Genomic DNA, 72,089 nt, shown 5'->3' on the forward strand with positions numbered 1-72,089 from the left:
AAGATCAGATTTCATTCATCAAGGTCTGATAAATTAAGAAGTTTATAATTGTAGATATCATGATGCAGGTGTGGATGCGGAATTGAATTTTTTGGAGAAAATTGATCGCAAAGTGGTATAGTGACAATTTCGTAATTCTCCCAAAATTTGAGACATGTGATTTGGACAATTTTTGAACCTGGTTCCATTAGAAATGATCCAACGATTGATAAAAATGAATTTGGCCTTTTTTTTTCAGAAATAACCAAGATTCCATCTTGATTTATAAATATATGGTCCATGATTTTAACTTCCTGAACTACGATACACGCGTATGATTTTTTTTTTTTCTTTTGATTACAAAGAAAGGCCAAGGCCAGGGAAATCAATTAGCTCTACACATCCTAGGGATAGAAACACCAGCTATATCATCTAATAAGAGACGATTAACATTACTCGGCATGTCTTCGAAAATAGACAGCCCTAAGTTAAGGGTAAAACCATGATTAGCCAACCAATCCGCACAACGGTTGCCTTCTCTATAAGAGTGACGAATCTCTACGCTACAATTTCTGCTAATAATCTCTCTAATGGAATTGAAGAGATAGGTACTGGCATTGGTATGGGTAATATTCTGCGTAAGCGCATCCACAGCAAGTTTGCTATCCATCTCGAGAATGATGTTTCTGAAACCTCTGTTCCACGCTATCTCCAAACCGTCGAGGGCACCCCATAATTCTGCTTGTAAAACCGAGCACCTTCCAATGTTTCTGCTGAAGCCGAAAACCCAGTCCCCATCTTTATTACGAGCTAAGCCACCAGAAGAAGCGTTGTAAAAAGGGTTCCGAACGGCGCCGTCAGTGTTAAGCTTGATCCAGTTAGCTGGGGGAGGAGACCAACCGATCAGGCAAGGCTTCTTGAGAGCAAAGGCAGGAGTCGAGAGATGAATGAACTTCTCAGCTTGGGTTGTATAGTTTGCCATAGATGTAATCATCTGGATGATGTCAAAAGAGCTGCGATTCTCTTCTTTGAAAATACGATTGTTGCGCTGGTTCCATAAACACCAACAAGTGATGCCGAAGATAACGTTCCATTTGGGCTCTTGTGAGTTATTCTGATCCTGAACCTGCAGATTATTAAACAACCAGTCATTGAATTGGAAATTATGGAATGAATGATAGCGCACATCATTAAGATTTTTCCACACTTCCCTTGCAAAAATGCAGTTTCTGAGTACATGATCAATATCTTCAATAACAGCTCCGCACAAAGCGCAAGAGGTATCGTCAGTCATGTGGCGTCTACCTCGCTCTTGGTTCGTGAGCAATTTATTTTTAGCAGTAAGCCACAAAAAGTTGCGAATCCGATGGGTTCCTGGCCATTTCCAGATAAGCTTCCAGATTTTATCTTCCTCTGGCCAATTATGGCTGTCCTGTAAAGAGTAAGCCGACTTAACCGTGAAGAGACCTGAGCTAGTAAGACCCCAGTAAGGTTGGTCAGCATCGTGATCAGAATTGGGCGCAATAAGAGCAGCTAAATGCAGCAACACCTCATTCTGCAGAATATTAGAGAGATCATTCCAATTCCAAGTGTTGTTCACAATGTAATCTTTAACTTTAAGCTGAAGAATATGATCAGGAAGGTTAGTAAAAGCACGAAGTTTCAACGGGCCAAAGTCGCCAAGCCAGTTGTCCTCCCAAAATTTGACTGTCTCGCCATTTCCTACAGACCAGTGGACACCAAGGAGCATAACATCCCAAATATGAGCAAGACTGCGCCAAAGAGTGGAACTAGAGCCGCCGACTTTATAAGAGTTACCATTACGAGACCAGCCGTATTTGCTGCGGAGAACTTGGACCCAGAGAAGTTCTGGCTTAGTAATCACCGAGAACCCTATCTTCATGGTGAAAGCTTTGTTCTGAAGATTCAAATCACGTAATCCACTTCCACCATTACCGCAAGGAGTACACATATCCTTCCATTTAACTAAGCTGGTTTTGCGATTCTCATCAGTAGATCCCCAAATGAAATTGCGAACACACCGGTTAATTTGATCGCAAAGACTCTTAGGCAAAGAGGTCGACTGCATAGTGTAACCAGGAGTAGCCATTAAAACAGATTTGGCCAACGTGATGCGACCCGCCATGGAGAGCAACTTAGCATTCCATCCTGAGAGTTTAACCTTGATTTTCTCAAGAATGTAAGCGTAGGTGTCCTTAGTAACTCGAGAGTGAAGTAAGGGAACTCCAAGATACTTTCCAAGATCAGTTGACCTTTGAAAACCCAAGAGGGAGCTGATGTTAACCGAATCTTGGTAATTGACGTTGCTAGAGAAAAAATTTTGGTCTTGTTCAAATTAATTTTAAGACCGGAGCTGTCCGAAAATTCCTCGAGAATCGCCTTGATATTACTTCCTTGAGCCTTGTTAGCTTTTCCGAAAAGCACCAAGTCATCTGCGAAAAAAAGATGAGATAGCTTAGGACCAGTTTTATTTAATTTGATAGGATTCCACTCACCTTGTCTAATAGAAAGATCGATACGATGTGACAGCCGCTCCATACATAAAACGAAGATGTAAGGGGATAAAGGATCCCCCTGACGAATGCCTCGGGACGGTTTAAAATCTTGAGAAGTGCAGCCGTTCCAAATAATATTCATGTGCGTGGAGGAAACACAATGCATGATAATCGTGATAAGATTACTCGGAAGACCCGCATCGAGAAGAGTATCCTTAATAAAATTCCAATTAAGACGGTCGTAAGCCTTTTCAAGATCCACTTTAATAGCGAACCACCCCTCTTTTCCTTTTTTGTTCCTCATAGAATGAATGACTTCTTGGGCAATAATGATGTTGTCGGTAATGTTCCGTCCAGCGATAAAACTGGCTTGGGTGGGATTAACAATGTGCGGCATAATAGGCTTAAGTCTGTTTGTGATAATTTTGGATAAAATGTTGTAAATCACCGAACACAGACTTATGGGTCTAAAATCCTTGATAGAAGCAGGTTTAGCATTCTTAGGAATAAGAGATAACAAGGTTCTGTTGATACTTGAGTCCATATAACCATTTTTGAAGGCACTCAAGATCAAACAACAAACAGATTTTCCCACGACCGCCCACTGGTTCTGATAGAAAGCCGCTGGAATTCCGTCGGGTCCCGGGGCTTTCCAAGGTTGAATCTGCGAAAGGGCATGGAAACACTCTTCGTTCTTTATCTCGCTAGAAAGAGCAGATCTCATCTCATCAGAAAGCGCAGGAAAGCAGCCTCGAAGACGAAAAACAGGCCTAGAAATGATATCTTCAGTGTACAAATCGATAAAGTATGAAACAGCCATGTTCCGGAGCAGGTCCTCATTATCACACCAATTACCATTGGAATCCTTAAGCAAGACGATGCGATTTTTTCTCCTTCTAGTGATGGTTTTAGCATGAAAGTACGCCGTGTTCCTATCACCAAGCATAATCCAGTTACTTCTCGACTTTTGAAGCCATAATGACTCTTCTCGCAAGAGGATTTTGTCAAGATCTTTTTTAAGTTCAATCTCCAGATTTTGAAGAAAGTTAGAGTGACGAACTTCTAAAGTCTTTTGAATGCCATTGATTCTAGCAAGCAGGTCCCTTTTTTGTTTGAAGATGTTGCCGAAAACATCCTTATTCCACCTGCAAATATTATCAACAAAATGGCTAATATTGGTCGCAAAAGGATCCTCATTGTTCCAACAACTATTGACAACCGCATGGAAATCTTTGTGCGTAATCCACGGAGCCAGGAATCTGAACGGCTTAGGAGAGTTGGAATCCAAGATAGGGTTGGTAAGCTTAACGAGAATGGGCCTGTGGTCGGAAGCAATCCTAGGAAGATGATGGATAATAGCCTCAGGGTAATGACGGAGCCAATTTTCGTTACAAACACCTCTGTCAAGCCGCTGAAAAAGGGAGCCTCTTCTCCAAGTGAAGCCCGGACCCACAAAACCAAGTTGAGAAAGGTTATTAGAGTCCATGAAATTGGAGAAAAGAGGACAGCTTGTATTCCTATGATGCGAACCACCTTTCCTGTCAGAGGCAAAAAGAATAGCGTTAAAATCCCCTGCAAGAAGCCAAGGCAAATCGTTACCTATATTGAGAGAAGAGAGATCTCTCCAGAGAGATTTTTGCTTCGTCTGATTGGGGCTGCCATAAACAGCAGAAAACAGAAAGGTCTCAGCTCTGTTAATCAAGGAAATAGAGGCGTGAATAAATTGTTGGTGATTGAGAATAATAGACACTTGGATATTGGCATTCCAAAGCAACCAAATACCCCCAGAGAAGCCCTGAGCTTCAACCCGATGAGAAAAATCAAAACGGGTGCGTTTAATAACCTTATCAGCCTTATCACCTGCAATTTTTGGCTCAATGATAACAAAAAGGGAGGGATTATAACAGTCCTTAAAGGAATTTAAAGTACGAATAAAATTAGAACTAGCTGCCCCTTGGCAGTTCCAAATGAAAATGTTATAATTCATAAAATAAATAGAGGGAAGAAATACGCAAACCGTCCCTTAAACATTTCTGTCAAGGTCTGCAGCAGAACTGTTGTCTGCATGGGGATCATTTCCTTTGATACTAGCAGGGGCGCTAGTAATAATCTCAGTTCTCGTAGTAGGGATGCCCATCTCCAAGATCAACTTCTTCACGGGAGAGCTTTGGAGATTTGATGAGTCTTTTTTCTTACGGGTTTTGATGCTATTTTTGGAGTTCTTATTCATTTTAACGCTCCAAAGACTCTGGGATTTACCTCTCTCTTTAGATGGAGTCTTTTCTTTTAGTGAGAGAGATTTAAGATGCAAGCGATTCTGTTCTTTAACAGGGTCAGAAAAAGTGACCGCCGAATGTTTCTTAGGGTCCAAGATGGTAGAGACCATGGTAATTGAAGGATCAGAATTGCTTGGCAAATTGCTAGTATGAGAACTTGAGGCAGCATTTTGGTTTGAATTTTCTGCATGATGGTGCATGGCGTTGATGTTCATATGGGCTGGATTGGTAGTAGTTTGCATGGGCTTAGGGATAACACGATCAGTTGAATTGATCTTGGTAGGTAAAATGGGTTTTTTATCTTTGACATATAAGGGAAGAGAAGGGGAATCAACATTCTTCCTATTTATGGGGTCAAGGGGAATATCAACAGAGGTGATCATGGGTATAATATCCTTTCCATGTTGCTGATGTAGAACTTGGTTACCTTCTTCAGAATTGGCAAGGGAATCAAATCGTGACCCAGAAGATATTTGTCCGTTAATCCCAGTATTGTTGGCCTGATTTCCGACTTTCCTTCTGCGGTTAGAAACCTGCATCCAAGGACCGAATCGTTCGTCTTCAGCTGCCTTTGCCGGAATGTTGTTCTGGCCGGATTTGATAGGTTGTTGATTGATTACCTGCATGGGTTCTTCAGTTTTGAAAGGGCAGTAGCTTTCACGATGCCCATAGCGACCACAGTCAAAGCAAATGATAGGGAGACCTTCATATTCAATCCTTTGGGCACGACCATCAATAACAATTTTGGATATCAATGGCTTAGTTAAATCCAGGTTGATGGCAATACGCGCAAATTTCCCCCTCTCCTTAGCTTCAGTGTTGTAATCTATTCGGATAACGCTGCCGATAGTGGCAGCAATAGCTTTAAGAACGTTGTTGTGGTAGTATTGGTACGGAAGACCAGGAAACCTAACCCAGGCTGTAACTGAAGTAGCGGTGGTATTATCAGCCGAGAAGGACGGGTCCCAAGGCTGAACAGTAAGATAGTGGCCAAAGATGACCCAAGGGCCTCCGGAGAGAGCATTTATGTAGTCATTTTCTGAGTAAAATCTGACAAGAAAAAAGTTGTTATCAAGATCTACAAGACTGGGATAACTTTTTGGTTTCCAGAGTTTCATTAGCCTGCTGAACAGAGTTCTATAACCAATAGTTTTCCCCAAAAGTCGAATGATAACGCAACATTTCATGTTAAGAGCAATAAGGTTATGAATTCTATCAGAAAAATCTATCGTTGGAACTCCTTTAGCAACTCCAATATCAACATCATTTTCTGTTATATCAAAACAGTTATAATCAATCTCTTGATCTGTGGATAACCCTTTGTCATTGCTTAGAAGCTTTTCTTTAAAGTACATAGTCTTGGGGCTAGCTCCTTCCGCATCTGTTTTGTCGCTTGATATTTCAACTTCCATCTCTGTGTTTTCATCGGAATTACTCTGAGAACACTCTTCTCTATTTTTCACTTTTTTAGTCGATCTATTCATGCCATTCAAAGATGGAGGGTCTGAAGAAGGAGGGAGAGATGAATCTTTCATAGAGTTTTCTTCCATTCAAAGAGAATCAGCCTTTTCAAAAAAAATAAGGAAACTTCTTGAAGCACATTAATTGATCGATACACGCGTATGATTATTACATTTAAATCAATTCTTTCTTTCTTTCTCCATCTCCATCTTCCTTCTTTGTTCTACTTATTGTCGGCTTAGTTTGTTCACCTAGATTACCACATCAGCTATGATTTTAAGTTTTTTTGTCTAAAATGAACAGATCCGTCGGTATGATGTTCCACCTTCGTCTCGTCGCCAAAGTCATTTTCTCCGTTTGTTGTTACCATCGAAACCATTATCTCCATTCGTTATTGTTGTTGTCGTTTTTCTAATTTAATTTCAAATTTAAAATCATTTCTCATCTTCTTCTTCTTTTATTATTATTATTAAAATCTATAGTTTTTTTGTATATTATTTTAATATAACAATAATTTTTTATCATTAAATCTGAATAAAGATTATTTAAAAAAAATATAAGATTATTTTTCATGTTATATAAAATAATTTTGTGATTTGATGAAATAAAATTATGTTATTTCAACGTTTTTACTGTATTTGGTTGTATTTCTGTATTTTTTTATTCTATAGTACGATTTATTAATGATGGTTGATTGCAGAATTATTGTAATGTTACAATATTGTTGATTTTATGTTGATATCGTGTTGATAATCAATTGATCTTTGTTTGATTTTAACATTAACAAATAAGATAATATTATCTGTGAAATAAATTAAAAAAATAAAAATAAACTGAGACTAGATAATGATATATTAGTATTAGAAAAGAAGACAAATAATAATTTTAAATTATTATAATATTATTGTGCAGGTATTGTGTTAATTTTCGGTTGATATTTTGTTGATTTTAATAATGATGAAGAAGACAATAATGATATTGAATTATTTTAATGTTTCAGTGTTGATCTTGTATTGATATTATGCTAATATTTGGTAAGTTTTAACATTAACGAACAAGACCATATTATACGTGAAATAAAATAAAAAAATAAAAAATAAATTGAAATAATGTTAAAAAAATAAAAATTAATGTAAAAAAATTAAAATTAAAATTAGTTAATTTATTACATGTTGTTAATTTTGTGTTGATTTTATGTAGATTTTAAAATTGATGAAAAACGTGAAAAAAATCAAAACAAGTCAAGTGCAGAAATATACTAGTAAAAAAATAAAAAAAAAATGTTGAAAATTAAATGTTAATGGAAAAAATAAACTTTCTAGAGAATTAATATAAAAAATTAGTATGAAATACAAAGACTTCAAAGTGATAGCAAAAATGATATACAAAGACTTCAAAATAGATTTTTAAAGATCAATTTTACGCTCGCAAATTAGCATTTTTTTTCTTGTGATGATAGTATTTTCTTTTTAGCTCATATTAGGATTTGTTTTATTTCTTTCATATTTATATGTCCGTTTGAGACATTAAAAAGAGTTTTTTCAAATGTTTTGAGACAGTTTTATTTATTTTTTAATTTTCAGTATTCAATCGAATCTACGAATATTTTGAAAGTCTAATTCCTAGCATTCATATAAATTAGGCTTAACCCATCATCGGGTCTCAGCACTTTAAGGTTTTTGCACATAAGGTTTCTGCACTAATATACCTCATCTTAAATCCCTGTATTTTCACTTCCATCAATCTGAGATTCCTTTGTTAAGGCGAGTGTCGATGCCGTTAAACTCTCTTTCCTTTCCATAAGTATAACCCGTTCTCAAATTCATGTATTTTTTTAAAGTTTAGGTCCATACACTTTGCATATAAATATGTATTAATTTTTAGTTAAATCAAATTAACATTAAAGATACAATATTAAAACTTATATTTTAAGGCTATAAATTTGAAGTATTTAAATAATAACGTCAAAATTTATATCTTTTAATTATTATTTTATTAAATATTTACATTATGCTTATTAAATATTTAAATTATTATTATTTAATTTTAAAATGTAATTAATTAATTAATTTAGGGAGTTATAAATTTCGAACAAAAAAACCATAAATTTTGACAGAGAAAATTAAAAAATTTAGAGAGAACATTCATAATTTTTAGAGAGACAAAATACATAAAGTTTAAGGATGTACAATTAAAAAAATAAATTTTTTAAACAAATCAAAGAAAACAAATTTTAAAGAGAATTTTTTTTTATTTTAAAGAAACAAATATAGAGAGAAAATCTATTAATTTTAGAGATATAAAATTTTAAAAGGAAAACAATTATACATTTTAGAGATTAATTTTAAGCTATTCAAAAAAATAATATAGTTCTAATTGATAATATATTTTAAAATTATGTAAAATTTTAGAAAAATAACATATAAAAATACAATATATATTTATAAAAGGATATTTTTGATAAAATAAAGTATCTAATTAAATTTAAAATTATAAAACACTTAATTTCTGATGGAGTCTGCCTTCTGAGCCGGTGAGTAAGACCTGCAAAACAGGGTAGAAGCTAACCGGACGGTGGTTGTCCGATTAACTCTCCGATGCTAAAGTTAGTTAAGAGCTTTGAGCAGCGTTTTGTGTATATGGATGTAATTGTGATTCTAGGCATATCTCGTGCTCCTTTTATAGTAGTCGAATATACCTTGTAAAGTCATAGTAGGTAAGTGAATCCTACTTTGTAGGGATTCAGCAATATAATAGGGATTCTCCTGATTTGTCGAGATCTACCTTAATCTGATAAGAGTCCTATTTAGGAACGTCTTCTTAAATAGTCTTATCTTCCTAAGGCAGAGCTTATCCTTCCATATTTGGTGTTTGTGTCCGAATAGAAAAATACTTCCATTCTTGGTTGTCTACCCGAATCCCGGACCTAATGCGCTTTGGGCGGATCATGTGGAATTCGGTCTTTATTGGCATATCACCGAATCTCAGGGGATTCGGTATCTGTTGGTATATCACCGAATCTCAGGGGATTCGGTGTCTCCTTCATATCTTCAGACCTTCGTGGGGAGTCCGGTATCACCTGAGAGCGGATCCTCTGTGACTCGGCTCCATTCTATTTACTGTAGGATTCGGTATCCATCATTAGCCCCCCCGCAAGTGAGCTGAAGTAATTGGTATTCATGCCTTAGTAGATTATAGCTCTTTTGGAGCTGAGTCTTTTTATATCACGGGCGAGTCGTTTTGTATTCCGGGCGAGCCGTTTCATATATTTGTGGGTAACGTTTCTTCTCTGGTAAGATTCTTTGTGTTGCCACGTGTCGCCTATCAGCGAAGGGTTATAACTGGATGAAGGATAAGCGTCTCCATGCGCCATTTGTTGGTCCTCTTTTGTAATTATAGGATCTCGTCTTTTCAACTTCCTTGCCTTACGCTATATAAGTGTTCATCTTTCTTCTTCTTCCATTTTTGCTTTCTTTCTGCAACTGTTATTCTCATAATAGAAAATTTCTCTTCAAGCTTTGTGTGGGTTCCTTCTCTGCCTTCAAGATTCCTCGCTTTCGAGTTGCTCCCTATCTTTCTTTTGATCCTGCATATTTGCTTGCGAGGTATTTACCCTTTCGTTAATTTGATTTCTTGTTTTGGGTAATTCTTTTGCAGTTTTAATTCTGCTTGTTCTTGTTCTTCCTGTTCTTCGTCTTGTATTTATATTTGTGATTTTCTGGTGTCTCTTATCTCTGCTTTCATCTTTGGTGGCCATACCACGTTTTTGACGTTTTCTTTGATCCACATGAGGACATTACTTCGGCTGGTGTTTAGTGGTGTGAAGTTATTCTCGTCATCTCTGGGGTCATATCTTGGTTCATATCTTGTCTGGGGGGCGAATCGTCTATTTTCTTCTGGCCTTCCTCTCCTATCATCAGGTTTCGACTTCGTCTTTTCTCTGGATTTCTCTTTCGATTCTTTTCCTTTTGCTTCCTTTCCACGAATCGCCTTTCGCCCTTCGTCTAGCTCGAAGTATTTCTGGGCTATGCCCATCAAGTTCGAGAAAGTCGTGGGTTTATTGACTAGTAGCTTGTCCACCAGTTTTCCGAATCGCGTTCCTTCTCGCAATGCTCCCGTCGCCATGTCGACGTTCAGGTTGTCAATCTTCATAGCTTGCTTGTTGAATCGTTCAATGTAGCTTCGTAAGGTTTCGCCTTCTTCTTGGATGCAGGATCTCAGGATGCTGGTAGTATTTTTTGCTGGTATGTTTGTGAGGTATCTATTGAGGAATTCTATTGAGAGCGAAGCGAAGCTCTTGATTGAGCCTGTCTTTAATTTGTTATACCATCTTTGGGCTGTGCCTGTGAGCGTGGTGGGGAAGACCCTGCATAGAATGGCATCTGATACGCTGAGTAGCCCCATGGTTGCTGTGAATCTAGATGTGTGATCTCGGGGATCTCCTTCCCCATTGAAGGTTGGGAGGACCGGCAGCTTCATGCTGAATGGGATAGTTTCTTCCATGATCTCAGGCGAGAGGGGGATCCTTTCAACCTGAGATCGTCTATGTGCAACTCTTCTGATTTCAGTTTTTTGAGTGCTTTGGCAATCTTTTCTTCCAAGTCTCCTTCCGCTACGTATGTGGCCTTGCTTTTTTGGGGCGCTTCTGACGATTCGCCCTCTCCTTCTTGGTGATTTTTCTTAGTTTGTTCTTTCCCTGTATCTCTGTCTTGTCGCTTGCTCTTTGGTGGGGCGTCTTCTTTTTCCTTCTCTCTTCGCTCGTCTCTCTTTGAATTCAAACCACTTCGGGCGTCCTCCTGGTTATGCTCATTTCTGGGTGTCTCTGGTGATTCCTCGTTGGACTTGTTTCTATTTTGATCGTTCGGGCTTTCCTCGTCGCTTGTTCCATTCTCCCGTTGGTTTCTTGCTTCGTTTCTTTCTTCGTTCCCTCCGGTTCGGGGTTCCTTGCTTTTGTTGTTTTCCGCTCTCGTCTCTCGGCGGCTTGGGTTTGCGTTTTCTGTTCTCCCTCTTCTTCTGGGAGCCGTTGGGCTGAAATTTTCCCTCAGGATTTTCATGGTTTCTTCGTGCCTATCATTCGTTCTTTTGGCTTCGCTAGCCAATCTGTCCAAATTTGCTTGGACCGATTCTAGTACCTTTTTCAGCATTTCGTTGTACGAATCTTGTGCTGCTACGCTCGGCGTTTGCTGTTCTTCAGTGTTCAGGTTGAAAGCAATTGGGTTGCTTTCCCTCATCAGATTAGTTTGGTACTGAGGTGTTGAAAAAGAGGGCCCTCGGTATTGCTTTTCTCCCCGGAGTTGCGAAGCCCGTCTTCCGTCACGTTGATTATCTCCGGAGTGTTTTTTGGGTCCATTGGTTGTTTGTCTTTCAGGTTCACTCTTTCAGAAGTCATCTTCTTCAATGAAATTTGTTTTTGAGTTCAGAAAAACTCCTTCGATTTGAAGTTTAATTAAGCTTTTCCCACAGACGGCGCCAATTGATGGAGTCTGCCTTCTGAGCCGGAGAGTAAGACCTGCAAAACAGGGTAGAAGCTAACCGGACGGTGGTTGTCCGATTAACTCTCCGATGCTAAAGTCAGTTTAGAGCTTTGAGCAGCGTTTTGTGTATATGAATGTAATTGTGATTCTAGGCATACCTCGTGCTCCTTTTACAGTAGTCGAATATACCTTGTAGAGTCATAGTAGGTAAGTGAATCCTACTTTGTAGGGATCCGGCAATATAGTAGGGATTCTCCTGATTTGTCGAGATCTACCTTATCTGATAAGAGTCCTATTTAGGAACGTCTTCCTAAATAGTCTTATCTTCCTAAGGTAGAGCTTATCCTTCCATATTTGATGTTTGTGTCCGAATAGGAAAATACTTCCATTCTTGGTTGTTTACCCGAATCCCGGACGTAACGCGCTTTGGGCGGATCATGTGGGATTCGGTCTTTATTGGCATATCACCGAATCTCAGGGGATTCGGTATCTGTTGGTATATCACCGAATCTCAGGGGATTCGGTGTCTCCTTCATATCTTCAGACCTTCGTGGGGAGTCCGGTATCACCTGAGAGCGGATCTACTGTGACTCGGCTCCATTCTATTTATTGTAGGATTCGGTATCCATCAATTTCTATAATGACAAACATGATAATTTATTTTTAAATGAAATTTGAAATAAACGTTCACTTAAAATGAAATGAATTATCATAGGCTAAACTTCAAAAAAATTGGAATGTGAATAGTAACAATACAAACATAAATAATTTTTATAAACGAGTGAGTCATTTAAGGTCAAGTGATGATACTGCCAAGCAATCATTGAAAAGAGCTTATTAGTTACCAAATAGACCACCCAAAACAAGATAAACAAAAAAATTAGAATAAAAATAATTATCATTTCAACTCCTCGTCATCATAATTCTCTTTAATGATGAAATGACGAAGTCTGTAACTAATAATTTTTTACATATAAGTCTAAAATTACGATGCCTCTGTCATTTTTTAAAATGGCAAGGAGTAGCCATAATACAAAATTATTGTGCCATTAAGTTTACGTCTAGGGTTACTTTATTTTATAGAAAATGTTATTTTATGAATAAATGTTATTTTATCAAATTATCACTATTGGATGAATCATAATAACATTCGTTTAATATCAAATTTATGTTCAATTTACTATTAGTTTACTTTTGACGGTATAGTTTTTTAAAAAATAATTCTACTAACATAATAAAAAAATAAATCAATTTTAGAATTATAATAATTTACTAAAAAAATTACTTTATTGGCATTTAGTTTATATTGAGTTGATATTAGGATTACATTAAGTTGATATTGAGTTGACGTTGAGTAACATTAAATTTACACAAATCACCGCGAAAAATCTTAAATAATTTACTTTCTATCTATTATTAGTTTATTTGTAATGGTATAAATTATAAAGAAAATAACTTTAGTATAATAAAAAAAATATTATAATAATTACCAAAATATTTATTTTGAATTGACAATTTTTATGAGAGGTAAAAATGATTCTATTAAATCAAATCGGAAAAAATTACAATTTCTGAGAAACTCAGGGAAGTGACAAGACCAATCCTGATGAGTTGAATTGGATCTGGCATTCTGCGGAAGAACATGCGCTGCCTGATTCACAAATCGTCTCACGAACAAAAAAATAATATCATTAAACTGCTTCGCTAATGTAGCACAATCTTCAACTAACATTTCAGGATCCGGAGAGTCCGGACTCCTAATATCCAATATCACTTCCATAGCATCCGACTCAATAATGAGTTTGTCTTTGCCCTTTAGCCAAGGGCCTCTCTGATACCCATAATTTCAGCCATCATAGCCGAGAAAGAACTATAACAACTACACTGGCAAGTTAGAACCAAAGAACCCAAATAGTCTCTCACCACTACCCATATACCAATCCCCCTGCCGACCAGATAAAACAGTGGCATCGGTGTTAACCTTCAGTCAACTTGCCGGAGGAGCTTGACAAGAAACACTACCATCTACTTTGTAAACCGCTTCATGACGAAGATGAGTAGCTGGGATATTAGCCACCTTCCATGAACTAAATTGGAAGCTAGCCGCTCCTACCACCGACGAAGCTGTACTTACCTTCTGCTTCCATAAGGTGTTATTCTGACTAGGTCACAAATTCGAGCAAATATAAACAGCAAGAGATTTATCATTATCATCCAAGCGCTGAAGCCAATTATTGTACCAAACTTGAATCGACCCATCCACCACTCCTCCCACACCCAGACCTGTTATCACCAGCAGTCAATAGGCAATAAACACTCATAAAAAAGGTGAACTGAAGTGTCTTTCCCCCACCATGCAGCTCATCCACGAAGAATTAACAAAAACTCGACGAGAAGCTAACGATTTTGTCGTGGGAAGAAAACTTGCGCATACTCGTGTAATATCCTGTATTTTTTCGCCATAGTTTCATTGTGTTTCCGACTTAGTTTCGTATTATTAATGGTGGACTTAGCAAGTGTGAAACTTTCATTGGGGTTGGAGTTGTATATTGTATGTGTCGCATGTGTCGTATGAGTTTTCGATGGCGATTTGATTTGTATCCAGATTATAATCGATGTTGTGTTCGTGTGCCTTCTAAATCTGATATGTTTGGATAAAATATTCATATCTCCCAATTGAACCGTTGGATTGGGCTCATTTTTGGATGATGTGCACGACAAAAAGTTGACCGTTGGATCAAACTTTAGGGAGCTTTGGAGGAGTGATGGAGTGCACGATCGTGCACTGTGATGTTACTCGATTTCAGGTATCTAAATAGACCTCTTACGTTTTTAAAATCCTATTTTTCATAGTCTATCGTTTTCTATCAAACCTAGCCGACTCCCTCACCCTCAAACACTCTGAAATATTCTGCCATCATCCCTTATCATTAGCTTTCGCATTCGGTAAGTAAATCATACTCGTTTCATCGTTTTATTTGATTGTTGGCTGAGTTCATCTTGATATTTTCTAATGCCCTTGTTTTCTATTGTTACAACCGATTTATACCTTCTTCCTATGGTTGTTTATGATGTTGGTAGAGTTTTAATTGATTCATTAATGTTAGCCATGGGTTCTTGAGAGATTATGGATCACTTTGGTCCCGACTTCTTTGTTGAATATAAGTATGAGTTTAGCTGTTATTGTTCTATATCGTTTTCACTTGACTTTCTCTTAGTCATGTGGCTTAGAGATCAAGAATTTATTTGGGTATTTTTATTTGCTTTTGATTCTTGTTAAAGTGTTGTTAGCGGGTATTTGAATATTAAAATATACGTGGGTTCAGGTTTATAGGTTCTGTTCTTGAAAAATTGGCTTCCGGGGTTAATTGGTTATAATTTGGTTATTCTTTATTCGGTCACAGTGATTAGCATTGGCTGTATGAATATGGATTAGCTTTGGCAGTAGAATTTTGACAATAGGTTAATTTATTCATAATTGTTGAATTCCTGTGTATGGAAATTGTGTTGGTTCCTAAGTTATTATAGTATTAATTTGATTATTATATTTTAAAATGATATTTATTTTAATCTTTTAAATTGAAAAATTACTTGAGTAATTATCATTTTTGAGAATTATGGCTTGTTGTGCCATTTTGGCTAAAGTTACGTTTTAACTTTTAAAACGTCTTCTTGACTTATTTTAGTTAAATTTTTTATTGTAACTTGGGTTACTTGAAGTTAAAGCTATTGGGTTCCATTTTAAATTTTTAATTATTATTTTATCAAAGTTGTTATATAATTATAAACAATGGTTTATAATTGTATATAAATATATTTATTTTATCAAAATGGTTTTTGAGAATTATAAATTCTGATTTATATTTTTGATAAAATATTTTGGATCGGGTTAGACTTGGATCACCCGACATGTGAGGTAGCTTGGTAGTTATTGGTAACTCGGCTAACCCAATATATGAGGAAATGGATTTAAGTTATTATTTAAATATTATTTAAGTAATATTTTCCGGAACGGATTTTAAAGCGGGAGCTCAATAGACTTTACTAATAAATTTTGGGTATTGTGTCTACTCAAGGTGGTTCGTATTTTGACTTGGGTCATTATGTAATTAGTTGTTCTTTTGCTTTGGCTATGCTTGTGCGAGACTTGATATTGTGCTAATCCTATGTGGTGTCTAGTATTCTTAGAGTTAAGGGTTGAATGGATTTTAACTTATATATTGTTTTAGACCCGTCGATTGCTCGTACTTCGGAGTCTACGCATAGTTAGCTGTTTGCAAAGATTCACGTGGATAAGCAAGCAGTGAGTTTGTAGTGCTATTTACCGCTTTATTAAGTACCACATCATATTTTAGTATTATAAATGTATTTGAATTCTTTTAAGCGATTATGCATCTGGATCGAACGAGCTACTCGATAGGCTTGTATCAAGACTGTGTGCACCGGTATATACTCTGGGATCGGTAGACTATGGTCTTCCTTACGCTGGTAATTTGACGAGGATTTGTTCCCGTCCACTCTGGGTTTATTTTTCGGTATGATATGTCATACTCACTTTGGGAACATTTCAATACTGTATTTCCATAATCATATTATATATTAGTATTTATGGTTTTGATTTAAGGGTTTTAAACTTAATAAATGTAATAGTATTGCAAATTCATCTCAGTATATCTGACCCCGTTGTTTTCCCAAATTTTCCAGGTTTATTGTTTTGAGCGAGTCTGCTGATCTCCGACTCTTTATTCCTCAGAGGTTTATTTCATTTTAATAAATTGTCAAATTAATTTTTATTCTTAAACCGCAGCAGTAACCTAGAAGTCTATATTATTTTAGTTGTTGTCGGATTTGGTCTGACTTGCTTATTTTATACTTTGGCAATATTAAATTGTTTAACTCTGGATATTTATTATTTAATGGAAATATTATTATATAGACTGTTTGTTTAAGTTGGAGTCTCGGTTACCCCCGAGCATTAGATTTTTTGCAAATTTATATGATTGGTTGTTTTCCGCAAGGCTTGCTACGGGTTTTGGTATAACCATACCCATACCCTAGCGCCGGTCGCGATCCATGAAATTGGGTCGTGACAACTTGCCAATATGTAGAGGAGCTCTCAACCTCCAAATTCTTCCCCAGACAGCGCATTGATCATTTCCCACATTACCACAAATGGTTTTATAAAAAAAAATTAATAAAAAAATTACCTTTAGTATCCAGTTTCCAACGCCACTTATCATCAGCGTTGTGGACACTAATAGGCACCGATATGATCTGCATCTTCCGTCTCAAATACATCTCGAATCAGACCATCGTCCCAATTCTTCGCATCAAGCGACATCAGCTGAACAACTTTAGAATCCACCAAATTCTATGGAGGCACAGTTTTGACATAGCCTCATTCTGAATCAAACAGCCAAGGCGAGACCCAAACATTCGTAGCCTTTCCATTACCAATCTGAATACGAGCACCCATTTTCAACCCCGCTTGAGCCTCAAAGATACTACGCCAAACAAAGCTAGGTCTATTGGCTAGTTTAGCATCAAGAAATGACGTTTTCAGAAGTATTTGGCTTTAAATAATTTCACCATCAAGTTATTCTCCACAGTCAAGAACCTCCAAGCTTGGCGAGCTAACATAGAAATATTAAACTCCCGAACTCGTTTAAAGCCTAATCCGCCAAAAAATTTCGGAGTACAAAGGTTTTCCCATTTAGCCCAACAAACGCCTTTTTACTCTCTAAATCTCTTTCCCACCAAAACTATTCATTCTCTCCAACTCCTCGTAAAGACATTGCGGAATAAGAAACACATTCATAACGTAATTTGGCATTGATTGAGCTACCGTTTTAATAAGAATTTCCTTACCACCTTGAGATAGAAACTTCGAATTCCACCCTTTGATCTTATTCCAAACTCTATCCTCAATAAAACTGAATATTTGCTTATTATTCTTATCCGTTGTAGCTACTGCCATCAAACCAGAAATTAAACCTTAGATAATTTACTTAGATTCCTATTAGTTTATTTGCTACTCTATAAATTACTTTTAATAGTATAAATTATTTATAAATTAATTTAATTAAAGTAAGTCAATTTTAAAACTATATTATAATTTATTTATCTAGTTTATTTTGAGTTTATATCAAGTTGACATTAAGTTGATGTGTTTTTCGATACATTAGTATTAAAAAGAACCCCACAAAAAATTTAGATAATTTATTTTTAATTTTTTAATAGTTAATATATCATTTTATTATATATAAATTATCAATAATGAAAATATTTAATTAATTAATTTCATAAGGTTAAATTACTATAAAATTTTAATAATAATTTATATTAACTTTGTTTATTTTAAGTTAATATATAATTTACACTAACATTAATTTAATTAAAATTAATTAATTTAAATTTTGAAAAGTGTAATATCTTATTAGTGTTTTATAATAATATATTATTTATAATCAACCATTTCAATAGGTTTATATTTAGTTTACATGCTTTCTTATATATTATTAAAAATACATGTATATAATAAACAGCAAATAAAGAGTAAATGAAGATAATAATCAGGTCTTGCCTTGATAGTTAGACACAAGGATGAAGATTGAGAGGTCTTGAATTTGAATCCTAATGAGAGCAAAATTGTTTTTTATTTAATTTTTTTTTAAATTTGACCACGTACTAAAGTTAACTGACAGACCATTGCGGTTGACCGACCGACCATAATCTGCAAAAGTAGAGAAACTTGAGCTTTCAAATAAGATAAAATTAGATTCATTCCATTCAAAAAGTATAAATAAGTCATTTATTTTTAAAAACTAACTAAAAACCAAACTAATTTAAATTCTTCAATAATTTAATTAAATTTTAATAAACTTTAAACATATACAATTAATATATGCTAGACATGGCGAACATATTTGAATTTTTTTCAAATGAAAAAGACGCCAATTTAATATTTTAGGGTATAATTGAAACAAAAAAAAATGTAAAATATAGTAAAATTGATCATTTTCAACGTCAGAGTAGGATTGAAAAAGGGTTAAAATGTCGGGTTTTTTTTAAAGAGATTTACAAAAATACCTAAAAAACTATAAATATTTGTTAAAAATACCTTAAAAACTAAAAGTTTACAAACATATCTAAAAATTTAAATATTTGTTTTTTTTACTCCACAGTTGCAAACAGTTTCAAAAAACACAATTTGAAACTGTTAACAAAACGTTTCAAATACAGTTTCTAATAGAGTTTCAAAGACAGTTTATAATTGGGTTTCAAACAATTTATAACGGTTTCTTAAAAAATAAGTTGAAACTGTTTTACAAAACGTTTCAAATACAGTTTATAATATAGTTTCAAACGGTTCCAAAAAATAAAATAAAATTTGAAATTGAACCGTTTCAAAGACGATTTCTAATAGTATTTCCAACGGTTTCTTAAAAAATAATTTAAAAGTGTTTTAAAAACTGTTTCAAAAAGTTTCTAAAATTGACATCTTTAAAACCGTTTATAATATAGTTTCAAACAGCTTAAAAAAACGGAGTATGTTTACAAAAAAATTCAGAGTAAAAAAAATTCGGAGTAAAAATAAATTTTCGACAAAAAGGTAATTTTTTTTTTCTTTCAAAAAATGGAGTATCTTTGCAAATATTTTTTTAAAAAATAGTATTTTGTGCAAAGTCATCTTTTTTTTTAAGACATTAGACCTTAAAAAAATACTAGAATTCTTGCGGGCAGTGATTAAAAAAACGGACCGGTTTAACCAAGAATTGGTCAAATGTACAGTCCAATTTACCATTATAAAAATCTAAATATCTGGTTGGACCAAGTTGGGCACCAGGTGGAACCGGTAAATTACCCGGTTGAACTGTTGTTTCAACCGCTTAGACCATAATCCATGTCTATAGTTTATTTTTAAGCAATTTATTATAAAACTACTTACATTTGTCATAATTCACAGTTTGATACCTCTAGTTTGAAAACCAAACAATTTGGTACCTCAATTTTAATTCTGTCAACAATGAGGGGCTTATGTTAGTTCCGTTAATAATTTAGTATTCACTTTTAAGCGGCTTGACACCTCACTTATTTACGTTAACGATTTAGTACCTCACTTTCAAACGAATTGGTACTTCACATTTAATTCCGTTAACGATTCAGTCCTTGTATTAAACGTAAGGTTGTAAGTGTTTGCAAAATTAAAACCGAGGTACGAAATCGCAAGAGGTACCAAAATATAAATTATGACATATATGGAGAGTTTTAAAGCAATCTGCTTTTTATTTTTTAGGTATTTAGTCAGCCGGTTGAACCGGGAATATGTGGCAACCGTTCGGCCACCAATGCAGTTTTAAAAACGATGCTCGTGGGGTGATAGGTATGAACTGTCATTGTGTTTTGCCTATATTTTATTTTGGTGATTCTATTTTTATTTGTTTCAATTTGATAAGTTAACTTGTGAGGTTTTTAACTGATTATGTGCAAATGAAAATTGGTGTCTGATTATTTATGCTAAACTATACCTTATTAGTTTATTTAAACAAATTATCAGTCAAATATTAACTTCATATTTATGTGTATATAGTTACAATAGATCTTCCATATTGAAATGACATCAATGTTTAATCATTCTAATGAAAGAACGACAACCAAAATAAAATACATCGACGGTCAGAATTTACTACAAGTTATTGTTAGATGGGAGAACATGAAATTCTCATCATTTTGATAATTTTTTTGTTCTATTTCTGCTTGTTGCTAAGAGATGGGATGGGAAGCGCATTAGAATTTTTATTACTCTTAGTAAACTAGATAAGAATTTTTATTATACTAGTCATAAGCCCGCGCATTTGCGCGAAATCTATTTATACGTAATTAAAATGTTATTTTTTTTTAAAAAATCATACAAATAATGCTAATAAATAAAGAGAAAATAACAAAATTATCAAAAATTGGGCTCCAATTACACTAATTGCCACTTAACTCACCTATTTTACATACATACCACAAAACACCAAAACTTTACATTCATGTCATCCCAATAGGATAATGACACGCGTGCACATGATATAAGTAATAACAAAAAATATTCCCCACGTGATCTGCGCTTCCTTCTCTCACAATTATAAAGTCGAACCAATCAGCTTATGACACGTGCCAATCTTCATATTTCATCCCTATTAACACAAGATTCTTGCCTTTTTAACAAAACTCAAGTAAAAAAAGATCTGAACAATTATGAGCTGGTCAACGCCCATCAAATTAGAGAAAGCAATCAGTATCCATTAAATTCATGAACTGGACAATCATGGAATGAAATCATTTTTTTTAATAACACAAACAATACTTATATATTTATTTATTTAAATTATGTCAAAAATTTATCAGTTCTATATACGATTTAAAAATAATATTAATTTTAATTTTAAAAATATAAATCTAAATAAATATATTAAATTCTAAAAATATAAAAATACATGATATATAAATGACATAATTTTAAAAAAAAATATTATATGAACTAATTATCGGTTACATTGTTGATACATACCGAAGTACACATGTCTAATGTATAAATATATATTACTCGATTAACCTAAATAAATAGTCCATGGTCATTTATTATAATAATGTATCGAAAATGTATATGAGAAAAAGATAACCCGCAAGCCAAGCGAATAATGGCGATATCACATGTGGCACTTTCTTCTTCAAGTTGTTGTGTTCTTCTTTGCCTCGCTTTCCTCGATGCTATAGCTTCTCAAATAACAAAATATTTTCTATATCGGAGATGTATCTATTAAATTATTTAAAAAGTGTATATATCATGTATAAATTATGTAATATAAAAAATATCTATCATGTACAAATCATGTATAAGTGATATAACTTTAAAAATATATTTATCATGTCAAATATGTATAAGAGAAGTATCATATATGTATCGAAAATGAAAAATCAGTAATTATCTAATATACCAGAAATGTAAGCCAATATGTATCAGAGATGTATCCAAAATGTATCAGAAATGTATCTAAAATGTAACAGAAATGTATCCGCTCTATAATATCTACACTAATTACTTTATTTATATATTTTTCTTACTACTCAATCAATTTAATAATGTTAAAAAATAAAAATTAATTTTTATATTTATTAATTTATATTAGACTAACCATATTTTTAATAATAAAAAATGTATTTTTAATTGTAAAAAAAATAATTTATGAATTACTTATCGAATACATTGTCGATAAATATTGAATATTCTTTGAAGCATAAATAATATATTCATCATGTATAAATTATGTATCAACAATGTAGCTATCAAATACATGTACAAATATAATTTTAAAATATAAAAATACCTTAAGGATATATATATACCGAATACGAGTTTGATGCATAAATTGTACATTAAAGATGTATATATTAAGTACATTTAAAAAATGTATCTATCATATATAAATTATGTATCATCGATGTATTTATTACATGAATTTAAAAATTTACACTTTTAAATAGTAAATATACATCATTGATACACATTATATACAACTCAAAAAACAAAAATGTATCTATCATATATAAATTATGTAGTAAAAAAATGTATCTATCATGTATAAATTATGTATCAACGATGTATCTATAAAGTGCATTAAAAATGTATCTATCATGTATAATTTATGTATCAGAGATATATACATATAAAAACGAACCGATCGAATCACTCCATTGATTCAATTAAATCGATAAAAAAAAATGTATCTAGCATGTATAAATTATGTATCAGAGATGTATCTATAAATTATATTAAAAATGTATTTTTTATGTATACATTATGTATCAGAGATTTATAAATATAAATAATACATCTCCAACATTTTAATAATTTTTTTTGATATCTTGAATAATTTTTCGCCCAATATATTTTTATAAATATATTTTCAAATAATTTAAAAAACAATTTAAAAGTTATTGAATAATAAAAAGTTAAAATAAAAATTTATTTAAGCTTATAGTAAAATAAAAAAAAGCACTAGACAAGCAGTAATAGAAGACATGAGCAAAAAAAATGAAGAAACAAAAACAAAAACAAAATTTAAAATAATAAAAGCAAAAAAATACTAACATCAAAATGAAAAAAACAAAAAGCAGGACAAATTGGTCAATTAAGCAAAGATGCAGAAGGCATCCGACCCATATGCCTAATTGGGCCTGACGCGCGCAGAGACAAGTAACCATGTTTTCTTCTAAGAGAAAATTAGGGAAAACACTCTATTTTCTAAAATAATAGTAAATTATACCTCAACAAGGAAAAGATAGAAAAAATACCTCAAATTTTTAGCACTTTTATTTTTTTACTCTAAAGTCTTTTTTTATTATAATAATACTTATTTCTTATTATTTTTTTACTCTAAGTATTTTATTTTTACTCTCACATGTATATCTTCCTTTTTTCAGATTTTTCTCTCTCTCCTCTCTTTCTTTCTCTTTCTCTCTCTCTCTCTCTCTCTCTCTCTTCTTCTTCTCCTTCATTTTTTCTTGTTTTTCAATTTCTTCTTCTTTTTCATTTATTTTTTTCTTCTTTATCACGCCGTTGCTCCGCCTTCGCCGATCCGCCATTACTTCGTTGTTGCTCCGCCTTCGCTCCGCCTTCGTTTCGTCTTCACTCCGCCGTTCTTCCACATTTTAGCGATTTTTTTAAACTCGTGGTGATTATTACGATTTATTTTAACTTTCAGATCTAAAATAATTGTTCTTAATTTTTTTAGTTTAAGATCTGAAAATCTGCATTAAAAACGATTTTATAATGAAAAAAATGATTTTCTGCAGAAAAAACGATTTTCTGCAGAAAACAGCGCCTGATTATCATATTGTTATCACTATGACGTTATCATATCATTATCATAACACTGCAGAGAAAAATGATTTTCTGTCAAGAAAAATGCTTGATTATCATTTCAGTATCATTAACGTTAGCATAACTGTATCATAACGTTATCATATCAATACCATAATATTACGTGGTTATGATAATAATATGATAAGGTTATGATATAGTTATGATAAAGTACGTCATGTTATGATAATAATTTTTGATATTGTTATGATAAAGTATATTGTGATAATGTTATGCTAATAGTATGATGATAAGTTTATGATAAAAAGTTAAGATATAGTTATGATAATGTACGTTATGATAATATTATGATAATATTTTATGATAATGTTATGATAAAGTATATTTATGATAATGTTATGATAATTTTTATAAGAATAGGTTATGATAATAGTATGACAAAGTTAATGATAATAGTATGATAATGTACGAAAAATAATTTTTTATAGAAAAATTATGATACCGAGATGATAATATCACTGCTGTTTTTATAATAATATTATGAAAAAATTATTTTTTTTATAGATTGTTTTTTTATATTTTTAAATCAGTGATTAAAATAATTAATTTTTTATTAATTACAACTGAAATTAACATAAATTATTAAGAATATTTATTTTAAAAAATGATAATGTGATGATAAGGTTATGATAATGTGATGATAAGGTTATTATTATTAAAAATGATAATATGATGATAATAGTATGATAATGTGATGATAAGGTTATGATGAGGTTATGATAAAATTCGTAAAATTATGATAATATTATAAAAAAAAATACAAAAAAATCATTTTTAAGGATTATTTTTTTCATATTTTTAGATTTGAAACTAAAATGATCATTTTATAATCAATTGCAAGCTGAAATTAACATAAATTGTGAAAAAATATTTATTTGTCATAGAATTGTTTTGATGTATTATTTTTTTATTGCAACTTATTTAAATCTAGAACTAAAATAAAAAAATCAAATTATAAAATAAAATATAATAATTCAGAATTGATTGTATATTTTTAAAATTAAATACATGGTTGAAGATGATATTATCTAGAAAAAAAAATAAGAGAAAGGAAAAAAAAAAGTGGAATAAGAGAAGAAAAAGAAGAGAAGTGAAAGGAAAGAGAGAAAAATAAAAGAGAGAAAACATGTGAGATGTGTGTAATATTGCATGTGTTATGCACTGAGAGTAAAATAACAAATATTTTGTACACGGGAAGTACACAAATAAATAAGACAAAATCATGAGGTATTTTTGTTAACTTTGGCGTGTTGGTACATTAATTCATATTATTTTTGTTTTTTAGGTAAAATCCTAAATCTCTCTTCTTCTAACCCACATGCCTCAGCCTTAAAGATTTACATATTAAAAGACACGCGTTTGGTTCAAGATAAGAATGGCAGTGAATGAAAAAAAAGTGGTAGTAATGTATACATAATAACTTAAGTGGTAATTGATGAAAAGAACTATCATATTATGGTTTTTTTTGTTATTTTCTCATAAATAAAATAGAATAAAATAAAAATAAATTTTTAAAATTTATTCTATCAAGACTGTATCTTTTTCTCTTCAATTACTTTTTTTTTATTTCTGCACAAAAATTTTCTATTGTTATTTGTTGTGGAAAAATATGGATCAAGTAATATGATTTGCAACACTTCATGATTTCATACTAATTTGCTAACGAAGCTCAACAAAATTTTAAACAATAATTGCAGAAAGTATAAGCCGATTATCAAATGGTAAAAGGTTCCTTAGAATATATATACAATATAGTCAAGTATTTAAGAACAAATTATAAAGCGAAATAGCACATTTGTAATGTTATTAACCGAAAATTAAAGATTAGCAAAAAAATTAAGAAACTTAATAGAGGACGATATATCACCTTAAACGTTAGAGGAAAGTCTATATTGCTAATTCAGGATGACCTTAAACGTTAGAGAAAAGTCTATAAGATATTATTAGAAGGTAAAATATTGACTTATATATTTCTTGATTTGTAGAAGACGACATATCATTATCCACAACTTTACTATATATCACTGATGTATTCCTCCATTGAAGTGCAAATTGATCACTTAGACAAAAACCTTTTATCATTAAAGAAAACAATAGTTTAGAAATAGATTAAAACTCAAACCTAAAAGATGAAAGTTCATAATAGTTACCTAAATATCAATGCATATGGTGGTCATAAATTAACAAATCAAACTCAAAGTTCAAATTAGTTATTTAAAAATCAAAGTTTAAGGTGATCCCGAATTAGCAATATAAGAAAAAAAAAGGGCCTAAAAATCAAAATATAATCCAGAATATGAAACACTTCAAAATTCAACCTGATTAAAATATGAGGTATTGAATTAGCGTTATAAAGAAAAAAAATGGATGAAAATTGAAAAAAATTCATACCTAAAAGATGAAACTCTTCGACGTACAAATTAGAAACTTATTAGAATAAAACTTAGAATACAGAGAATAAAAAACAAACAAAGATTTTATTTTGGGGTTTAGAAGTTGATGCAAGTTTAGAAGCTAATCACCGGCTGCTATCATAAATTGAATTGACATAAAATAATAAAGATGCTAAGCACAGTTGATATATTTTGTTTTTCTTTTGGGTTTAAGAAGTTAATATAAATTAGACAATTTACCCACTTAAGTAATTGCTAAATCCACAATTTGTAAGCACTTAAAATAAGAAATTTTATATCAGAAAATATTTATTTTTGTTTTTTAATGATTTAACTTTCGTGTTTTGTCACATTAAATATTTGTGTGTGGTCTGATTATTTTACGCTTGATAATAAAATTATGTTATTTTTGTATTATAAATATTAATCCGTTTTTGCAAATTATGATTTTTATAGACATTTTGAACCGGATTCTGTTTTTATTGTGATTAAATCTTTTTTAAATTTATATACATGACTCTCGTGTTGGAAAAAAAAATCGGTTTGATTCGAATTTGGCTATTAAAGGAACACAATTTGCAAAACGGATTATATTTGCTAATTTTGAAAAATTTGGTTATAACTAAGAAAAGTCGTAAACGTTTGATATTTTTATAGGGTTGGCTTTATAAAAATGTTGTTTAAACCTAATGGACAAATAGTTTAAAATATATTAATTGGCATAAATTTTATTAAAACATCACTTGATGTTATTAATTAAGTAATTTTTTTAGGAAAAAAAAACATAAAGCAAAAGCTATTTACTCACATAATAAGTATAAAATAAGATTAACTTTGATAAGGAATTTTTTGTTCATTAAATTATAAGATATTGGAGTAAAATTTAAAACTTGTATTTAGAGATTAAGTTCACAAATTTGCTTTTATATTAGACATTAGAGAATAATAAGTTGCACGTGAATATTGTCAAAGTGATAGATTTCTATTAATATTAATGAATTGTAAAAGAGAGATGCATTTGCTAACTTCACTGATGCCAAAAAAAATGTTAGGAATAATTGAATGATTGTTATTGATAAATCAAATTAATAAGAGTTGTTTTTTTAATAAAATGAGTAGTCTATGTAAATTGGAAACTACTTAAAGAAGTAAATTTAAATTTAATAGTTTAGATAAAGTGAGAATTCATGAGACTTTTCTATTTGATGAGAATTAATGAGAGCGCTCTATTTTATAGAATCAATGAGAGAGCTCTATTTTGTAGGAATTAATGAAAGGGCTCGATTGGTGCTCTCAATTATATAAGTATATAGATATTTTATAAACTAATTTCGCATTACGTGCTATGCACATGGCTAGTAACGTAACTCGTCAATGAACATATTAGTAAATTTATTATAATTCTATCAATTTTTTATTTATAATTAATAAGTATTAAATTAGTTAAGAATTTTAGTAAAAATAAATATAATATATTCGGTTATTAATTTTTTTTCCATACTTAATTTATTGAGAATATCACAAAAATACCACAAAAATGGCTCAACATTTCATACATTGTCACCTAACTCCATTATTTATCATTCCTACCACAAAAACACAAAAGTTTACAACAAACACCATTTCATTAAAAAGGTGACACATGGCAAACATGACATTATCTTGATAAAAAGGAATAAAAACAGCCAGCACATGTGATTGGCGTGTCATAGCGCGTCAGTGCGCGTCATAGCGCGTCAGAGCGTCAGCCAATAGCACGCAAGTATTAACAAATTATAGACACAGTTTTGTAATATCATCTGATACATCTCCGATACATCTCCGAGATATCATTGATACATTCTCCAAAAAGATAAAATTGACAGTTTTTTATTTATCTTTTAAAAATATATTTTGATTATATATCGTATTTTATTATTCCTGTATATTTATAAATATAAAAAAATCCACAAAATTATTCAAAGTAATATTTACAAAAATTAGAAAGTTAGTTTAATTAACTACAATAAATAATTATGTATCAATGATGTATCAAACAAATATATGTAAAAAATATATAGTGTGTAAATTTAATAAAAATGTATAAATTTAGTAAAAATGTATCTATCATGTATCTATTTAAATACATTTAACAAATAAATCTATCGTGTATAAATTATGTATCAGCGATGTATCTATTAAATACATTTAAAAAAATGTGTCTATCATGTTTATATATATATTTTTTTATAGAATTTGACGATGATTTATTTGAATATATCAGATATGTATCCACGCTATAAAAAATTATCCAACGATGGCAGTCCTTGAAACTATAGAACTTGACAAATCAAAAATGTATCAGCGATGTATTAAATATGTATCATATATGTATCGGCAATATATTAAATTATATGTTTGATAATTTTTCAATTTTTAACGTAATTTGACAATAGTCTTTTAAATATGTATAAATTATGTATCAGATATGTATCACATATGTATCCGATATGTACCAAATATTTATCGAATATTTTGTATTTCTAGTCATTTTTTTCCTTTCTTCCACCTTGGACTTCCGGTCAAACCATGAAATCAAACCGATCGAATATAAACAAAACAATAAATATAATAATACTAATTAAAATGAAATAATTATTTCATTTTAATTAGTATTATTACATATATGTTTATAAGCTTTTTAAAATATAAAAACGAACCAATCGAATTATGTATCATGTTTAATATTTTTTTATAAATATCATGTATTATTATGTATCAAAAATGTATCACGTATGTATTCGAGATGCATTAAATATATATCGGAGATGTATCAAATATTTATCGAATATTTTGCACTTATACTCTTTTTTTCCTTTCTTCCACCTTGGGCTTCCAATCAAATCATGAAAACAAACCGATCAAATATATAAAAAAACAATAAATATAATAATACTAATTATAAGCTTTTTTATATATAAAAACGAATCAATCGAATTAGTCAGTTAATTCAATTAATGTATTAAATATGTATCTATCATGTATAAATTGTGTATTAGAGATGTATTAAAATATATTCAAATTGCAATTAAATGTATATAAAACAATAAATATTTGTCTTATCGAATATTTTGCACTTCTACTCGTCTTTTCCCTTCCTTCCACCTAGGGCTTCCGGTCAAATCATAAAAACAAACCAGTCAAATATATATAAAACAATAAATATTTGGTTCATTTTAATTAGTATTATTGCATATATGTTTATAAACTTTTCTAAACATAAAAACGAACCAATAGTCAGTTAATTCAATTAATGTATCAAATATGTATATCTCATGTATAAATTATGTACCAGAGATGTATTGAAAATATATTTGAATTACAATTAAATGTATCAGAGATGTATCTATTAAATGAATTTTGAAAATGTATCAATCATGTATCGGAGATTTATCAAATATGTATAAAAGATATACATGTAATATATATAAAAAAAATTCGACACATGTCAAAAATGTATCAAATAAGTATTAAAAAAATATGTGTAATAAAATGTATAAAAAAATAAGAAAAAAAGTTCGAACAATCGATTTTTTTATCAAGAATATATATATCGGCAAAATATATTATACAGTATATGAGAGACATATCAAAAATATATTAGAGATATAAAAGAAAAAGAGTAATATATTTATATTTTTAAAATTTAAATTAAATTAATATTTTTAAAATTTAAATATAATAAATAAATTTATTGTACAATTTAAATGAATATATAAATATCTAATTTATATTAAAAAAAATAAAAAAAAGTGTGTCAGGTGCACCTGAATTTTGTTAAGAATGACCCGCGCGTGATGCGCGGGTCATTCATTATAGCAGATGGCACACTTTAAATTTGCAAGGTAGTGGACATGTGTAATGGAGGGCTTTTTTAGTCCTTTTTTATGCAGGGATCTTTTTGTATGCATGGATCTTTTTGATCCTTTTTTATGATTTCTCTTTATTATATAGGACATATGTAGTGGACACGTGTTTGTTTGGGAGAAAGGTGGTGTTGGTTGAAAAGTACAATAAAAGTTGGTATTTTGTGAAAGGAAAATTATACTAAAGTAAATAAATTAATTAATATTACATTATGTGTAATAGTGAGTCATTAATATGGGTTTTTTGTTATTTTCTCTAATTTATTCTTCTTTTGGTTTTATAATAACAATAATTAAATAATTAACTTAATTTTATTAATAATATCTTTAAAAATAATAAGATAAAAATTTAAATAATAATATATTGACCAAATACATTATATTAATTTTATAGTTCAATCAAACTAAAAAATAGGTATTCCTACTAATTTGGAGACAATTTAGTTATTTTTTACAAACTAAAAACTAAACTGGAGATAATTTAGCTACCTATTCTAATTAGGACTTTAATTACAATAATAATTAATTAAATAACTAATTAGTTAATAACTATAAAACCTTTATTTAGTAGTAAATTGAAAAAAATTATTCAGTAAATTTGCATGTCTCCCCCATCTGTGCTTTTATATATAGTACTAGCGTTTACACGTGGCGATATTTACATGACCCGTTATTTAAATTTAATAAAAATATTAATAAAATACTAAATTTTTAAATAGATTATTATAAATTATTTTTATTTAAATAGAAACTATATCACATTCATGATATTAATATGACCTGTTATATATATAATATTAATGTATTATTATCACGTGCTACGCACAATGCGAACCATACGTTTTGGAGTAATATTTCAATAATCTCTTTTTTCATGTGTCAGTTACCATATTTATATATGTTAATTAATTAAGCTATTACATCCAATTGTACTCTATTATAGTTAGAAGTGTAAAGCAGTAGGTTATTGATATACTTGTATGTATATTGCTGCGATACATGTAAATTGAAATTGGTTTTTTATTTGAATTAAACTACTTGTACTTCATTATTATTGATTTTATTTTATTGAGGAATTTGCACAAAACACTCTATTTTTAGATTTATTTGTTTTAAATACCTCAATTTTGAAAATTTATATTTTTACTCTCTTTTTGTAATGTTTCCATCTCTACCTCAATTAGAATTTTAACTTATTAGCATTTTTACTCTAGTCATGCAAGACACATGTGACTTTTATTTTTTTATCTTTTTCTCTTTCTTCCTTTTCTCTCTCTTCTTTTCTCTTTCTTCTCTTCTCCCTTTTTCTTCTTCCTCCTTTCTCTGCAACTTTTTTTTTTTTTAATAAAATTTCTTAACAATTTCTATCCAAAAATTCAAGATGAAGAATTCATTATGAAAAATTCGACCTAATTCGTCTCAAGAAATAACGAAGTTTTCCGTCGTCGCCATCGCCATCATTGATTTTTTTTTTCAGTATCTTTTTCTTCTTCTTTTTCCTTTTCTTCTTCTTCTTCTTCTTCTTCTTTCTATGTTGTTTTAATTGTAGTATCATTTTTTGGTATATTTTTCAATTTTTTTTGAAAAAATCGTTTTTTCTTCATTAATGATGTTTTGACATAGTTTTCAAACGTTTTTAAATTAATTTTAGAAATTGTTGAAAGCTGTTTTTTCGAATCTGTTTTATACTGTTTGAAACCTTTGTAAACGGTGTGAAACTGTTTTGTTGAAACTGTTTGAAACTGTTATTTTTTGACTGTTTGAAAGTGTTTTTTTAGAAAATGTTTTAGACTGTTTGAAACCTTTGTAAACGGTTTGAAAATGTTATTTTTGAGACTGTTTGAAAGTTTTCTTAGAAACCGTTCTAAACTGTTTGAAACCTTTATAAACTGTTTGAAATATTTTTAAATTGTTTGAAACTGTTTTTAGATAAAGGTTGCAAATTGTGTTTTATGAAACTGTTTGAAACCTTTATAAACTGTTTGAAACCATTGTAAACTATTTGAAGCTGTTTATTTGAAAACTGTTTGATACGCTTGTAAACTGTTTGAAACTATTGTATTATTTTTTTAAAATAATAATAAATATGTCTTCTGAAAATTGCATGAAACTGTTTGAAACTACATTTGAAACTGCATTTGAAACTGTATTTGAAACAGTTAGAAACCGTTTTTAATAGAATAAATAAATAAAAAATTATCAGTTTTCTTTATTTTTGATTACAAATTAAAAATTCGAGCGGATCGGATTTGAAACTAGCAATAAAAATTTAACAAATAGTAATAAAATCACATAAATTAATCTTCTAAAATATTATGAGCTGAATATTAGACTTAATTTGTTGATTTGTTATTTTTTTTTTAAAAAAAATATACTGAAAAAGATGAAGAAAAGAAGAAGAAAAAGAAAAAGAAAAAGAAGAAGAAGAAGAAGAAGACACTGTAAATAAGTGGAGTAATTTTTAGGTATGAAAACAAATAGAGCAGGGTATAAAACTAATTGGATGATACGGGTAGGTAGGTAAATCAAGTTCAAATATTGTGGTAGGTAATTGCTAATTTTTTTCTTATTTAGGTATTTCTCTAATTCTCTCTATTTTATTTAGTAAGTTATTGATATACTTGTATGTATATTTCTGCGATACATGTAAATTGAAATTGGTTTTTTATTAAAATTAAACTACTTGTACTTCATTATTATTGATTTTATTTTATTTTTTAATATTAATTATACCCTTAATGAAACCTACTATCGTAATTTTGCCCCACCGCCTTCTTTTTCCCACGTATAAGATAGTTATGAATAGATTAACTAATTTTACCTAAAACTAATGCACTTGCCTACTCACGTTTATGTAAAATAACTTGCTCGACCATTAGAACTGTTGGACAAAACATCATAAATTCTGAATATCTTAAACATGAAACTAAAGAAACAAATACCAACTTCATGTCTCAACTTGCAAATATTGAAGGACTGCAATTAAACAAGCACGGTAAAATTAAGAAAGCATTACCCCTATGAAAGCTTTGGCATCCAAGTCTATCCAAACTATTAACATATCAGGAAAATTTTGCATCATCCGAGTTATCGAACTATCAATATATATCAAGAAAATCTTTAATAAACCTATGAATCGCTTGATGCATTTGTACAGAACCTGTAACCATAATGGGCACAGATAACCGGGATGGTGTCACAAGAATGTTCAAAGAGAGCTGATCAATTCTGCTGAATAGGAAACCAGACCTTAAGCTATCAACAGCTTCAAAATCGAGAACAAGAAAAAAAATACTGACCTACAAGAAGATACCGACTATTGTTTGTTTGGTTGGTTGACCGAAAAATTATCTTCTGGCTGCCTTTGCCATATATAATTTGCAGCCTCTATCCACCGCGGATGGACCAAAAACTTATCGTTCTTCCGAGCCCAATGTGACTTCTCTGTTCCAGCTTCTGCCGAAACGACATGTGTTACTGATGGGCCAGGTTCTCGACAGCATGTAGCCCCTAACTGCTCCGCCATCTTCCAAAGATGGTGATTCTCAGCTTGGAATTGAGTCGGAAATACTCGACTAAATACAATTTTGCATCCCTTTAGCACATCTTTACGAACCATACCCAATACCTGAAGAACAACAAAGGATGCAATTATTCTAACCCATGTGACAGTTTATTTATAAACATAAAATAAATATGTGATCTAATTAGAGCCAAAAGTAATTACAGTTGTATTCGAAAAAAAGAAACAAATTAGAAGACATAATATAAACAAATTGATACCATAACACAAATTATAGAAAGCATAAATCTGTCTTATTTAAAAATGAACTCGCATGACGAAAAACAACTATCAATCAAGGAAGAGTATGGCAGGAAATGTGATAGGAAAGAATTCCAGGAATAATCCTGGGAGGGAATAGAATGCAAAGTATCCTTAAAAAGAATCGGTTGAGAATACTTTGACCTCTAAGAAACTACCATCTGTCTTACCTCCCTCACATCTCTGCCATCTAGATTGTCCGCTAGCTCCTGCAAAGTGATTTTCAGTAATATAAGAATCCAGCACAAATATAGGTCATATCGATAAAGACATGAAAAGAGAGGTCATACATCGAAGAACATCTGGTGAATTTTCCTTAAGACCTTGAGAATTGATGCAAGTGCTCCATCAGACACACTCTCATCACTCTTTATCTGTGAAAGAGATTTACATTCGAATCCAAATTGGCGACAGCTCGAAGCAAAGAAATGATATCTTTCCATCAGTATCAAATTTTCTTTATGCTTTGTCCAAGCCTAAATCAAATAAAAGTATCTTATAACCAAAGACATTAAAATGCAAAATACAAAACAGATGAAATACAGGAAAGGAAATAATGACCATAGTATGATACAAGTATAACTAGAAACCAGCAGAATTAAAAAGTTCAAAGAGTCAAACCATCTATTAACACTTGCGGCTTACCTAAAATATAAGTAGATCATTTCAAAGCAAATTGGCATGAAAAAACATCAATGTACAATTTAAATGATAAGAAATAAAATACTTAATTTTTTTTCCTCAAGCACTCACATTCTCTGTGTCATCAAGGATAAGAACAGCACTATCTTGACCGAGCACAATGTCAAGACCTTTTTGATGTCGTTGAGTTCCGTCATCGCGGGAAATAACTCTGTCGTGGAAGTACTTTTTTCCAGGATCAAGCAGCTTAGCCATTTCCTGCGCATATGCCCTGTCACCCATCGTGTAAATGTACATCTGAAACATCTGGCTTGCTTCTTTGAGAAATTCATGGACAAAGGGCCTTAACTTCGTCATCATATGCATGAAATCCAACTTGAAGAGGCTACCATTTAAGCCATCTATCCATTTCACACAAATAGAAAGTCAATTAAATGGCCCAGACTGCCAAGGATTACACATTAATGAGATTCGTCCAATGAACAGGACAGCTAGTTGGCCAGATCATGAGCAGTGCATACATCCAACAAAGTCCATCGACTCCATTCAGAAGGTACAATGCTGGACGTAAATGCAAACAATTTAAAACTTTTATGAGATCCCCAAATTAGTTTCAGTGTTTGCTAACCAAAACAATCAAGTAGAAGGCACAATTTTATAGTCTATAATACATATAACAAAGGATAGGCAGCAGTTACATATTCAAATCCCTTGATATACAAGTTCCAAAACGCGAAAAAGGTAAACATTACTCTAGTCTCACGGGTAAGGTCAAAGAACAGAGTCATAGAATCATTAGGAGAAGGACCTGATTGATTCTTCAGAAACTGGTCTATACGTTGCAGGAACAATTCTAATGAACAAAGGATCACTTTCACCCTTGAACTTGTGTCAAAAGATCAAAAAAGTCAAGCTAGAAAACCGGATCATTTATACCCTGAACTTGTGTAAACCGGCTCAAAAACACCCCTTTGCTGACATGGCACCTTAATTGGAGAGTGAGTCTTAAATTGATCATATTTTACACTAATTAATCAATAATTAATTTAAATACTCTAATTAATTATACTTCAGTACTAATTAAACATAAATAAACTCTAACTATTTTAGAGTTTTTTTTTACTTTTTAAAAAAAAATTAAATTTTTTTAATTCCGGCTGCTTCTCGAAAATCCATTCCTCGAGGAGCAGATCCGCTACTCGAGGAACAGAGATGTCGAAGAAGATGAACAGACCCAAATGGGTCTGTTCATCACTTCCGTTAATGGAAGTGATTCACTTCCATTAATGGAAGCAAGAGACCCATTTGGGTCTCTTCCTCAAGAGACCCATTTGGGTCTCTTGGTCACTTCCATCTGGGTCTCGTTCAACAAAATGAAGAAAGAGACCCAGATCTGGGTCTCTTTGAATGAACAGACCCTGTGGGTCTGTTCATTCGAAGAAGATGAACAGACCCACCGGGTCCGTTCCAAGGGGATCGTTTTTTTTTTGAGAGGGTCGGTTTTTAATTTTGAAAAGGTAATTTGATTTGTTGGGCATAAAAATATTTTTTACGGATTTTAATTTTATTAAATTATTGATGTTTATATAAATTAAATCAAAAAATAAATTTTTTTTGTTAAACAAATAACATTTGGGGGTTAATTTGTTATATAAAGTTTTAAATTAAAGGAATTAAATTGTTCTTTTTAGATTATTAGGTATTAATTTAAAATGTTAAAAAAATTAGGATCATTTTAAATTTTTAGCCATCTAAATTTATTATATGAAAAAAAATTAAATTGAAAGGATTAAATTGTTTGTGAATTTAAAATGTTTTAAAAAATAAAGACCAGTTTAAACTTTTAGCCATCTAAAACCACCTAGGAAAAAAACCACTATGAAAACCGGAGAGTGTATCTCACTCTCCAGGGTGAGAGTGGGGAGGGGTGTTTTCGACCAATTTTACACAAGTTCAGGGCATAAGTGATCCTTTTTTCCAGCTTTGGACGTTTTTGATCTTTTGACACAAGTTCAGGGGTGAAAGTGATCCTTTGTTCCAATTCTAATATACGTTTAAGTTTCCTCAAGTTTTATCAAGTCAGTGCAGAAACATACCTTGCACAGAATCTATTTGACTTTTCAAATAATCTTCTTCTGGAGTCAAGTGGATAAGCTGAGTAGAATTAAGCAGTGTATGGTCTAGATCAAGGACCAAGTAGAGCTTCCGGTTTCGTAACAAATTCTTTGTATCTGTGTTACGTAATCGCACAATTTCATCATTACCAAGCCTTAAACCCTGTGAAAACAAATGTTCTATCCACATTATATCTATAGTTAAGAAGAGATGCATGCGAAAGACGCAGAATACTGAAAATCTCTTAAATGTATGCAGAATGCTCAAAATCACTTTAGATTTAGGCACATAAATAACCCAATAATTTGACATTTGCTAAAGCATCTTCTTTCTAGCTCATAATTTTTTTATTCTTTTCTCATCAATGCGTGATATATTATTGAGAAAACATATCTATGTTCCAGTGAATGATGTAATAAGTAGAGCAGGGCGGATAAAATGTTCATTTTAATCTTTAGACCTTTAAAGAATGCATACCTTATGTATGTACCCAAGGGTGACACCTGTTTCCGCAGCCAACCTTTCTCCGCAACATATACACATGTCACCAAAAGTTCCTGGATGTGTGCAAGCAACCTTACTTGTGGATGCTACTACATCACAATAGATCAATACCGGTCAATAACAATGAAAAGAAAAAACAAGTTTAAAATGAACTCTTGACAGGGAAAAATGCACCAATCACACAATGGCTTGGACAAACATAAACAATGGACCAAAATGCAAATGCATAAGCATGCACCACCAGCTGCCCTATCACTTTCATTTTCCACATACATGGATAAAAAAGGCATTGACTGATACAATATAGATTCCCATTTCACAGGTGTTGGTGAGAAATAAAACTAGAGAATTTGAGAGCAAAAAAATAAGCTAGAGAGATGATAGAGGAAAAAAAAGAGAGATTTGAAACTACAAAAATGCAAAGAAGAATTCTTAAAACATATTTGCAAACCAATAGCCCATCTGACAAGTCAATAATTAACTACAAAACCTACTTGCCAAGTAAATCAACTATTAACTAATTCAAACTTCCACAAAAACTGTCATTTGGCCCATGCATTTCTGCATTTTTATACATAAAGTACCCACCACTCGTTTTACCACACATAAATAAACTAATTACAAGCTCCCTAAAGAAAAATGGCTGTATATTCCTATTAATAGAGACAATAGGTTCCATGTGAACTAGATTGTTGTTATTTGACTATTCAAATAAAATAAGTTTACAATTCAGTGTTCACTATAGAAAATGCAAAAATATTCACTTCTCAGAGCAGAATAGTTCATTCAATTTCAATTAGAAAAAAAAAAACAGAACTTCTGAAGTGTACTGTTCCAGTTTGTTTGCTTTTCATTCTTGGCAAAATTAAGCACATTTAATAAGAGATATAAGAAAATGCAAAACACAAATTACCCGAGTTTTGCTGTATATGTATATGAGAAGTTGATGCCTCGAGGTTGTCCTGAACAGTCTCGCTGATCTCCACTCGAGCCCTCTTAATTCTGTTTCAGAAAAAAAATTAAAAATCAAGCAAAGATAAAAAAAAATCAAACAGAAACAATAAATACCGGTTGGCTAAGGTGTCATCATCATTATCATCGCCCCATGAATCAGAGTCATCATCATTATCATCGCCCCATGAATCAGAGTCATCATCATTATCATCGCCCCATGAATCAGACTCCACCTCCTTGTCATCATCCTCATTCTCAGCAACATTCTTCGCTTTAGAAGAAGAATCAGACCACGAGTCCAATTCACCATCCAAAAAAGTAGCGAAATCATCACTGCTCGATGAATGCGAAGAGCGCACCGGAGAATCAGTCACTACACTCATCTTCCTGAACAATCAACATATTCATACAATACAATACTCAGACCTTACAACTAATAAATAATTATTGTTATGAACAAAAAATGGCAACAACAAATTGAACGAAATCAATTGAAATTGAAATCGGCAGTACATTAATCGTTAAAGCAGAGAATCGAAATTGATAGAAATCTTTAGTTACTAAAATGAGAATTCAAAATTAAAATCGACCAGAGAAATCGAAATTGGCAGTTAACTCTACTGGACCTGAATCAAAATTAAATTTGGCAAAAACACAATACCCAGAGCAAGAAAGACAGCTCAACGGCGAGCAGAGCTTGTGATGCGCTTTTGGGCGGTGCGACGACGGGTAGTGGAGGCGGTGATCGGAGGAGAATGAAAGAATAAGGTACTATTAGTGATCGTGGTCTACAGTCGCTTATGCCTAATTACGTTTTAAGATAATTAAGTTTCAACCTTATCTCTATACTAAAATGATTAAAAGACGAATTAGGATCCTCTCAAGTTCATTTCAACTTGATAGGGTAATATTTACGATCTACATCATTCATTGTAAAATGGATGGTGTAAATCAATTTAATTAAAATTATACCTTTTTAATCTACATCATTCATTTGATAATGAACGGTATAGATTTATTAAACATGACCCCTCAAGTTGAAATGAACTTGAGGGAATTCCAATCCAAGAAAAACCTAATCCAATTGGGAGTGGCTCCCCTCAAGTTCTCAATTCCTCCATTTCCCTCCATTCCACCGTTAGATATATGACACCACATTAAAATTTATCCAACGGTTTTTATTTTATTTAGTCATTTCTTTTTTCTGAAACTTCTGCAAATCTCTCTTATTAACCTAAGATCAAAAAGTGGTAATACACATTTTCGTCTTCATAAAAAAAATTATACGAACCCAGCACACTAACTGTAAAAATTGAACATAAAATTCATATAAATTTGTTACAGAATTGAGAATACTAATAATAAAGTTTTGATAAAGATTAGCTTTTGAAGAAAAATAGAAAAAAATAATAATTTAAAACATCTAAACATGCAATTCAATTAATTGCACCACAGACTAAAATTTCAAAAATTAGCTTTTCAAGAAGAACATGTAAAGCAAATCTACGCTTTGGGTATGAAACAACAGGAAGCCAAAATTAAAAAAATCAAATCTTTATCTTGATCCGAACTTTGGCACACAAAAAAAAATTATTTTGGCGCTTAATTTGATAGGGATTGGAAATGCAAATTAGTAATTTTCTAATCTTAAATCACTAAATAAAATATAACCGTTGGATAAATTGTAATGTGGTGTCATTTATCTAACGGTGGAATGGAGGGAAATGGAGGAATTGAGGACTTGAGGGGAGCCACTCCCAATCCAATTATTACCATTTGTTGTTGACCCAGCTAAATTCCAATTTTGTCCTAATTTTAGAAAGACATTTTTTTTCTAACGAATTGTATTAAATAATAATTTATATTAAGTAAATTAAAATCTTTCAAAAAAAGTAAATTAAAATTACCATTTTATTTAGTATAATTAAATAATAATTTTATAAATATTTATAAATTAATTTTTATTTAGCATAATTAAATAAAAAATTATGCTAAGTAATTATAATAAATTTCTTCTCTGTGTAAACTAAAATTATGCACATAACTCATACATGAATCTCAAAGTGGGTTTAGGGTTTTATCACATTTTTTTTGTAATTACTTGACTAATGTGTATCACACTAGTTAATTACTTGTTCGTTTCATTAATCGTCGATTTCGGTTTATTATTTGTATAATGGTTGCATTTTATCTATGTAAGCTTGTTCATCAGTTAATATTTTGAGTTTCCAGCATCACATAATGGTCAAAATGTATTTTATTTGAAGTCAAGACTTAATTTGTTGGCTTAATTCCTTAAAAAACCCTCACCTTGCATTTTTTTTTTCGTTTATACCCTGACCTTGTAAAAACACCATTTGTACCCAATTTTGAGTTTTTATGTTTCATCTCTACCCAAAAGCATTAAATTGTACTCTTTTCATTTGAAAAAAAGTTTAAAACAATCCTTTATTTTTAACTTATATACTAATTAGATATTAATATTATTAATAATACAAAAATACCATCTTTTTCAAAAAATTAAAAAATAATAATAATTTTTTTTAATTTTTTTAAAAAATATTTCGAATTTTTTTTTAATTTTTTTAAAAAATATTTCGAAATTTTTTTTAATTTTTTTTTAAAATATTTCCGACAAAAAATTAAAAATAATAATATTTTTTTTTTAATTTTTTATTATTTTATCAAATTAAAAAAAAATAATTAATTATTTGGATGTATTTGATTATTTTTTAAGTTTAAGGATTTATTTGTATATTTTAAAATAGAAAAAAGTATGTTTTAAACTCTTTTCCAAATGAAAAAAGTACAATTTAATGCTTTTGGGTAGAGATGAAACATAAAAACCCAAAATTGGGTACAAATGGTGTTTTTACAAGGTCAGGGTATAAACGAAGAAAAAGTGCAAGGTGGAGGTTTTTTAAGGAATTAAGCCTAATTTGTTAATGTTTAGGAAGTTTATTTTGCACTTTATTTTATTAAATCAAGTGTAGGGTAATGGCAGACAGCGATGGATATGAAGATGACTATGAGGATGATTATTATGGAGGATTCTACGGTTGGGATGATTATCATGGAGGATCTGTTGTGGAAGAAGAGTACAATGAAAAATTTTGATGTTCAGGGTTTTGATTTTGATGCAGAATATCACGGGGCTTCTAATGTCGAATATGATTTTTCTCCGTAAAGCAAAAGTACTCAACAAGATTTCTAATTTTTTTTCATGTTGTTTTTGTGCTATTCGGCGAGCCTTAAACTTTCGAGGGGATCCGTAGGTTGCACTAAAGGCCAAAGGAGGTGTTCCCTTTCATTTTTCCAAATTCGGCGTGATTCGTCACATGACCCCTAAAATCGACAAGATTTCGAATTGTGCTAATCGGGCGATTTCTATGTTTTATTTGGGTGAATACAGGCCAATAAACAATACACATTAGGCTTTAGCCTATGATCCCCTTCGGTCTAGGGCCAAATTCGATCGTTTAGGCCTTAAATATTGCGTTTTTTAATTTTCACTTATTATATGAATGTTGCCTTCGGGGCTAATAATCACCCATGGCACCTCAACTTTGGGGGTGCGGGCGCTAAACCCCCTGAAGTTTAAAAACGGGCAGTAAACCCCCTGAACTTTGAGGCGGCGCTCACTAAACCCCTTTTGGACGAAATATGACCAAAATACCCCTGGCGCCGTTTTTTTGGTCAACTGAGTTTTTTTTCAAAAAAAAAATAAATAAATAGTGGCGCCACGTCAGCTGCCACGTCACCAAACTACCCTAAAAAATTAAAACACCTAAAATACCCCTAAAACACCCAACCCAATCAAATCAACCCAATGAATTCAACCAAACCACTTTCACCCGAACCGCCATCACACCCACCACCACCGCCACCACAACTGCCGCCGCCACCATAACCACCACCGCCGCCGGGATCCGTTCCTCACTGAGGAACAGATCTGGATCTATTCCTCAGTGAGGAACAGATCCGATCTGTTCCTCACTGAGGAACGGATCCGTTCCTCAGTGAGGAACAGATCGTGGTCTGTTCCTCACTGAGGAACAGACGACGGTCTGTTCCTCGACGGATCTGTTCCTGAGGAACAGATCCCGCGATCTGTTCCTCTTGAGGAACAGATCCGGAAGATGACCGGAAAATTTTTCCGGTCATCTTCAACGGAGAAGATGATCGGAAAAATTTTCCGGTGTGGTCCGGTCGGGTGGAGGTGGTCCGGTCGGGTGTTGAGTTAATCTTTTGATTTAGATTGGGTTGATTTGTTTTTTTTTTCTTTTTCTAAATCAAATTAGGGGTATTTTGGGTGTTTGAAATTTTTAAGGTATTTTACTGACGTGGCAGCTGATGTGACAGTGTCAGATTTTTTTTGAAAAAAAGTAAGTTGACCAAAAAAACGGCGCCAGGGGTATTTTGGTCATATTTCGTCCAAAAGGGGTTTAGTGAGCGCCGCCTCAAAGTTCAGGGAGTTTACTGCCCGTTTTTAAACTTCAGGGGGTTTAGCGCCCGCACCCCCAAAGTTGAGGTGCCATGGGTGATTATTAGCCTGCCTTCGGAAATGGAAAGGCTTTCCAATTTGATGTCGAACCAGGGTTGTATAACTCTCTTGCGGGCGAGCCTCAAGCTTTCGAGAGGCATTCGTTGGTTGCACTAAAGGTGGAGATGAGGTGTTCCCCTTCGTTTTTCCGAATTCGGCATGATTCATCCCGTGACCCCTAAAACCAGCAAGACTTCGAAGTGTGCGAATCCGGCAATTTCTAGGTCAATTTTTGGGTGGAAACGGGCCAATAAACAAAATACATTAAGCTATAGCCTACGATCCCCTCTGGTTTAGGGCCAAATTTGATTGCTTAGGCCTTAAAAATTGCGTTATTTAATTTTCAGTTATTATATGAATGTTGTCTTTGGAAATGGAAAACCTTTCCAATTTAACATCGAATTGGGGTTGCAAACCTCTCTATATACGTGCAGCCGGGCCTTAAACTTTTGAGGGGCATCCAATGGTTGAATTAAAGGCACAATTTAGGTTTTCCCCTTCGTTTTTCCGAATTCGGCGTGATTCGTCCCGTAACCCCTAAAATCAGCAAGACTTCAAAGTGTGTGAATCCGGCAATTTTTAGGTCAATTTTTGTTGGAAACGGGCCAATCAACAAGACTCATTAATACGTAAATAAAAATAGTGATATTGTACCTTTCCATCTCGACTTAGGATTGGCCTCATCAACAGCTTCAAGATCTGTCATTTCTTGTACAAACCAAAATTGAACCTTAAAAATGGAGTGGAATAACCTCTCCTCTCTTTACAAGCAAATCTTGTCCACTGCCCATTTCTTGCAAAGCCCTACCGACTCTTCCACACCAACAATCACAGCAGGGGACACCGCCATAGCTAGAATTGATATATTTTTACGAGGTCTGTTAATCATTTTTAGAGCTAAAGAATGTTGTGACAAAAGTGCTAGCGATGGGGGCAAGGATTGTTGTTGAGGTGATTGATATCAGCATTGTGGAGGTGTGGGTTTAAAATTAGAGAGGTAGAGTGAGAACAAAGTAGGAAAACCGACTGCCATGCACTCAATTTTAGCTATTTATCCATAGAATCACATTTATGCTTTTTGAAAAATAAATAAATTATGTTTGATTTATGGAATTCATTAATTGTTTAAATTATCCATCTAACTAAAATCTCTTCAATTGAGATAATGCAAAATATATATTTTGCGTAATTTTGTTGGATGATTCATATAGTTTAAAGAAAATTGCAGAAAAGACTATTTTTAAAAATATTTGCATTGAGTACCTCAATTTTAAATCTTTACTTTTTTACTTTTTTTTTCTAATTGTTTTAGTTGTACTCCAATTAGGTTATATTTTATTTGTAAAAATACTCCTTTTTGAAATTTTGCCGCATAGTCCTGTTTTCCCTCTTCCTTCTCTTTTCTTGCTCGACGGTTTTTCTTTCCTCTCTCATTCGACGGTTTTTCTCATACTCGACGGTTTCCTATTTCTCTCACACTCGTCAGTTATCATCGGTATAATACTATAAATATCCTTCTGTGTTTAATCAATCATCTGATCCACCATTAAAATCAGGTATGTTTTAGGTTTTTACTTTTTTTGTTTATGCATGTCATTGTTTATTGTTGATTTCAATCCTTGATTGCTTTTTATATCAGCTTTTGTTTAGATTTTTTATTAGTTTTTGATTTTTATGGTTTTAGTTTTTCGTTCTGTGTTTCTGCATATCATCGTTCATATCTGATTTCAATTTTTGAGATAGTTTTATATATATATTTGATATTGTTTTATATCAGTTTTTGTTTAGGTTTTTATTAGTTTTTTATTTTTATGATGATTTCTTTAATATGCGTTATTATTTCATTTGTTTATAATTTTTTAGAATGTATTTTGATAATGTAGTGTTTGAAAATTCAAACTGTTTATTGTTTGTTTTTTATGTGATTTTGAATCTTATAAACTGTTTGATACTGTTTGATTCCGTTTGATTCCGTTTTTCTAGCTTGTTTCATATATTAGTTTGTTGATTTTATGTTTTCTTGTTATTTTTTATGTTCTATATTTGCATGATATATAATTGATTTTGTCTTTTAATTGTTTTTATCTATTTTTTTTATTAATTTGATTTTGATTTTTTCCAGATTTAGAACAATGGTGAAAACTAGGTCTGATGATGATATCAATAAGAGTTTAACTCAGATTATTAGACAAATGAAGAAGCCTCAAACTCCTATTTATAAACATGTTTTAAAAACAAAAGAGAAAGTTATGAAATCTCCTACAAAAAAAGGTTGGAGTAGTGAAGAAAGTTGCTGCTAAAAAGAAATCTAGAAAGGTTTCTCCAGCATCTGACAAAGAATCAGATTTTGAGATTGACAAAAATGTCCGCACTAGAAGACCGAATAGAAGACATTTATTTAGTCATAAAAATGTGCCTTCTACTAATGTTAAGGTAACTCTATTTTTCTATTATGTTATTTTGTTACATTTTGTTGTTATATTATGATTTATTATTTAGATTAAACTGAATTGGGTTTTTTGATCAACTATAAATGTTATTAAACTGATTGCCACCATTTTATACTGTATTTGCCAATATTTTAAACTGCATTTGATACTGCTTGAAACTATATTTGAAATTGTTTTATACTTTGAAACTGCATTTTCCATTGTTGTAATTAACTTATCTTTTTATATTCAGAATCTAGACTTTGTGGTCCACCCTGATAATCACTTTCTTGAGAAGGTTAATGTTCCATATGCATTTCAAGTTTGTGCAAATATCAGGAGGATTCTTTCGAAAGATCAGTTTGAGAAGTTTAAGAGTAGCTGCTTTGGTGTGTTTTTTTTGACTTTGATGCTCTCTTATTCAACATCAGTTGCTACACTCTTTATTTTTAAGGGAGGTATATTTTTCAGATGATAAAGAGATGTGGTTTAATATTTGTGGTACTAAAGTGAGGTTCAGTATGTATGAGTTTATTGCTTTGACTGGTATGCGCTGTTTTGGAGATGAAAGTGAATTTGCTGATTTTAGCTACTTTAGTACTTTTTACGAAAAATATTTTAAAGATGATAAGGTCTGTAGAAGTCTTATTGAGAAAAAGTTTTTGTCTAGTTGTTGGGGAAATGACAATGATGATGCTGTCAAATTTGCCAAGATTTATTTGATACAGTGTTTGCTTTTGTCTACTCATTCTGAAACAATAGTTGAATTGAAGCTTATACATTTGATTGATTGTGAGAGATTCGATGAATTTCCTTGCGGCAATTATGTTTTTGAAAAGACAGTTAGTTCGATTAAGCATAAGCCAATTTGTGTGAATTCTGATGATTATCAAAAGGACGGCTATTACTATAGATTGAGTGGTTTTCCGTATATCATTCAGAGCTGGTTTTATGAGTGCTTGCAGCGTATTCCTAATTTTCTTGTTAGGCAATCCAAACCTGATTCGTCTCCTCGTATGTTACGTTGGAAACCAAATGATGTGTCAAATTTGAAGGACTTGGACTACAAACTTTTCAAAGATAGCTTGATAAAGGTAATTATTTATATTTTATATGTTGTAATTTTTAATATCTGTAATTTTTGTATATATTTTAAGTTCAGAAATAGATTATTCAAACATTTGCAAAGAGTTGCAAACCGTTGCAAAGAGTTGCAAACTGTTTAAGTAACAGTTTGAAAGTATTTCATTTTTGAAAGTATTAAACAGTTTCTACCAATTGTATTTTTTTTATTTTATTAGGTTAATTTGAAGAAAATGCAAGTTTCTGAAGAGGAATTATTGGGTTTTGATTTTGGTGGATTACTTCCTCAGGAATGTGACATTGAGAAAGGTTTGAATGATTTAGCTGCTGCGGAGAATGCTGTTGGTGAGGACGATGTGGTTGCTGATGTTCTTGTTCATGCTAATGCTACATCTTTTGTGCATTCAATTTGTTTAAAGTTTTTCAAGGATATAAAAACTGAAATTGTTCGGGACTTGAAGATGTATGTTGACCGAAAATTTGAAGGTCTAAAGAAAGATATTACATCTCTTGAGAAAAGAGTTGATTTGATTGAAAATATAAAGTTTCAAAGTGAGGATGATGAGAAGACTGAGACTGATGAAAATGCTGAAAGTAATGATGAAACAGAGTATGTGTTTGGAAAGGTATATTTTATACTTATTTTCCTATACTTCTTTCAGTTTTGTTATGTAAAAATTTTATTTTATTGATTTGTAATACATTTTTTTATTGTTTAAATACTATTGTGAATGAGGATGAGAAGCTTTTTGACGATGGTGCTGCTGAGATGAGCATTGATAAGGTATGCATTATAAAACCTTATGTAAACTTTTATATTCTGTTTGATACTTTAATAGTTACTGTTTTAAACTTAAATATCTATTTTGTTTTTGCATATAAAAGGAGAATGATCAAACTAATCAAGTTGAATCTTCTGTTATCAATAATAAAATTGATATGAATGTTCGTAAGTCTGCTGAGAAAGAAACAGGAGTAGTTGCAGATAAAATAATTAAGAAGGTATAAATTTACAAACTCTTTTCGTACCTTATGATATTATGTATTAAACTGTTTTAATATGCATTTTTATATATATAAAAGGAAAATGATCAACTTGAACAAGTTGTTTCTGATAATGCTGATGCTTCTAATAAGCAAATTGATATGAATGATCCAAAGTTTGCTGAGAAAAAAACCCGATGTAGTTGCTGAAATTAGAGTTGAGAAGGTATAAATTTATTTTCTGTTTTAATACCTTTTGATATTGTGTATTACACTGTTTTAATCTTTTTGATTTTATATATAAAAGAAGAATGATCAAGTTGTTGCTGATCTTTGTGATGCTGTTGGTGCTGATATTGTTGATGCTGGTAAACCTCTTCCGGCTGCATCGTCCTTTTTGTAGAATCTTGATGGAAAATACCTTGACGCTGCTATAAGTAAAGCTGAATTAAATAAATATGTTGATACAACGACATTTATTCTTAAAGAAGTAGGTTTTTCTACTTTTTTTATTTAAAAACAGAATAATTATGATTTTAATTGTTTCTTTTTGAAATTTTACAAGCTCCAAAGCCAAAATGAAAGAGGAAAGCTAATCCTTCTACTGTTTTAAAGGACCCGCTCACTAATTTTAACACACCTCAAAAAATCAAGGATATTGGCAATTTGTTTAAAGATCATTGTCCATTAGTTCTTGAGAATGTGAGAGAAAAGCCAAATTATGAATGGGAAGTGGAGTTTTATAAATGGGTGGAAACTGACATTAATGATTTATCCATTAAGACATTAAAGGAAAAAAAAGGTAATTTAATTTCTTTATTTTATTTTCTACTTAATTTGATTAATTATTTTATTATTTTGACAACACTAAAATATATAAATTGAAATTGAGAAAGTTGGTTCCAAGCATTAGACTTGGTGGTTAATGCATTTCAAAGAAGGATTTTTTTTACAAGTTGTCTGAAAGTGGTGCTTATTTGGAGTCAGATGTAAATTTCAGTTTAATTTTTATGTTTACTTTTACTTAATTTGTGTAGGTATGTTCTTTTTAAAGTTTATTAACAGTTTTTTAATGTTAGCAACTGTTATCATCTATTATATATTATATTAGAAACTGTTATATAACATATTAAAAACTATTATAAACTGTTGTTTTGGGTGTCAATGTTCTAGTCATTTTCAATATGATTTCTTCACTTTTTTACAACATATTGATATTCTCTTTGGGTATTTAAGAAAGAAATGTTCAATATTAAAGAATGGCTATATTGCGCTTGACATTTCCTTTGACGCTTTTGTACAAGGAACTCATAGATCCATTTTGGAGGGAAAAAGAAAAGAGGAATGGGCATATCATGACACAATGTTTAACATCATGCTAGGACAAGAAGGAAATTATCCAATTTCTTGGGGCGAAGTGAAGAATATTATTTTTGCTGTTCATTTAAAAGTTGATGGAAACTCCCAAGATCATTTTGTTCTAACTAGATTGAACTTGGATCAGCGCTCGTTTTATGTCTATAATTCTATGTCTAGTGAGTTTTACAACAAAATGGCTTTGACAGTAGTGCGCGGTTATGCAAGAGTGTTGCCTTTCTTCTTCGAAGAAGTTTGTTTTTATAATCGCAACGATATAAATTTCACTGCGAAACCTTATGTTGATAAGGGACATACTGATCCTTTTAGAGTTGCCCTTGTTCAGAATCTGCCTAAACAAAGTAAAGGGTATGTTTTTTTTAACTGTTTTTATTTGAATTATTTAACACTTTTCTTTAAGTTTTCTTATTTCTCTTTTTTTCTTTTTATTAGTGATTGTGGAGTTTTCATTATCTCTTTTGCTGAATACCTTATCGAAGGCAGAGATATTTTCGCCGATGCTGAGAAGTTTGGCAGTATTGATATGTTTCGGAGAAGATATGCGACAAATTTGTACATGTATGGGATGTGGAAGAATTTGAGTGGTTATGAATCTGGTTAGGAAATAGTAGAACATTATGACAATCTGTCTAGGAAATGTTGTTTTTTTGTCTTTTTGAAATGATTATTTTATGTTTTATGACAATATGTAAGTAGTATTGTAATATTCCGTAAAATTTTAAATTATTTTTTTTATAAATTTCCGGTAGTTTTCTAGTCGTTTCCGGTTTTGCGGTTTGATTTGTGACTAGTTAGAGTTTGGGGATTCTCGGTTTGGTTTGTGGTTCAACCAAAAGGGTTGAACCACACTTTTGAATCAGGTTTCAAAAGAGATTTGATTCAAAAGAAAGGTCTCGTACGAGACCAACAGGTCTCGTACAAGACCCACGTTTTTTGTCCTGGTCTCGTACGAGACCAGGCATTCTCGAACGAGAACCAAGCCAATTTGGCTGGTCTCGTTCGAGACTTGTTTTACCGAGGGAGGGGGCAACTTCGTCTTTCGTTTCTAACCTAATCGACCTACTTAAATACCAAAATTTCAACCCTAATTCATTCTCCATGCTACACACAAACTCTAGCCTCCATCATCTTGCTAATTCTCTAAGAAATTGCTGCTCATTATCGCTCTCAAAGTTTCGAGAAAAATCATTGGTAAGTTTGTTATTAATTTCAGTTTTGGCTTTGAACGACATTCCGTATTTTTGATCGTTCTCTCTCGTTGTTCGATCGAAATCAATTCCGCTTCGTCTCAGGGATTCTAGACTCAATTCACTACGATTCCCCAGCTTGATTTCGCAAAACGGTACGCAATCGACCTCGTTTCAATCGCCGTACGGTTTTCGTTTTAAGCTTGTATAACCTATTTTCATGTGGGATTCATTACTGCCGAAACCATTCTCTTCCTTTAGCTTTGAATTTGTTATTCTTATTGATATTAGATCTTAATTGGATGTGCTAATGATTCATAATTGAATTGTTTGAGTTATTGTGCCGTGGTATTAAATCGCCGTTTGGTTTATGGATCTTTGTTCACTGTCGTGTTGTTTATTCTTCATGTTGCTTTCGGTTCTTCACTTTGCTTTAGGGATAGGATGTGGGTTGATTTATGTTTAAGCTATGATTAATACCTATTTCATGCTTCTATGGTAAATTTGGATTATTGAATTTGGTTGTTAACATTCTGCAACTTGAGGAATAGGGCTTGGCGTGGATGATTCTTTTTCAAAAGAAAAGAGATGGCTAATTAGCCAGTTTAGTCACTAAATTATTTTGGTTTAATCAAACGAATCCTTTTAGTTAACTACCTACTGAATTTGTTTTTAACTTTGGTATTTCGTTGAATTAGAATTAAGTGAATTGTAAACGATAAATATTTTACAACCTAAGTTTTATAATTACTCGGGTAATTATATTTACTTTCGAATATCAGAGTGGCTAAATTATAATTTAACTCTTGAACATTTTTAACTTATTTGATTAAGTGTTGGTTGTAATTTTATATTTCATTTTGAATTATAATAACTATATTTAATTTCGAATATTAATTTGGCATGAAATTGGCTAAATTACAATTTAGTCCTTGGGTATTTATATAACTTATTTAAGTAAGTTTTTGATTTGTAATCTTATATTTTGTTTTAATTATAAACAAAAGTAATTAAATTGATTTCAGATATCAAATTGGATAAAGTACAGTTTAGTCCCTAATTTGGTTAAAGTACAGTTTAGTCCCTAAACTTTTATAAACTTAAAATGGTTAAGTTTTGGTTGTAAATTGGGTTACTTGAAATTGAAGTTATCGAGTTCTGCTTTTAAAATGGATTATTATTTTATCGAATTATTTTATAAATATAAACTCGGGTTTATATTTAGTAAAAGTTTTGAGTCGGGTTAGACTTGGGTCATCCGACAAGTGAGGTTAGCTTGGTAGTTATTGGTAACTCGGCTAACCCACTATTTGGAAATTAATTATTATTTAAAGATTTTTAAATAATATTTGTAAATTAGATTTTAAAGCGAGAACTCAATAGACTAGTATTAATTGGGCATTTCTACCTATTGGGTATTTTGTGTTGTTTTGGATTGTTTTATTCCGACGTGTTATTTGTGCTAGTCATATGTGAAGTGTTAGTACTCTCTAGAGTTAGGGTCTGTTTATAATAATTATTTTATTTATCTAGTCCCGTCTACTGTTCGTGCTTCAGAGGCGAACCAGGATTAGTTGCTCGCCGGTTATCACGTGGATTAGCAAGCAGTGAGTTTGTACTTATTATTTACCGCTTTATTAAGTAAATTGTTATTATAATATTAAATATATATATTGTAGGTATATTGCGAACTGTTTTTATATTATGACTCTTAGTTGGAACATGCTACCTAATGGGTATCATTAGGACTGCGTGCGCACGGGTAATGATATGGGTAAGGTATTTATGGAAATGTGATAACTCGGTGTGAGCATAGCTCTTGGGACCAAATAGAGTAACTCGGTGTAGCACAGCTCTCGGGACTCTGGATATGGTATAAGTGTGGTCAGTGGTAACTCGGTGTAGCTCAGCTCTCGGGACCAGATGTTAGCAATTTTACCCGCTAACTTGTAGTAACTCGACAAGTCGAGTATCGATCCCACAGAGATAAGAGGTTTACGGTGAACGAATGCGGATTTTGATTTTCAATTCGGAAAGCAACAAGCAATAGGATTTCGATTAAAGTATCAATTTAAAACTAATAATTCAACTAACACCAAACTTGCAATTACTACTAAATTTGACAACTAATTCAACAATTAATAAAGACTAGAAACGATTTATGATAAACGGGAATTCAAATGTTGTAAAAGGTTTGGAGGTTGAAACTCCGCTTAGGTCATGCAATCAATGGTTTCAGGTCTATGGCTTCAAAACGTGAACGAGCGTTCCTAAAGCATAACTCCCGCTCTCTCGAGCCTCAAAGATCTACAAAACCACAAACAAGCCAATCAACCAAGCCTAATCCACTCTTGTGGCACCAAACATGATTAATAAGCCAATTAGTGATTAACAATCCACTCTAAGGTTTCCTAATCTCTAACCCACTCTAATGGTGCTATCAATTGGGATCCTAACCAATCTATCCAATTAATTAACCTTCTCTCAAAGTGTTAACCAACCTAGATTCATGCTTTAGGTAGCTAAACTAAAACAAGCATTAAGAATATCAATTAGAACAATCAACTACAAGCCCAAAACCCTAAATCCCAATTCATGCATTTATAAGCTTCATCTCAACCCCCAAACATGGGGGATTTAGCTACTCATAATAGAAATAACAACCATACTAATTAAATGAATAATAAACATTATTAAGTAAGAATTAATTACATTTGTAGATCTAGAAAGCAAGAACATGAAATGGGTAATAAAAATCTTCAACAATAAAACTTCAAGTAATATTAAAAAGCTTCAAAATATCCAACAATGGAGGAAACTCCAAAATCCCAAGATGATTGCTATAGCTAAAAGAAGTAACTAGGAGAATAATCAAAAACTTCTAAAACTTGTCTCTATCCTAAAATAAGATAAAATGCTATTTATATGGGTTACAAAAGAGGTAAACAAAGGACACCCACTAAAGGATTGTTGGGCCTAAAATGGAATTGAGCCTTGAGTCTTGTCTTGTCTCGAAATTCAAATTCTGAGCTTCTTTTTAAAGGGTTCGATCGAGCCATCCACTTCAGAGTGAGGGCTCGATCGAGCCTTGTGCCTTGAAGAATTTTCTGGACAGGTTTGTTCATAGGGCTCGATCGAGCGCTTCTTTTAATTCCCCAAATCTCGCTCGTTTCTTCGCTTTTCGACTCGCTCCTTTTCCGATACTTGAATTCTTCCTTCTTTAAGCCCGAAACACTTCACATTACTCCGTTTTACCTGAAACGCTAATACACATTATAAACACACAAATATGGGGAAAAAGCGTATCAACGTATAATAAAAGTATGCAAAAAAGACTCCTAATCATAGGTGTAAAATCCACCTATCAAACCTCCTCACACTTACTCTTTGGTTGTCCCCAAGCAAGAAATGAATCTCACTATCAATACACCATTAACAACTTTGGTGACTATGAACAAATGTCAACGACCGAAATCCCAATCAATGAAGACACAAATGCAATCATCTAGCATTATCAACCAAAAGCGGTGCAAACAAATGATGAATGCAATTATAATGACATAGTCCAATAATATTGAGAATACTATCGATATGGCATCATGTCAAGCAATCTCGAAGTTACAATCATCTACGGGACATGCACACATTGGTCCAAAAAGAAACGGCAAATCATGGCATATTGTTTATAGGCATCAAGAAAAAGCAATTAAATCTCACAAGATGTCGCTCCAACACATAAGACACAAGTGTTTCAGGTATACAATAAAGCTCAAAATACATGCAAATTCACCATAAGCTTGCTCTTAGTCCCGAACTCCACTACTTAGTTCGGTATTCAACAACTATCATATGGACTTGTGTAAGGGTTGTAACTTGGCTAGGGGTTAGGGGTAGGTACATTTGGATAATTGGCTAAAACTTGACTTGAACAACTAACTTACAATGCACTTTCGACCTAACTCGGAATTTTCCACACTTGTGAACTTTCTTCTTTTTCTTTTTATGCCTTTATTCGTAATAAATCAAATTTATTTTTTTTCTTTATTCTTTCTTTCTTTTACTTTTCTTTTTCTTAAGGCAAATTTTCTCTTAGAGCACTTGTTCACTTTTCTTTGTAATCATCAAGCTAGCGTCTCATTCTTCAACTTAAGTTATTCAAGTCAAATTTGGGTGTTTTAAGAGTTAAAATGTTGAAGGTTAAATGTGAGTAATTTGTGTATGTCAAGGAAAGGTTTAGGCTCAAATGGTGAAATCTAAGGGTGAAGGGTAAGCTTTTAAAGTGGTCTTATTCAAAAATGTAGTCCTAATGCCATACTCATTTAGCTATTGACACTCAACTAGGGGTGTCAAAATGGGTTGGCGGGTCGTGTTCGTGTCGTGTCGACCCACTCTGGTGACACGATTAGGGTCAACACGAACACGACCCATTTAACTAATTGTGTCAAAATTCCCAACCCTAACACGACACGAATTTTAAATGAGTGACACGACACGACACGATTAACATGTTAAAATAAATGGGTAACACGATTAACACAATTACACGGCTAACACGACACGACTAACACGACCCACTTAACATTTAAGAATTTTTTAAATCATATAAATATAATTTTAGCCTCGAATTTATCAATTAATTTCAAACTCTAAAATTTTAATATAATTTTTTTATTTTTATATTAATATAATTAATTTAGTAATTTTATTATATATTTTTTTATTATTATAACTATTTTATTTTTATGTTATTATAAATAATAAAATTTATAAACGGGTTAGGTGGGTTAGATGGGTTCGCGAGTCAACCCGTGACACGGCCCATTTATTTCGTGTCATAAATGGGTTGACACGTTTTCGACACGAACCCGCTAAGCCTCAACCCGGATTTGCCAAACTTACGGGTTAGACGAATCGTGTTATCGTGTCATGACCCATTTTGACACCCCTACACTCAACCATATAGTCTCGAACGGACACCAAGCAAGTTCTAGGAATTTAGCATGCAAACGAAACTCACCAAAAACAATTAGGCTCAACAAACACTCAAATAAAAGTAGTGTCATGCCAAATACTTAACTCCTATGAATACATGCCAATCATGCCCAAAATTTCAAAATGGCACAATTTTTACAATTTAAAGCACATATCATGCATCCGCATTAAGTAACTACGAAAATGTCAAAATCACAACAACCAACTAATTGAATTCACCCTAATCTCATTGAAGCATGTCATACAAATTGCATTTCATTAGGCAAGCATCAACATTTGATTGATTAAACTAGAAAACACATTTGATGACTTCATTGATCGAGAAATAACATCGGTTGATAAATTTTCAAAAGTACACCAAGGCCACTAATCATGCTTACAACAATCCAAAGCCAAAGATTTCGTGCTTAAGGTGACTCAAAACAACCCAAAATAGCTAGCACAAACACTAAAACATACTTAAAATAAAACAAAGCATAAAACAAAGCAAACAACATAAAAACAAGATACAATTTCACAACCAACCCTCCTCACACTATTTCTAGCTTAGTCCCGAAGCATGAAATAGATAAAAATAAAGCGTGAAATTGAATGAGAAAGAGTTGGAGAAATTAAATCTTGTTAATCGAATGTCGGGGGTTCCGGAGATGGTGTAGGTGATGGGTAGCGTGGCCCGCCTTGGGTGTTGAGATAATCCCTCAATTTCTCCTCTTGCCTTCTTTGCCTAGCCCGAAGGTATTTCATCATATACCGTTGCTCCTTCATGAATTGGCGTTGCTCCGCCTCAAAGTCACTCGGGGCTTGTTGGTGACTAGCTTGGGCCCCTTGAACTTCGGTTTCGGGCCAATTTTCCCATTCCGCACCTTGCTCACCTCCTTGAGCGCTAGTCTCCGCTACACCCTTGTCTCTCCTTCGCACTTGCTCTTCTTGAGGCCTTTGCCTTGGTGCCTCAACTTCTTGCTCTTGCTCGGCGTCCCCTTCTTCATTACTTGGTGATGGAGGTCGGGCACCATGTCGGCTCACATAGGCGGCTCTTCGATAGTAAGGCACAATTGCCCCTTTCTTGACATATGAAGATGCCCGCAAGTGCTCCATGTTGAGCATTTTCGGCTTTTTCCACTTGAATTGATCCATGTCCAACGTCTCTCGCTTTGCAAGCATAGTGACAAACCACCCAAATCCTATCTTCTTTGTGCTTAGCTCTGAAATTTCACCAATGTTGCGCATGAGCCTATAGGCCGTATTGACTCGGTATGCTTCCACCTCCGGGTGTAACATGGCGTTGAAAGCCAAAAGATCCTCCTTAGCCAACTTGCTATATTCATTTCGACCACAAAAGGTGTGACCGAACCATTTGAGTACTACTACATGCGCGGTATCCATTACTTCATTGGTCTTCGAGGTGTTGGAGTTGTAGTGTTCTAACCCGGATAATTCCTTCCATATGGCGTGTTCATCAAAACCAACCCCCGGAATGCATTTCAAACCTTCATTAGCCATTTTAAAATCCCACGTCAAATCATCCATATCAAAGCTAGCCTCATCGCCATTCAATCTAAATTCAAAATTGGTGAGCGATTCCCCACTTGTTTTCAAAGTTGTGAAGAACTCATAAGTTAGAGCTTCACAATAGTCATGGGGGAGTTCTGCCAATTCGAGCAAGTCTAAATGCCCGAGAAGTTTCTTCACCTTATCTTCAATTCCCAATCGCTTCATGGTTTCCCAATCGATTTGAAATGGCTTGGTGATACCTCTTGCCTTGAGTTTCTCATAGAGCAATCCTTCCTATTGGGAGTGGATTTGAAAAGGCGCCTTAAAACGTCTTGTGAGAGAGGCCGGAGTGTTAACTCCTACTTATTTTGCTCCAAAGGCGGTAGTTTTCCGGCGAGAACAGATGGTGGTGGTGCGTGTAGCTTGTTCTCGAGGTGGTTGATCTTGAGCGGCCTTGGATGATTGGCCGGATTTCCCCATTAGTAGAGTAAGGAAAAAGGGTGTTTGAAAGTGTGGTTAGAGTGGAGTTTCGCCGGAAAATGGTGGTGGTAAGGTGCTGGCCGAATTTTTGGAGAAGAGAAGGAAAGCTATGGAGTTTTCTAAATAAGGTAAAAAGAATGAGGAAGAAGATGAATGAATGTGGACATTTATGGTAAAAATGAGGGGGAAACACCTTTGATTTTGAATTTTGAATGTGGAGGTTTAAGATGTTGCCACCTCATCAATCCATGTGAAGTGTGTTTTCTTTTAATGGTTTAGGATCATGCCACATCATCAATCTAAGACCTCCATCCTTGATCCAATCAAATTAAAACAATTCAAACCCTTCTTTAATTGAAAGGCTCGATCGAGCTCTCTTGAAAATGTGAGGCTCGATCGAGCCGTGCCATGGGAAAAATCCCTGCTCCTATTTACTAAGGGGGCTCGATCGAGCCCTTCACTTAAGAAGGGGGGCTCGATCGAGCCCTTAGTGTAAAAGGGGGCATAATTGTTTTCCTCTTTGCTTGATTCGTACACACCAAAAACGAAACATACCCGACATTAAATCAAACATAAAAACTAAAAACTAAAACATAAAAACACGAAATCAAAAGCTAAAAACATAAGATTAAAGGTAGGAAATCGAACCTCTCGGGAATGCCTCTCGAGCGCGCTTGTTTAAAGTCGAAAGCTCGACTATCTCACGGTGAACTCAAGTAGGAGTGGTGAAAGAAACTTCATCTTCCACACAATTGGTCAATGGCCCAAGATATGGTTTGCATCGATGTCCATTGACCTTGAGGGTCTCACCTTTGGAATTCCCAAATTCCACTGCACCGTAATTTTCCACGTTCCAGATTTTGAACGAGCCACTCCAACGGGACTTATGCTTTCCCGGAAACAACCTCAAACGAGAGTTATAGAGAAGGACAAATGAACCAACCTCTAGCACTTTGGGGGTAATATGGGCTTCATGTCATCGCTTCGTCTTTTCTTTGTAAAGCTTGGCGTTTTCATATGCCATGAATCGGAACTCATCCAACTCATTCAATTGAAGCAATCTCTTCTTCCCCGCCGTCTTGAAATAAAAGTTCAACTTTTTAATAGCCCAATACGCTCTATGCTCGAGTTCTAAAGGAAGATGACATGCCTTCCCATAAACAATACGGAATGGTGACATACCGAGTGGAGTCTTGTAGGCCGTCCTATACGCCCACAATGCGTCATCCAACTTCAAGGACCAAGGACCAATCTTTTAGGGACCCATTTACCGTTTTCTCCAAAATTCTCTTCAACTCGCGGTTCGAGACTTCCACTTGACCACTAGTTTGGGGATAATACGGTGTAGCGACCCGGTGATGCACATTGTACTTCCTCATAAGAGCTTGAAATTGCCGGTTGCAAAAATGCGAGCCACCGTCACTAATGATCACCCTACGGGTCCCAAACCGATTCACTAACCGCTTGAGAAAACTCAACACCACTTTAGCATCGTTAGTAGGCAAATGCTCCGCTTCCACCCATTTTGAAACATAATCCACACATACCAAAATGTATTGGTTTTTGAATGACATCGGAAAAGGCCCCATGAAGTCTATTCCCCATACGTCAAATATCTCCACTTCTTGAACCGAGGTCAAAGGCATCTCGTCTCGCTTTGAAATGTTGCCCACACGTTGACACCGGTCACAATGGTCAACAAACTCTTTGGCATCGCGAAATAAAGTTGGCAAAAAGAACCCGCTCTCAAGCACTCTAGCGGCGGTTCTTGCCGACCCATAATGGCCGGTCTCATGACAAGAACTCAAAAATGGGCATCATTTCCCCTAAAGCTACACATCGTCTCAACATCCCATCCCCATATATTTTAAACAAAAAGGGTTCATCCCACAAGTACCTTTTAACATCGGATAAGAACTTCTTTCTTTGATGAGATGTTAAGTCCGGAGGCATGACTCCCAATGAGAGGTAATTTGCGAAGTCGGGATACCATGGTGTTTCTACTTCCCGAATCATCATGAGTGTTTCATCCGGAAAACACTCGCTAATCTCCTCACCAAAAGGAATCGGCTCCGGAATTTTAAATCTCGAAAGGTGGTCCGCCACAACATTCTTCGTACCTTTCTTATCTCGGATTTCTATGTCGAATTCTTGCATGAGAAGAATCTATCGAATGAGCCTTGGCTTCGCATCTTGCTTAGTGAAAAGATATCGTAAAGCGGCATGGTCGGTGTATATGATGCATTTCGACCCAAGCAAATATTGTCTAAACTTGTCGAGGGCAAAGACTACCGCCAACATCTCCTTCTCGGTAGTGGTATAGTTGAGTTGCGCTCCCGCCATAGTCCGACTAGCATAATAGATCACATTCACCCTCTTGTCCTTTCTTGCCCCAACACGCAACCCAATGCTTGATCACTAGCGTCACACATTAGCTCAAATGGCAAACTCCAATCCGGAGATGAGATAATAGGAGCGGTCACAAGCGCCTCCTTAAGCTTCTCAAAAGCACTTTGGCATTCCTTTGTGAATTCAAACGACACATCCTTCACTAGCAAACTCGCCAAGGGCCTTGCAATGGATGAGAAGTCCTTTATGAACCGTCGGTAAAAGCCCGCATGGCCTAAAAATGCCCGAACACCCTTAACCGTAGCCGGAGCGACTAATTTCTCAATGACCTCCGTCTTCGCCCTATCCACTTCAATCCCCGCCTCCGATATTCTATGCCCAAGTACATTGCCCTCATCCACCATGAAATGGCATTTCTCCCAATTGAGCACCAAATTGGTCTCTACACATCTTGCCAATACTCGTTTGAGATTCGCCAAACATCCATCAAACGAATCCCCAAACACGGAGAAGTCATCCATAAACACCTCCATTATATCCTCAACCATGTCATTGAAGATTGAGATCATACATCTTTGAAATGTGTCGGGTGCGTTGCATAGACCGAAAGGCATACGTCGATAGGCAAAGGTAACATAGGGGCATGTGAAGGTCGTTTTCTCTTGGTCATCCGGGAAGATCAATATTTGGTTGTATCCGGAGTAACCATCGAGGAAACAATAGAACTTGTGACCCGCAACTCTCTCAAGCATTTGATCAATAAATGGTAGAGGGTAATGGTCCTTTCGTGTCTCCGCGTTCAACCTCCGATAGTCGATACAAACTCTCCAACCGGTCACCGTTCTCGTAGAGATTTGTTCCCCCTTTTCATTATCCACGACGGTCATGCCTCCCTTTTTTGGTACACATTGTATTGGGCTAACCCAACCACTATCCTAAATCAGATATATAATTCCGGCGTCTAGAAGCTTCACGATTTTCTTATGCACGACTTCCTTCATGTTTGGGTTCAATCTTCTTTGCCTTTGAGTACACTTCTTAGCTTCATCCTCAAGGTGGATCTTGTGCATCGCCACTTGAGGACTTATGCCTCGAATGTCGGAGATTTTCCACCCCATGGCTAACACATGCTCTTTCACTACTTGCACAACCTTGCTCTATTGATCCTTAGAAAGCTTATTTGAGATGATTATCAGCAAGGTCTCATTCTCCCCAACAAAGGTATAACAGAGGTGAGACGGCAGCAGCTTCATTTCAATATTTGATGGCAACTCGGAAGATGGTGGAGTCACACCATTGCTCTTGATCAAACTTTTCGGCTTTGGTTCATCTTCTTCAGTGTATTCATCATCCACAGACTCAGAATGAAACGAGACTTGAGAAATGTGCTGAGAAAAAATTTATGGCCCCTTTAACACATGGGGCTCGATCGAGCCTTTCATTAAAAGGGAGGGCTCGATCGAGCCCTTAGTGTTAAAGGAAGCATGGATTTTTTCCTTTGAGAAGCTTGACAGCTCAAAATTTCCAGAAATTTCCCCCTTTGCTTGGTTCAACACTTACACATTTTCTTGAAGTTGTTCTTTCACAATCTAATCAACCAAGTCTATCCTCATGCAATCCCCCTCCTCGATGGCATTCCGCATTACTCTATTCATATCAAACTCAACCGTTTCTTCATCAATTCTCAACGTCAATTTCCCACCGTGTACATCAATTAAAGCTCTCCCGGTATTCATAAAGGGTCGCCCTAAGATAATTGGGCATTCCTTATCTACCGCATAATCCAAGATAACAAAGTCAACCGGGAATATAAACTTATCAACCTTCACAAGAACATCTTCCATAATCCCATACGGCATCTTCAATGAATGATCCGCGATTTGGAGTACCATCGAGGTGCTCTTCACGGTTTGATCTCCACATAACGCTCTAAAAAGAGTTAGAGGCATAAGATTAATACTAGTACCAAGATCACATAAGCAATTTATTGTACTCATAGTGCATACAATGCAAGGTATAGAAAAACTCCCTGGGTCCTTTAACTTAGCCGGTAGATCATTCAAGATGATTGAGTTACACACTTCCGGAATGGGAACCGTTGCACCACTATCCCAACTCCGTTTGTTGGTAATGATGTCCTTCAAGAACTTGGCATATTGCGGCATCTCTCGGAGTGCATCCGCCAAACTAAGATTAATTTGCAGTTTCTTGAAAATCTCAAGGAACTTATGAAATTTTTTGTTCCCTTGAGCTTTCCTTAGCCGGCTTGGAAACGGGACCGGTGGTACAAACGGGGGCGGTGGTGGCGGCCTCACATAAAGTTCTTCAACCTCGATAACCACTTCCTCACATTCCTTTGGTAACTCTTGACTTGAACTTGCTATATCAACAAACACTTGAGGCTCATCCTCCTCTACAACATGTTTCTTGCCATTGGCCTTTTCCAAGTTCCGCCCACTCCGAAGCTCTATTGCTTTTAGATGCTCCCTTGGGTTGTTCTCCGTAGTAAAGGGCAATCCCCCTTGTGGTCTATCTTGAAGTGATATAGCCATTTGAGAAATTTGGGTTTCCAAATGATGAATAGTGGAAGCTTGGTTCTTCTCTCTTTGCTCCATTTTTTCCAACTTCTCAAGTACCTTTGAAAGCACATGTCCCTCATCCGTGTTCCGTGGTTGTTGGAAACCGGGAGGGTGTTGGGGTCTACCACCATAATTGTTCCCATGGTTTGGGTTTCCTTGATATTGACCTTGTTGTTGTGGAGGCCTATTGTTGCTTTGGAAGCTTGGACCCGCTTGATTAGACCCTTGAGCATTGCCTTGCCCGTCTTGATTCCTCCACCCGAAATTTGGATGATTCCTCCATCCGGGGTTGTAGGTGTTGGAAAAAGGGTCATTTGTTTGCCTTTGTCCCCCAATGTAATTCACTTGCTCACTCAAAACTTGACCCGTAACTAGGCACTCTCCTCTCGAATGGCCAAAATCACCACAAAATTCACACCCGACTTGAACATAAGCCACCGGAGCATTCCTTTGCATAGGAGCGACTTGTTTCTTGAGAGCATCCACTTGAGCTTGGAGTGAAGCATTTGTTGCTTTTATGACCTCCATTTCTCTAACTTGATCAAGAGTCATGAGTGACTTTTGAGTCACGGTTTTGGCGGATTCCGTTTTTAAAGAGTGGGAGAATTTAATTTATTTATTATAAAAAATATTTATGGAGTCGCCACCCGGAGTTAACCTAGAAGGAAAAGATAATTAAAGCATTATAATTATCTTATCCTCTTCAGAGATTCAGGTTCGGAAATAATATCCTATTTAATTCATCGTTTGCTCTTTTTGATAATTACAGGTTAACTTTTCGACTTCTAATTTTAAGGAAAAGGATCCCAAAACCAATATACCCTCGCTGTTATCGAACCCGAATATAACAGGAGTTAGTTTTGAGTGAGAATTTTCACGCAGAGCTTCCGGTTTCCCAAGAAGTTGACGGTACTCATTTTCGTTGTAAGCTAGGAAAAAGGTTTATGAATTGAACACCAATTTATTTTTGAGTGTGTACTTAGTATAGATAAAATATAAATAAATAAGCAAGTAAAATTAAAAGCATAAATTAAATTAATGTATATTATATTATTATGAATTATTAGTATGAAATAATATAAAAATGTTAATTTAAACATTCATTAAAAAAATTTAAAAGATTGGACTTGTATCTGGATCCGCAGATGCTTACGTATCCGTCATGCTGGAATCAAAGTCCACATAATTCGAGTTGAAATATTTTAATCAGTAATTAAAAAAAAGTTTTTTTAAAAAAATAGATTTGAGTCTCAGTTTGTGTGCCGAGACGCCTACGTATCCGTCAAGCCGGAATCAAAACCCACGTAGTTCGCTAGAACTAATACCACAATTGAAAAAGTAAATTTTAAAAGATTCGGATTTGAGTCTCATTTGTGTGCCGAAATGCGTACGTATCCGTCAAGCCGGAATCAAAACCCACGTAGTTCGTATGAGAACTAAATTTAAAAAAAAAGAGTGAGTTTAAAAAGAATTGGATTCGAGTCTCATTTGAGACGCCTACGTAGCCGTCAGGCCGGAATCAAAACCCACGTAGTTCGCTAGAACTAATACCACAATTGAAAAAGTAAATTTTAAAAGATTTGGATTTGAGTCTCATTTGAGACGCCTACGTATCCGTCAGGCCGGAATCAAAACCCACGTAGTTCGCTAGAACTAAATTTTGAAAATAATCGACTTGTGAAAGTTAAATTTGGGTCTCGGTTTGAAAGCCGAGACGCCGGATAAGAAGTTGTAAATTTGGATCTCGGTTTGAAAGCCGAGATGCCGAATAAAAAAAATGTAAATTTGTGAATGTCGTGACGCCGAATAAAAAGTGTAAATTTGGATCTCGATTTGAATATTGAGACGCCGAATTAAAAATTTAAATTTATTTTTAAGTAAAGAAACGGTATAATATTTAAGCACCATAATATTACTAAGCCGGCTTTCGAAATAAAATTATGATATTTAAAACTAAATAAATTAATCAAATAATATTTGAACACCAAAATATTCTTTAATTATTTTTACAAATAAGTACTAGTTAAAAATCAAGATAGATTAAATAATATCCGAACACCGGAACATTACCTAATCTTATCCAAGAATAAATTATTATAATATTAAAGTATGTAAATTAAGATGAATTGAATAATATTTGAACACCATAATATTAGTCGGTTGATTTACTAATAAAATTGTGATATCGAAAATTGGATAAATTAATCAAACAATATACGAACACCAAAATATTATTTTGATTATGATCATAAATAAATAATAATTAAACATGAAAATTAAAATTTGAGATAGATTAAATAACATCCGAACACCAGAATATTGTCCAATCGTATCTAAAAATAAATAAAATAAAAAATTTAGAATTTCTAAATTAGGAAGGATCGAATAATATTTTATCCCCAAATATCATCCAAACGTTCACAAAAAGAAAAACAAAAGAAATAAAAAATTTGTAAATCATAAATAAAAATTCTAATGAAAAATTTAAAAATTAGACTTGAATCGAAAATTAAATTCCGATGTCTACGTAGTCTACGAAGTTCGATTGAGAACTAACAAGCGATGAAAATAATAAAAATAAGTATAATGCAATTAGTCTAAATTGAATTAAGTAGAAAAGTGAACATTAAAAGTTTATAATAATAATAAAAAAAAACAACGTTTTATGCCATATGCATGCAGAGTGTATTAAGCCCAAAATGATGATGGATTTAATTTTGAGGAATTTGCACAAAACACTCCTTTTTTTAACTTATTTGTTCTAAATATCTCAATTTCAAAAATTTACTTTTTTACTCTATTTTTTTATTATTTTTAGTTGTACCTCAATTAGCAAAATAACTTATTTGTATTTTTACTCTCCTTTTTTTAAACACATGCATATCTCATTTTCCTTTTTTTTTCTCTCCTTTTTCTCTTTCCTTTTTCTTCTTTCTTTTTTCGTTTTTTTCTTTTCTCTCTCATTTTTCTCTTTCTTCCTTTTCATTTTTTTCTCTCTCTTCTTCTTCTTTTTCTTTTTTTTCTTCTTCTTCTTTTTCTTCTTTCCTCTGCAACTTTTTTTTCTTCGTTTTTCTTAAATCTGCTTTTTCTATTTTCCACATTATACAAATGAACTTCAAGACAAAGAAATTTGAATAAAAAGAGAGTTTAAGAGATAATATGATGGTGATAGATGAGAAAGTTCTTCTTCTTCTTCTTCTTCTTCTACTTTTTTCTTTCTATGTTGTTTTAAATTATTTTAACATCGTTTTTTGGAATTTTTTACAACTTTTTTTGAAAAAATCGTAATGTTCTTCATTAATGATATTTTGACCTGGTTTTCAAATTTTTTAAATTAATTTTAGAAATCGTTTGAAATTGTTTTCTCGAAACTGTTTTATACTGTTCGAAACATTTGTAAACAGTTTGAAACTGTTTTATACTGTTTGAAACTGTTATTTTTTAAACTGTTTGAAAGTGTTTTTTAGAAACTGTTTTAGACTGCTTGAGATCTTTGGAAACGGTTTGCAACTGTTTTATACTGTTTGAAACCTTTGGAAACGGTTTGAAACTGGTTTTTTGAAACTGTTATTTTTTATGTAAACGGTTTGAAACTGTTTGATACTATTTGAAACTGTTATTTTATAAACTATTGAAAAGTATTTTTTAGAATCTGTTTTAGACAGTTTGAGACCTTTGTAAACGGTTTGAAACTGTTTTATACTGTTCGAAACTGTTTGAAACTGTTATTTTTTAGACTGTTTAAAAGCATTTTTTAGAAACTGTTTTAGACTATTTGAAACTTTTGTAAATGGTTTGAAACCGTAATTGAAACAGTACTTGAAACCGTTTGATACCTTTTTTAATAGATTTTTAATGAGAACAAATAAATTAATAATTTACAGTTTTCTTTGTTTTTTAAGAAAGTTATGATCGTTAGATTTGAATTCGAAGTGAAATTTGAAGCTATTTGATTAGGAATTAAAAATTCGAGCGGATCGAAATTAAATTTGAAAGTCACAATAAATTTTTAAAAAGTAAAGATAGAATTAGAGAAATCAATTTGTTGAATTGTTATGAGCTGAAGATTTTAAATTGAATTGTTGATTTGTTGTTGTTTTTCTCTCTTTAAATGAGCTGAGAAGAGAAGAAGAAGAAGAAGAAGAAGAAGAAGAAACTTTGAATAAAGTGTGTTAGGTATAAGTGGAGTATAAAAAATAAAGAGCAGAGTAAAAAAATAAATGGTTGACACGCTCGGGGTATGTAAATCAAGTTAGAATTTTAGGGTTACTAAATGCTAATATTTTCTAATCTAGGTAATTAGCTAATTCTCTCTTTAATTTTTTATTTATTGAGGAATTTGCAGAAAATACTCAGTTTTTCAAAATATTTGCAAAAATACTCCGTTTTTTGAAAAATTATTTGTCTACCTTTTTTTTCGAAAAATTTCTTTTTTTACTCTGAAAAAATTTGTAAAAATACTCCGTTTTTTTAAACTGTTTGAAACTGTAATAAACGGTTTCAAAAATGTCAAAGTTTTTTAAAAATACTCTGTTATAAACCATTTGAAACTCTATTAGAAACTGTATTTGAAACCATTTGAAACTCTATTAGAAACTCTATTTGAAACGTTTCTATAAAATAGTTTCAAATTGTGTTTTTTGGAACTGTATTTGAAACCGTTTAAAACTCTATTTTTATGAAACCGTTATAAACCGTTTGAAACTCTATTAGAAATTGTATTTGAAACCGTTTGAAACTGCGGAGTAAAAAAATAAATTGCGGAATAAAAAAATAATTTTTTTTTAGGTACGCTTATAAACTTTCATTTTTTGAGGTAAATTTACAAATATTTTAGTTTTTTAGGTATTCTCCTAAACTTTCCTTATTTATTTTCTCTTTAAAAAAAAGAAGAAGAATAGATTTAGCCCAATTGTTACCAAGTAAAGCCTTACGGCCCTATGTGCCTGACCCGTTAGTTTAGGGTCTTAAAGTGGAAATTAATTTAGACCATTGATAATTTTAACCTAATTCTACTCTCTTGCTTAGCCGGCCTCTCACCTCACCTCGCCATTTTTTTTACTGCTCTGTAATCTCAAACATTTCTTCCATTTCATCTATTTGCCCGTTTGCACGCTATTTCTTACAAAAATGGACATGCTTGGATGGTTTCGCCATTTTTCTCGGTTCGATTTTGAGTTTTGACTCTCTAATCAGTTTATTCTCTGGGTTCAACTAGGTAAAACTCTATGCTATTCATTTTTCTTCGCTTTTGTCGTACTTTGTATCTGGGTTTGATAACTGATTTTAGTTTTTGCTTGTATCGTCTTCAATTGAACCGATGATGGTAGACTTGACGATGAAGGGGGCGGAACTACAGCGATTCCGCTATGTCCACAGACTCGATCTAGCCGAATAGAAAACGAAACTGAGTATGTTTTCTTTTGTTTTGTTTATGAGTTTTCTGACTTTGAGTTTGATTGAGGAATTTCTTATTCTCTTTTGTTGTATCTTTAGCAACAGATGTAACAGAAACTATTGAGACTAAGGAGGAATTACCACAAAAATAGACTCTGGGGGATTCACATTTTGAAGATAAGTTATCAATCTGAGTTGATTTCTCTATAATTGAAAATTGGGATTTTGTGATTAGAAATGTGTATGTACCCAGATTTTTTAATGTTTCAGCTTTTGATTTTTCATTTTAAAACAATGCAAATGATTTAATAAGTATTGGAGACATTGGTAGAAACTAATTGAAATACTTACCGCTGCAATTTGCTGTTTTATGCTTGAGCTAAATTTGCTTCAGTTTTCTTATTATTTTGCTGTTGTATGTTGTTGTTGATTAGTTAGTTTTTGTTCGCGTGGAAATAATCCGCCACTCGAATCTTTGAATTTATGATTGGGATCTGTTTCGGTTTGATGCTTTAATCGGTCAAGTCGATCAAGTCTCGCAAAATAGGTCTTGCAAACTTGTCATGATCCGCCGATCGGCCAAATGGCTCGATGAGCTGATCTCCTCCGGTGTTTGCAAACTTCTCTCGCAAACAAATATGTCTCGCAAACGATCGTGTCTCGCAAACGAACGTGTCTCGCAAACGAACGTGTCTCGCAAACGAACGTGTCTCGCAAACGAACGTGTCTCGCAAACGAACGTGTCTCGCAAACGAACGTGTTCCGCGAGGCGAACGTGTTCCGCAAGGCGAACGTGTTCCGCGAGGCGAACGTGTTCTGCGAGGCGAACGTGTTCCGCGAACGGAACAAAAGTAACCAGCTAAACTAAATCTAACAGTATCGATCCGGAGGTTAAGAAACCTAAGCGGGATTGATGTCCATCTACTCCTAAGTTAGCCAACCGCAGGGGTTGTGGATAGAAAAGCACAGGGCTTTGAGATTGTGTTTTTGTTGATTGATTTGTGTTGTCTTTATTAATATGAAAAAATAACTATTTATAGGGACAGATCCCCTAATAATAGGAAAAAGAAAACAACTAAGACTCAATGACTTAACTAAATTCTAACCTGATAAGACTAAAAATCTTTGACTCGGCTAATAAAAAAAACAATAATAAAAATGGCTATTATGGGCCCAATCCCAATTCAGCCCGCTATGCTCCATTCTAACTGGCAGCCCATTGTCTTAAAGTCTATTTTTGGGCTGGTGTAAACAATGCCCCCGACGTCTTTTTAGCTGAATGTCAAGTAAGATGAAGAGACGTAATTTTTAGTGAGACATTTTTATTTCTCGACGAGATCGGCATGTTTGGGCTTATTTTATGGCTTGTGGATCGGCATAAACATCTATTTCTGCTTTTTTGATCGACATGTTTTGCCGAAGTTTGTTTAATTTTCTTGTTCAAAACAGCCTAGTAACAAGATTATGCTCACAGCAATCTTAAGTAAAGATGTCGATCTTTGCACGAAACACTCTTGTTTGACCGATCATTGCGTTTTATCACAAGTGTGAACAACCAATGATCGGCCGCCGATCGATCAACAAGATTATGCTCACAACAATCTTAATAAAAGATGTCGATCTTTGCACAAAACACTCTTATTTGGCCGATCATTGTGTTTTATCACAAGTGTGAACAACCAATGATCGGCCGCCGATCGATCAACAAGACTATGCTCACAACAATCTTAATTAAAGATGTCGATCTTTGCACAAAACACTCTTGTTTGGCTGATCGTTCAACAAGATTATGCTCACAACAATCTTAATTAAAGATGTCGATCTTTGCATAAAATACTCTTATTTGGCCGATCGTTGCGTTTTATCACAAGTGTGAACAACCAATGATCGGCCGCCGATCGATCAACAAGATTATTCTCACAACAATCTTAATTAAAGATGTCGATTTTTGCACAAAACACTCTTTTTTGGTCGATCATTGCGTTTTATCACAAGTGTGAACAACCAATGATTGGCCGCCGATCGATCAACAAGATTATGCTTACATTAATCTTAAGTAAAGATGTCGATCTTTGCACAAAATGCTCTTGTTTGGTCGATCATTGCGTTTTATCAAAAGTGTGAACACCAATGCTCGGCTGCCGATCGATCAACAAGATTATGCTCACAACAATCTTAAGTAAAGATGTCGATCGTTGCACAACACACTCTTGTTTGGCCGATCATTGCGTTTTATCACAAGTGTGAACAACTAATGATCGGCCGCCGATCGATCAATAAGATTATGCTCACAACAATCATAAGTAAAGATGTCAATCGTTGCACAACATACTCTTGTTTGGCCGATCATTGCGTTTTATCACAAGTGTGAACAACCAATGATCGGCCGCTGATCGATCAACAAGATTATGCTGACAACACTCTTAAGTAAATATGTCGATATTTGCACGAAACACTCATGTAGGGTCTTGCTCGTAAATGCATTTCGTTGATCGTATCGCACCATTTTCGGGAAGTATGCAAACTTTCTCCCTGATCGACTTGTATTTACTAATCATCAGATTTTTGCATTATGGATGATCGGCTATTGCCCCCGAGTGTGACTGTCACTAGCGGATCAGATTTTGGCTTGAAAGTTTTTGAATGTTGACGGCACACATATTGCTCCGTCTTGAAGCATGTTTTGCACATTGGGCAACGTACTTCATAAATTCTCTCAAACACTGTTCTCCTGTATTTACCGTTCTTGACATCCGTGATGGGTAAACCATTGTTGGCGATCATGGTCGTCGTACCATTTTTGAAGATCGCAGTAGGTGTAACCTTGTGTGCAACCATGGCAGGTGTGTTTTTTCTGAGAACCAGAGCTTTCTTAGGCTGATCTTCAACCGGAGTTTTCTTAGGCCAAATCATGTACAGTTAGGAAATCAACACGTGATAGTGTGAGGCGAGTGGGAGGTAGGTTGCAGACATAATCATTTGTCTCCTTCCATGCACTTGGTTCGGATGCTTGACTATGCGGTCGTCGTCCCAGCGGGGGTGCGTCGATCCCCTTTTGCAGCTGAAACTCGACGGTCGTTGTTACAACGGAGGGTACGTCGGTCCCCTTTTGCGGTTGTAACCCTGACTTGTCGCCTTTTGTCATGATCTATTCCAAGTCTGTGTTTGAATCGCGTGACGATGTGCAGCCTACTTCGGATTGGACTCGGCTACTTCGGATTGGACTCGGCTACTTCGGATTGGACTCGACAAAAAGTATATGATCGATAAGAATACCGTCATATTGTGATTTTGTGAAAAACCATAATCTTGAACACCATGTTTCCGAAATAATCAAATACCTTACTAGCGGAACAAAGTGATCAGGTCTCACTAGCGAACTAAAATGATCATGTCTCACTAGCAGAACGCCGAATGAGCTTACTCCATTCTTCATCTTTTCGATCGGCGATATCAAATTACTTGTTCCTTGACATCCATATACACCAAGTCGGCCTTGCCCCCCAGCGTCTTGATTCGTTCTTAAAAATGAGTCATATGCCTTATCGCCTTTTTGATAATCTGATCTCACATAAAGGCGCGACAAAATATACTTGATAATCTGATCTCCTTTGTAAAGATGATCACCATTATATCGGATCGATCTTCAAGCAGTCGTCCCGCCAATGAACTCGAATGCTGATCTCCTTCTCCGTTTTGGATTAGATCGGCCAAATACCTCAACGAGGTAATCTCCAGTGTTTTGATCACATTGACCAAATGATTCAGAGAGATGATTTCCTCCGGCTTTTTGATCAGATCGACCGAATGATTCGGCGAGGTGATCTCCTCCGACATTTGGATAAGATCGGCCAAATACCTCAACGAGGTGATCTCCAGTGTTTTGATCAGATCGGCCAAATACCTCAACGAGGTGATCTCCAGTGTTTTGATCAGATCGGCCAAATGGCTCGATGAGCTGATCTCTTTCGGTGTCTGGATTTGATCCACCAAATAATCGGCCACACCATACTTCATGTGTTTTGAAGCGTTATTGTGATCAACTGCACCATTATGTATATGGCTTGAATCATTATTGTGATTGGCCACACAATACTCCATGTGTCTCACATCATTTCTGTGATCTGCAGCACTGTACTTCATACCAGATCGATTGATCGGTTGCGTCTGATCGGCAGTCCCTCTTTGCGAGCCGATCCGTGCTGGTGTGTAGCCAAGATCAACCATCTTGATGGTAGTCTCGGCGATGTTTTGTCGAGCCATGACTTTTGACATAATATCGTTTATGCTTAATAGACTTCTTCCTATGTCCGACCTGATCTCTCTTTGAACAGTCATTTTTTTCGTCAAGTACGGTCTTCATTGCTCTCGCTAATTGGTCTCCTTCATAATATCTTGGCCGATTTTCATGCGTGATCTTATTCCTCATGGTTATGGAATCGGCCATTGATAATGTTGAAGGATTTGGGGATAGGAAACGATTATCGTCACTCGAATCGTCATCTTCGAATTGGTTGAAATTATTGATTCTGAGATCGACCGATTTCCTTTCTGTGGGAGGTATAGTAGTTCCCTCGTACGACAGTTGGTTCTTGTCTCTCTTGGTCATGATCGCTTCCAAATCAGAGTCTAAATCTCATGGCGTCTCGCTTCCTTCGAATAAGCTTGATCAACTCATTGAGTGTGTATATCTTTTAGCTCTTTAGTACCGATTTTTGTGCTAACCATAAACATGTCCCCAGTGGAGTCGCCAAAAGATGTTCGCGTGGAAATAATCCGCCACTCGAATCTTTGAATTTATGATTGGGATCTGTTTCGGTTTGATGCTTTAATCGGTCAAGTCGATCAAGTCTCGCAAAATAGGTCTTGCAAACTTGTCATGATCCGCCGATCGGCCAAATGGCTCGATGAGCTGATCTCCTCCGGTGTTTGCAAACTTGTCTCGCAAACAAATATGTCTCGCAAACGATCGTGTCTCGCAAACGAACGTGTCTCGCAAACGAACGTGTCTCGCAAACGAACGTGTCTCGCAAACGAATGTGTCTCGCAAACGAACGTGTCTCGCAAACGAACGTGTTCCGCGAGGCGAACGTGTTCCGCAAGGCGAACGTGTTCCGCGAGGCGAACGTGTTCTGCGAGGCGAACGTGTTCCGCGAACGGAACAAAAGTAACCAGCTAAACTAAATCTAACAGTATCGATCCGGAGGTTAAGAAACCTAAGCGGGAT

General features: G+C 33.5%; 4 protein-coding genes across 9 annotated transcripts; all 4 read right to left on the minus strand.

Moving 5' to 3' along the window:
* Positions 1–10,707: 10,707 nt before the first annotated feature.
* On the minus strand, positions 10,708–11,463 carry LOC126668792 (uncharacterized). Its single transcript, XM_050361969.1, has one exon. It carries the CDS (start codon positions 11,461–11,463, stop codon positions 10,708–10,710), a length of 756 nt encoding a protein of 251 aa, XP_050217926.1.
* A 21,498-nt stretch (positions 11,464–32,961) lies between these two features.
* Positions 32,962–43,525, minus strand: LOC126669055 (RNA polymerase II C-terminal domain phosphatase-like 4). 6 transcript variants are annotated; one of them, XM_056104549.1, is made up of 11 exons: positions 43,169–43,524; positions 42,931–43,051; positions 38,133–38,358; positions 38,086–38,099; positions 37,931–38,019; positions 36,991–37,106; positions 36,495–36,675; positions 34,510–34,799; positions 34,047–34,232; positions 33,927–33,965; positions 32,962–33,561 (listed from the first exon to the last, which is right to left on the minus strand). In XM_056104549.1, exons 2-11 carry the CDS (start codon positions 42,972–42,974, stop codon positions 33,250–33,252), a joined length of 1,497 nt encoding a protein of 498 aa, XP_055960524.1. In that variant the 5' UTR covers positions 42,975–43,051; positions 43,169–43,524; the 3' UTR covers positions 32,962–33,249. The 6 variants fall into 6 exon arrangements, with proteins under 6 accessions (XP_055960524.1, XP_055960523.1, XP_055960522.1 ...); XM_056104548.1 differs by having other exon boundaries at positions 36,991–37,103; positions 38,086–38,358; positions 43,169–43,525; XM_056104547.1 differs by having other exon boundaries at positions 38,086–38,358.
* Positions 43,526–57,513: 13,988 nt separating this feature from the next.
* Positions 57,514–58,694, minus strand: LOC126668794 (uncharacterized). The gene is made up of 3 exons (XM_050361971.1): positions 58,435–58,694; positions 57,854–58,304; positions 57,514–57,768 (listed from the first exon to the last, which is right to left on the minus strand). The coding sequence occupies exons 1-3, from the start codon at positions 58,692–58,694 to the stop codon at positions 57,514–57,516; spliced, it is 966 nt and encodes a 321-aa protein (XP_050217928.1).
* A 1,349-nt stretch (positions 58,695–60,043) lies between these two features.
* On the minus strand, positions 60,044–62,017 carry LOC126668795 (uncharacterized). The gene is made up of 5 exons (XM_050361972.1): positions 61,882–62,017; positions 61,523–61,787; positions 61,179–61,415; positions 60,485–61,073; positions 60,044–60,274 (listed from the first exon to the last, which is right to left on the minus strand). The coding sequence occupies exons 1-5, from the start codon at positions 62,015–62,017 to the stop codon at positions 60,044–60,046; spliced, it is 1,458 nt and encodes a 485-aa protein (XP_050217929.1).
* Between the last annotated feature and the right edge of the window lie 10,072 nt (positions 62,018–72,089).

This window comes from Mercurialis annua, linkage group LG2 (assembly GCF_937616625.2).
Source record: "Mercurialis annua linkage group LG2, ddMerAnnu1.2, whole genome shotgun sequence".
In the NCBI taxonomy this organism is placed as follows: domain Eukaryota; kingdom Viridiplantae; phylum Streptophyta; class Magnoliopsida; order Malpighiales; family Euphorbiaceae; genus Mercurialis; species Mercurialis annua.

What these genes read in the sequence shown, in the direction of transcription:
- LOC126669055 (XM_056104547.1), bottom strand. Translation starts at nt 42,974, where the DNA reads ATGCCCCTCAAAAGTTTAAGGCCCGGCTGCACGTATATAGAGAG. An exon ending in GGCTGCACGTATATAGAGAG is followed by an intron (nt 38,359 to 42,930) that starts GTTTGCAACCCC and finishes TTGATTGTTCAG; the next exon opens with GAAGATGAGTGTAGTGACTG. An exon ending in GATGACACCTTAGCCAACCG is followed by an intron (nt 38,020 to 38,085) that starts GTATTTATTGTT and finishes TTTCTGAAACAG; the next exon opens with AATTAAGAGGGCTCGAGTGG.
- LOC126668795 (XM_050361972.1), bottom strand. Translation starts at nt 62,017, where the DNA reads ATGACTCTTGATCAAGTTAGAGAAATGGAGGTCATAAAAGCAACAAAT. An exon ending in GGCTTATGTTCAAGTCGGGT is followed by an intron (nt 61,788 to 61,881) that starts GTGAATTTTGTG and finishes TGGGGGACAAAG; the next exon opens with GCAAACAAATGACCCTTTTT. An exon ending in AGGCCGCCACCACCGCCCCC is followed by an intron (nt 61,074 to 61,178) that starts GTTTGTACCACC and finishes AATTAATCTTAG; the next exon opens with TTTGGCGGATGCACTCCGAG.
- LOC126668794 (XM_050361971.1), bottom strand. Translation starts at nt 58,694, where the DNA reads ATGCAAGAATTCGACATAGAAATCCGAGATAAGAAAGGTACGAAGAAT. An exon ending in TTCTTATCCGATGTTAAAAG is followed by an intron (nt 58,305 to 58,434) that starts GTACTTGTGGGA and finishes TGGGTCGGCAAG; the next exon opens with AACCGCCGCTAGAGTGCTTG. An exon ending in ATCCCCAAACTAGTGGTCAA is followed by an intron (nt 57,769 to 57,853) that starts GTGGAAGTCTCG and finishes TGGTCCTTGAAG; the next exon opens with TTGGATGACGCATTGTGGGC.
- LOC126668792 (XM_050361969.1), bottom strand. Translation starts at nt 11,463, where the DNA reads ATGAGGGAAAGCAACCCAATTGCTTTCAACCTGAACACTGAAGAACAG.